At 42.9% G+C, this 60,948-nt stretch overlaps 5 protein-coding genes and 1 pseudogene across 5 annotated transcripts in view; 1 reads left to right on the forward strand and 5 right to left on the reverse strand.

Annotated features, from left to right (window-relative positions):
• Positions 1-2,790, reverse strand: part of LOC4348013 (uncharacterized) — a 13,811-nt gene extending 11,021 nt beyond the window's left edge. The window contains exons 1-2 of the mRNA XM_066304898.1: positions 2,769-2,790; positions 362-1,299 (exon numbers count right to left, since the gene is read on the reverse strand). Coding sequence (XP_066160995.1) covers positions 362-1,299; positions 2,769-2,790 — 960 coding nt within the window. The remainder of the gene's footprint in view (positions 1-361; positions 1,300-2,768) is intronic.
• A 6,606-nt stretch (positions 2,791-9,396) lies between these two features.
• Positions 9,397-14,542, forward strand: LOC4348015 (putative disease resistance protein RGA3). The gene is made up of 2 exons (XM_066304897.1): positions 9,397-13,609; positions 14,032-14,542. Exon 1 carries the CDS (start codon positions 9,397-9,399, stop codon positions 13,600-13,602), a length of 4,206 nt encoding a protein of 1,401 aa, XP_066160994.1. The 3' UTR covers positions 13,603-13,609; positions 14,032-14,542.
• An 8,972-nt stretch (positions 14,543-23,514) lies between these two features.
• LOC4348016 (F-box protein At3g03040) lies at positions 23,515-26,485 on the reverse strand. Its single transcript, XM_015757468.2, has 4 exons — positions 26,395-26,485; positions 25,179-26,109; positions 24,189-24,344; positions 23,515-24,092 (listed from the first exon to the last, which is right to left on the reverse strand). Exons 1-4 carry the CDS (start codon positions 26,403-26,405, stop codon positions 23,919-23,921), a joined length of 1,272 nt encoding a protein of 423 aa, XP_015612954.1. The 5' UTR covers positions 26,406-26,485; the 3' UTR covers positions 23,515-23,918.
• A 4,225-nt stretch (positions 26,486-30,710) lies between these two features.
• LOC107279125 (MEIOTIC F-BOX protein MOF-like) lies at positions 30,711-45,695 on the reverse strand (annotated as a pseudogene).
• On the reverse strand, positions 34,530-35,726 carry LOC136353683 (uncharacterized). The gene has a single exon (XM_066304854.1). The coding sequence runs from the start codon at positions 35,724-35,726 to the stop codon at positions 34,530-34,532; it is 1,197 nt and encodes a 398-aa protein (XP_066160951.1).
• Positions 45,696-47,922: 2,227 nt separating the features above from the next.
• LOC4348018 (uncharacterized) lies at positions 47,923-57,813 on the reverse strand. Its single transcript, XM_066304875.1, is given in 7 exon segments — positions 47,923-48,552; positions 48,649-48,804; positions 49,945-50,781; positions 50,784-50,880; positions 54,495-54,826; positions 55,752-55,907; positions 56,904-57,813. Coding segments are annotated over 7 exon segments (2,817 nt in total). The 5' UTR covers positions 57,795-57,813; the 3' UTR covers positions 47,923-48,204.
• Positions 57,814-60,948: the final 3,135 nt, after the last annotated feature.

Here is a 60,948-nt window from a genome sequence, read left to right on the forward strand (position 1 = left end):
GCAATCACATCAGAACATGTAGTTCTGAATGAATGGAAAATGCTCCAGGTGCATGCTGTCTCAAATCGAACTGCCTATTAAAGATAAGTCAGATCAACAGGTTGATGAATCTGTAAATGAACGAGTACTAGAAATAGATTGCATCAGGTTGGTCCATGACAGAATTCATCATCATTTCAATACATCATGACAAAAGAATCAATTATTCAAAACTTCGTTTTGCAGGAAAGAATAGCTTATCTAGTTTAAGTGTGAAGTGCCAAGGAGATACAACAAACTTCTAAATTTTTCATACTGATACATATCTAAAGATGCATCCACATACCAAGAAAAGGTAAATATATCTGATCAGGATACATACCACTTCCACTGGAAAATCCAAGGCAAGGTGTCTTACACCCGACAGGCCCATGAACCACTGATCAATATTGATAGCAGTATCCAAAGGAATGGCCTCACGGGTAAGATAAACTGAAGCAGACACGAGTGATCCCATGTCTTTTAGTAAAGGTAGACGGCCTCCAAGATCAATCAAGGTCAGAGAAGTGGCGCTCGGAGTAGAAATGGAAGTATTGTAGTCATAAGAGAACTCAGAGTTATCAATGATCAAGACCTTCAGTGTTTTGGAAGATATATCGACGCAAATGATGCTGTCATATATGGAAAGATGTTCCAACTTCGAACAACCAATCTCGAGTTGCTTGAAGAAACCTTGGGTAAAGGAAACTGCAGAGAGGACCAATCTTGTTAAGTACTGTGAGGCAAATACGGCATGACCACCAAGCTCCAACGTGTCCCGTGTTTGGATATCTTGGTCAACCTCCACTACTGGGGCTTTCAACTGTAACGCATGGCTGATCCACAGGTTAGCGTCTGCCGAGGCTTCCTGATCATTGGCACCGTGCGGTATGTAGGATCTGAGGCAGAACTTGTCTAGCACGGGGACGGGGTCACGGCGCAGCAGCAGATTGTTGACGAACTTCCTGAACCGCGCCTGGTCCCCTTCCCATGAGTCGGTCTCTCCGTCGAACTCGCAGAAGTCAACTTTTATGCTGGTCAGTGAGCACCAGAGGTTGCGCCATCGCCTTGACAGCAGGGATGTCTGCACGGCCTGGCGCGAGTCCAGGTTGGAGATGATCCGGCAGATGAGATCATTGGAGAGGTTGCTGAGCCTGTCATTGATGGGTACTTGCTGCGGTTCCATGATCAGCCCGTCGGCCGTCGCTGTGGTGGCCCAGGACGCGCAGCAGCGTTTCGTCGAACAGGTGGTGGGCGTGGACGGTGCAGAAAGCAGGAAAGCTAAAAAAAAATCAGCACAGCAGTGTATTTTAGTCCTCAGCTCGAATGGGAGCAGCAGGGTTTGAGAATGGCCGCGCAGGAATCTAGCTCGTCGATCGAGGGGCGAAGAAGCAACAAGGAGAGGAGGGAGGCGGGAGGAAGAAGAATCATACCTCGGGTGGCGATGGCGAATTGGAAGTAGCGCGCGCGCGCGAGGCAGGGTCAGAGATGCCGCCTCAAGGAGATGTCGCGCCGCGATGACGACTCAATCAATCGTGGGGACGTCTTACTCTGGGCTGCGTGGTGAAGAAAACTTTTGGGCTTGATATGGACGGCCCAGATAAGGCCTGCTAGCTACTGGGCTCAGGCCTAATCTAGGGCGGGAAGAGAAATAATTTTCTTCAAGTTTTTATTTCCTTTTTGCGAGTTAGTAATTTATAAATTTTCGCAACAGAAACAAACTTCAATAAAGTCCTACTGCTATCTAGGGAGGGGTGAAATTTGATAATTCTTGGAGATATTCTGTGTTGTTCACGGAACAAATCAGCTTTGGGGATTAATTTAAGTCAACAATTAATGTGTCCCATGTGTTTGACTTAAATTAATTGTTTTACATATGTATGGAGCATTAAATTAATTGTTTAACTTAAATTAATCCCCAAATGTTTGATGTCCCATGCATGGACATATTTTTTTTATTTAATGTCTCCCATGTGTTACCAAGGGCAAACAGAGCTTCGGTTGAAAAAGGAAAGTAGCAAAATCACAAACCTTCATTAAAAGAAGAGGTAAAATCATAATTACATTCCAATTTCCAGAACAGGGGCAAGAAACCTTTTATGTGATGATAAAAGGAGAGATAGTTTGATTAAGAGGAACAAGAGACACGATAACGTTCACAGGGATTTGCAGAGTTTCGGATCGCTTTTGCAAAGAAACAGCTGTAATTTACATCCATTTTCCGAAAGGAAGTAGGCAAGGGAAGCCTTTTTCTATTTTTCACATGTCAATTGCGCTGTGTTCATGTGTTTCCTTGCTCTCAGGAAAAAGTACGGAAAATAACGTGCTTACATGGAGAAAAAAAAATCAGGAACTAAAATACATGCAGAACTACATGTAAAAGGTGATAAGATACTGAGGCCTTGTTTAGTTATTTTGGCAAAAAAAAAATTTAACGTATACGGACACATATTTGAAGTATTAAACGTGAACTAATAACAAAACAAATTACAGATTCCGCCTGTAAACTGCAAGACGAATCTATTAAGTCTAATTAATCCGTTATTAGTAAATATTTACTGTAGCACAACATTGTCAAATCATAGCGTAATTAGGCTCAAAAAGATTCATCTCGCAATTTACATACAAACTGTGTAATTAGTTTTTTTTCGTCCACATTTAATACTCCATATATATGTCCAAACATTTGATGTGATGGAAAAGTTGAAAGTTTGAAGGGAACTAAACACAGCCAGAAGTTCCTACCTTACCAAAATCAGATTGTAACATCATGTCAGGAAGCATAGAAGGCTACAGAGTACTCAAAACATGTGTCGACAAGTGATACTCGTAGACCGGATGATTAGGGTATTGGAGTACATTGGAACGAGGATCTACGTAATACGACATCAAACAGACAAAAGACAAGGATTATACTGGTTTGGGTCCCTTATCAGATAATTACCTTACTCCAGTTTATATGAGATTGATGATAGAAAACCACATATTACAATGGAAATAGACAGGATTGACGATACCGACGAGATCGTAGTCGATGTATTCGACGAGATCTCCTGGCGACTTGGCTCCACGTACTCCGGCTTCGTAAACTATGGTGGGTGTGTTGGCGATGAGATTCGATGCCTTGCACCCCTCCCTGGGTGTCCCTTTTATACCGTGGATCATCTTGATCTCTAAGTAAGACTCAGAGACATCGGATCTTGTACGATATAACAGAAACTCTACCTCCTCTGAGCAGGACTTTAGAAATCACTTGACTCATAGATATATTTTCCATAATTTGTAACAGATTCCTACGGCGTACACGGGAACAATCCATGTACGTGAAGGTATGCCGTATCCATATATTTCATAAGTCATAGGATATGAGGTATGCCTTATCCGTAACCATGACAGCATGTATAAACAGACAGTACACTTGGTGCTTGGAGACTTGAATCAAGGCCTTTGCAGCAAGATTTTCCAAACAAGTCCATTATGATTCCCTCACATATAGGTCAGATCTAATTTATATCCATCACCCATAAAACTGGGTATAACCACTCTTCCTTAGCTGTTTTGAGGATGTTTTTCGCTGATGTGTCATCTAGGTGACAGCCTTGTCATAACAAAAAAATTTAAAAATAAGTAGGCCCCACATGCATGTTATTCTTCTCTACCCCACACTCTCTCCTCCTTGTGTTCTTGCCACAACAGGGCGACATACGGCAAAGGAGCTCGGGGAGCTTAGCGATGGTGGCGTCCACCAAAAAAGATCTATCCCACATACAACTCTCCACATCCACCAAGTCAGCCAAACCACTACCTTATCGCTCGTAGATCGCCACCGTCACTATTGCCATCATCTTCTAACCATGGAGTTGCACGCCTGCCTCGGCGCTAGTCTGCATCAAACTCAGCTTGCCACTCGCCATGAGAAAAAGGGCTGGTAGGAAAGGAAATGAACCTCACTTACATGCGGGTCCCATTTATTTTTATGTTTTGTTTTTCATCCAAATCCACGTCGGCTCGTTTGACTAAGTCAACATGCCACGTCATAAAAAAACCACAGTCAATACTGTTTGGAAGTTATTTTGTACCAGGTTTAACAACTGAAGGAGACATTATAACCGATTTTACGGTCGAGGGTACAAAACGGATTCGATCAATATTTGAGGGAGTCAAACTGGACTTTTTTCTAGTTCGAGAGGACAGACCAACCCAGCCCACCAGCAACCAGGATGACGGACGAACACTCGGGCGGCGGCGCGGCCGCGGGCTTCCTCTCCACCTCTCCGCCACAGACCGAGGCGGGGCCGCGTGAGACGGCGAAATGTAGCAGTGCAGCGGGAGGGGATAGCGCGCGGCCGCGTGGGCGCACGATGCCGGCGGCACGTACGGCCCAGCGCGCGGGGCCGCAAGGGGAAGCGGTCACTCGCCGGCGCCGCGCGTGTACTTGGTACTTGCGGGTGGATGCATGCGTGCGTGACGCATCGACTTGAAGCACATTCGTGACCTCCGTCCGCGCGCGACCGCGGTGGAAAGGGGGAAGCTGGGATCTCGGATGGGACGGAGTGTCCGCGATAAGGTATACTAGGTAAATGGTAACGAGGCGCGGTGGCGATTGAATGTTACTAAGTAGGTTCGCCGCGTGCTGTTTGGCTTGCACGCTAACTGTTGTTGTCCTGGATGCAGAATACTCCTTCTGATTCTTACACTTATTGCATGGACAATAAATAAAACCCTTATGTCTGTTAGCTTCGGCCACTCTCAAAAAATAATGCACGCCGTCAATAAACTCTTTGGACCGACGGTCAGCATACATCCATTGCCGATCGATCTACATGACATGAAAAAAATCGTACACAAATAATTATTCTTACAATAATGACAGTCATACAATAATTATAAAATAATTACAAACTGTTTCAACAGTCATACAATAATGACATATCATTATTCATACAAAAACCATAAAATATTACACCAAATAATCTTATTTACTATTTCTAAAGTTTTAAACTAATATTAATTTGTTTTACTTCTTTTAATTTTCATTTTAGTTTGTTTTCTATTATTTAAGATTAACTTTCACTATATTTTCCTTCTCAACTATTTTATAAAACCTTCTTTAGCAAATAAACTAAATTTCTATATATTATTTCTTCCCCACACAAATTTTCTCTCTCATCAACTTACAAGTAAATTTTGGAGAAAAAAAGTGTGCAAAACATAGCTCCAAATGTAATATGACCAAAAAAAACATTGGAGGATGAAGTTGCTAACCTTTTAGGCACCTCTGATTTGTATATAATCACCAAAATAAATTTACTAGAAATTTTGGCATGACATCCCCTCTTTTTTGAAGAAATTTTGAAGCTTGCTCGGGCAGCTGGAGGAGGAAGAAGACATATATATATAGGGGTGGGACTTTAGTCCCGGTTGGTAATACCAACCGGGACTAAAGATCCCGGGGGGGCCTGACAGGCCCTGGCAGCATTTGAACCGGGACTAAAGATCAAATATGCCCGTTACCCTTTTTAACCGGGACTAAAGATCATCTTTAGCCCCGGTTTTTATTGTAACCGGGACTATTGTAGAATTCGGCCGACCGACGAAAGATGATTTCTCCACCAGTGGCCCTTGCCTGGGCGCGATGCCGCCCAACTGTGCCAGCACAACCTCCCCAATCCTGCGTGTGAACTGCGGTGACAATGGCAAATCATGGCCAACTTGCTCAATCCTGTTGAGTTGCATGTTGGTTAGGATTCCACGTACGTAGGCATACACATGAGGGCACCACACTATGTATGTGGTCAGTCAAACGTTATATAACTGCTGATTGGATAGAGAAAAACGTATAAAGCAGAGAGAAGATCTATGTAGTGACAAAAACACAAGAATGATATAACACAAACCAAGTACAAGGGTTATTTGTAAATATGGTATGTGTCAATGTGTCATGCCCTCCTCGTATGTTCAAGGGACGTCCTAATTAGCTTTCAACTCAGCATGATTAGATAGCTAGTTTGCCATTTGGCTTTGGTTCACACAGGGGGCACACTAGTTAATTGGTGTAATAGATTATATCGACTCCACACGTTTATTTTTAATAATGGATTGAATCCTAGCATCCCTGTCAAAAAAAAAAAAGAAAAAAAAAAGAATCCTAGCCTCCACAACCCACTTCACACGTTTCTGTACTGTGTATTGGCAATACAATTATTTTCACAAATATGAACCTTAATTTTCCTTTTGTAGAAACACGCTACAAATACATACATATGTTCACGACGCATGCACAATACCTCTATAAACGTACACACACGCTCTATCTCTATGATATCTCTATGAGCACATTCGAAAAACTGGGCCGGTATATCTTGAGATTAATGAAGTTATCACGGGCGCCGCACTTTCGACGGGTACGTTGCATACTACTAAAATAATCTTGAGATTAATAAAAGTCACAAAGGACGTCTTGTTATCAACGGGTACGTCACATACCACTAAAATAATAGTTAGCTATAAATGCTATAATAATAATAATTAATCGTAAATACAAGCACCCGGATTCGAACTTTGATGGGCTGATTCTACTATAAGAAATTTATTACGCTCAATTGTAATACTAGATGATGCCAAAAAATTTGCTAATATACTTAAATTTTTAATAATTTATATTTATGTACATGCACCGGTCGGATTTATAAAAATATACCCATCCCGCGAAATAGAAACACGGACCGCAATGGTCCCGCAGCTCCAAAACACGGGACCCGGTCCCGCGACGGTCCCACAGGTTCAAAATGCGGAAGCGAGGCAGCCAGATTCTTTTAACTTGTGTAGCACTGTCTTCGGCACTGTTTGGAACTGTTTGACACTGTTCAGGCAACGACCCCGCAGGTTCAATGTGCGGAACCGGCCCCTGAACAGGTTGAAACAGTGCCAACAACAGTGGCAAACAGTCAAAAACAGTGTCAAACAGTGCCGACTTGGAAAATAAATCGCTAGATGTCTCGCTCCCGCACTTTGAAACCGCGGGACAGTCGCGGTCCCACGTTTCCGTCCCGTGGGACGGGTATATTTAATCCGTCTCACAATAAGTATATAAATGTTAATTATTGAAAAAATAAGTATATTTGTATTTTTTTTCGATGATGCCCCACGCTTTGATGCGGGTATATGTTAAGATATTGGAGAAATGATGAATTGATTTGGATTGAAATATTATGAAAATGATTTGAGAATGATGATTTAGCATGTATATGTTATAGTTTTAGAATGAAATAAATTGTAGATATAATTACTATATGCTTACATGTTGAGTTTCGTGTGCTTAATGGGTTGATGTGGCATACTTGCATGTAAATTTTAGGAGTGCTAATAAATGTTATGTTTGTACATTAAGCTTTAAGTGTTTAGTGAGCATTAGGCCATTCCCAATCCAATGACTAGGATGGTGTCCATAGCATTAAATAAGCTGCCACTTAGAGCAAGTATAATAGTAGGCTGTAAGTCGGCTAAATATTGAGGTAGAGGAGAGAAGAGAGGAGAAGCGGGCTGTAAACTTGCAGCCAGCTTGGACACAAGAACCAAAAAAATTCTGTGAGAGAGACAAACGAGCCATGTATTAATTGTAAATAGCTAACTATTTTATGTGTGGACTAAAAGAAGGCTGCAAAGAACCTTATAGCCAATAAGTCGGTTGTATTATTAGCATTGCTCTTAGGATGAAAGATCATATAGCAAGTGAATAAATGAGGAAAGAGAAGGAAACTAGGTCTTGCATGAGACATAGTTTCTACACAACATTCAAAACATCATGTGAGATAACTAGCATTAAATTTAAGTATAAAAAGTGGTGTTTGTATTGTAAGAGCAGGTATAATAGCAGACTAAGCCAACTATAAACATATTTTAAGGAGATAAAAGATAAGAGATAAGAGCAGCGGGCTGCAGTACGGACTACCAGACGTATATGTGTATGACAGGTAGGACTAGATATTGATTGTGTACTATATGTTGTAACTATTATATGAATTGGCTATTAAGTTGACTATAGATGATTTGGAGCCAACAGTTGATTATACTATTAAACTTGCTCTAAGATTAGTGTCTAATACTAGTTTTTTGATGTGGAGTTTATGAACTATGTCTAGTGTCTTGGGTTGGTAGTGACCTTACCTTTAGAGCAAGGTCAATAGTGCAGCCCACTACTAGCTCCAAATCGTCTATCGCCAATTCATACAATAGTTGCTTACTATACTATTAATACCTGGTCCCACCTATCATACACACATTACGTCTTGGAGTCCGTGCTGCAGCTGGCTATAAATCTGTAGCCCACTCCTCTTCTCTCTCTTACTTTATCTCTTTAAAATAAGTTTATAGCTGGCTTATAGCCTGCTATTGTATCTGCTCTTATAGAAAGAAGAGATAGACACTATTGAGGCCAAATTAATTACCAGATGCCTCTAGCTAGGCTGGCCACTGGCTGGGCCTTTGAGCTTGGTCAGCTGCCTTGCTGCGGCGAACCGCAGCCCACCGCTACAGTGCTGTGTGTTGCCTACCTGCTGCACGGCTGCAGTCAGTTTGGATCCAATCATCCAACTGGGATCAGTACATGGCACAGCTCTCTCATTCCGGTTCCTACCAAACCGCTTGCGTGTGTGTATATAACAATACCCAAGGTCAACGAACTTCCACTGTCTTCTTCCTTCTTGCTTCCTCTCTTCTCTTAAATATTCTTTGCTTGTACGTACTGCAGCCCCCCTCCCCGAAAAAAAAATTATTTTAGACTTTTTATTTTTAAATTTTATTAATAGATCATTCTAAAAAGTATTTTTAAATCTAAATCTTTTGGCCACGTCAGCCTATCAAAATAACTCTTATCACGTCATACGTAGCTGGCGTGGCAGCGTTGTCGCTATTAATAATTGAAGCTAAAAATATTTGACTTAACAATATTCTAAAAATACTTATATTTTGAGATGGATTGTAAAAAACTAGGTAGAAGATCCTAATGTGGTTTTTCACAAGGAGCTCGCAAATGTAGATGAATTACTTACTTTGATTCAATTCCACATTATTTAAATTATCTTTAACTTTTATTTTATATATTTGTTCCTTAATTATCTCGCCTCCACTTTAACTGTGGGCCCTCCATTGGAAACCCTTTTTAGGTTATAATTTATTTTTTCGGGTCAATGGACACATATGATTGGCTACAATGATAAGAGCCAACCGTTGACAAGTCTCATCGTACGTTTTTATTTAGAGACTAGCTAGGCAAGTCTTTGACAGGGCCATAGACGATCGATACATACACTTATTCCCCCGGCCGCGCGCGCGCGCATAGCATTGTAGTAGATTGAGTGATATTCGACGGCGCCGGCGATGGAGGTGGCGCTGGGCACCGCGGGGTGGGTGGTGGGCAAGCTGGTGGACCTGCTGTCCGCCGAGCTGCTCAAGGCGCTAGACGAGAGCTACAACCTGGGCGGCAACGCGAGCGCCATCAAGGCGCAGGGCCGGAACGTCGCCCACAGCCCGGCGCTGGCGGAGCTCCTGCGGCAGCTCAGCCACCTCGCCGAGGACGCCGACAACGTCCTCGACAAGGTCGACTACTACCGCATCCGCGACCACGTCAAACGCACCCACGAGGCGGTCGACGACGACCAGGTCGTCGACGGGCGCCTCGTCCGTCGTTCCATCCTCCACGCCCGCCACGCCGTCGGTAAATGCCGTCGCTCTCTGGCCTCTTCGCTGTCCTGCCGTGGCCGTGCCGCGGTTGATGTGGAGTTCTTCAATAGATCCATCGTGTCCGAGAGAATCAAGTCGCTCATGGCGCAGATGCAGCCTCTGTGCGCCAAGATCTCCGACTTCCTTAAGCTAGAGCTCATGGACCCCCGCACCACTGCAGCCAACACCACAGCCGCAGCTGCTTTCAGTGAGCGTGTCACCACAACCACCTCAACCAGCCTAGAGGCAAAGCTCTACGGGAGGTACGCCGAGTTCTATGCCGCCATCAATGAGATAACCGGTGACCGCGACGGCCTCGCCGTTCTCCCGGTAGTAGGGCCAGGGGGGATCGGCAAGACAACCTTCACCCAGCACCTGTTCCACGACCAAAGGGTGAAGAAGCACTTCCACGTTAGGATCTGGGTACATGTTTCTCTCCGTTTCGACGTGCTTCGCCTCACCAAGGAGATCTTCAACAACATGGTCGCCAGTGAGGTGAGCTGGAGACGAAGATGGGGCAATGAAAGGGAGCCACACAACCTTGAACAACTCCAGACGCTGGTGGAGCGAAGGCTGCAATCCAGGAGGTTCTTGCTCATCTTGGATGATATGTGGCCATGTGACAGCGAGTACAAGTGGGACAAGTTCTTGGCCCCGTTCAGGAAGACAAGTGCCAAGGGTAGCACGGTCATAGTAACAACTCGATCTGAAGAAACTGCAGACATGGTTAAATCTGAAACCAACTTGCTCATACGTCTAGGTGGCCTTGACAGTCGGCCGATCTGGGCCTTCTTCTTAGCATGCGCACTTGGTGATGAGAGAGCAGAGCACCACAAGGAATTGCTTGATTTAGGAAGGGAGATTGTGAAGAAGCTCAAGTTCTCCCCACTCGCTGCAAAAACAGTGGGTCGGTTACTGAAGAAGAATCTTACTAGGCGACACTGGAGTAGAGTTCTTGACAGCAAAGAATGGGAGCATGCAGATAGCGTCAACGATATTATGCCAGCTCTGAAACTTAGCTATGACTGTCTCCCATTTCATCTACAAAAATGCTTCACATACTGCGCCCTTTTCCCTGACGATTACCAGTACCAAGATTCAGAGTTGACTCACCTGTGGTCGGCACTTGGTGTTATAAACTGCAGTGGTCAGGATGATAGAATCCAAGATATAGGGCTGAAATACATTAACGGATTGGTAAATAATGGGATTTTTCAGAAAGTTGATGGGGTAAAATTCTCACATAAAAAGGGGAGAGAAGTAAAGCACACATACTATGTCATGCATGGTTTGCTTCATGAACTAGCACGGATTGTCTCATCACGTGAATGCCTCAGCATTGACTGCTCCAATCCTAGGTTTGCATATACCCCACCATCCATCCGACACTTATCCATCAGGACTAGCTGTACAAGTGATACTGTAGGCTTAGACCATTACCAGAATTTTAAGGAAGAAATTAGAAACCTGAAGGAGCAAATAAGTGTTGCAAACCTGCACACTGTGATGTTTATTGGGGAATATGATGAAAGGTTCTCTGAAGCTTTTAAAGAAATACTTCAGGATGTCAAACATGTTCGTGTCCTCCGCCTTTTCCAAACAACGCTTGAATTTCTACCATCCAAACTTATCCACCTTCGTTACTTAAGAATCCAAGCATCTAAAAAAACAATGAACACACAGTTAAAATTGAATAGATCTGTCACACGAAAATGGGATAAATTCCGACTTATGATGGGTGAAATTCAAACTCCTGCCACTAATGATCATCTGACATCCTTACCCTCTAGCCTCCCTGAATATTATCACTTGAGATTCTTAGACCTGCAGGATTGGACGGGCATGACTACAGTGCCTAAACACATGCAAATCAGTCATCTCATATATTTGCGCCAGTTTCTTGCTAGCAAAGAACTCCAATCCAGTGTTGCCAAGATAGGAATGCTAAAATTATTACAGGAGTTGAGCAAGTTCCAAGTTAATAGGGAAGAGCGTGCTGGATTTGAGCTTCAACAGTTGGGGGAATTGAGAGATCTTGGAGGAGCACTCACCATCTCCAATCTACATAAAGTCAAAACAAGGACAGAAGCTGAGAAAGCAAAGCTCACGCTGAAAAGGAATCTAGTCAGATTAAAACTAGTCTGGGATGAGACTGGTAGGGAACAAACTGAGGAAGAAGCAAATAGCATAGAGGGTCTCCAACCACCAGCAAATCTCAGGGAGTTGTGCATTAAGAATCATAAGGGTAACAGTTGTCCTTCTTGGTTTGACAGCACCATCTCCTTAAAAAGGATAGAGGTTCTCCACTTACATGGTGTGTCCTGGAACACACTTCCCCCTTTTGGACAAATTCCTTACCTCCAGAAACTTAAGCTGGAGAATATTGCAATAGAAAAGTTCGAAGTAAGGTATGAAAGCTTAGAGACTCTGAAGAGTATTGAATTCAATGGTATGCTGAGCATGGTAGAATGGGTAAGTGGAAACACTTGGCACTTGTTTTCTCAGCTCGAGCAAGTAAAAGTTTCAAATTGCCCAGTTCTTAAAGAACTGCCGTTCTCTCATGACTTGAAGCTGTTGCAAACTCCAGATGCACAAGAGAGGCACATTTTCCGACCTGACTTGCAGATTCTTCGGGTCATTGGTTGGAGGACATCTCAGGCTTCTCCTGTAGAACACAAATGCATGACTTTGAAGACAAATCTGCGTGAGCTTGTTGTCCGGGACTGTCCACAGTTGTCTCTACCTCTTATGCCTTATACGACTAAGTTAGAGTTGGCGAAAGTGGCAAGTCGTCCATATAAACTTCTTTACGATATACACATGTTGGAAATCAGAGGAGTGGACAACATTTTGTTGAACTTGGGTAACCTGGACAATGTGTTGGCATTCCATGACATGGAATGGTTAGTTCGTGTGACCATCAAGGTATGCTCGTCTGTGCCATTAGCTACCCTGCAGAAGCTAACCTCGCTTGAAACATTGGCTATAGAGGATTGCATCAGCCTATCATCTGGAAGAGGAGAGAGTGATGCCATCCAGATACCAATCAAGCATCTTATGCTCAGGAACTGCTACATCACAGGGAAGGAGCTATCGGAGATTCTTGCTTGCTGTCCTTGTCTTTCCCATTTGGAAATGGAAGACTGCAAGGGCATAACAGGACTGTGCATGCAACAGAGCAGCCATGAAATGGACGACGATGACAATGATATTGATGGCATGTTGCAATTCCCATCTCAGTTTACCAGCTCGTTAAGCAGATTAGGTATCTTCTCCAGGGATCACCTGACCATGAATGTGAAGGATGAAGTGCTCAAGAAGCTCATGTCCCTCCATTGGTTGCAACTTGGAGGGTGCGTCCTCTCTTGTGCAGCAATGCAGGCTGTTCATGACGACCTTCCCCTGATGAACAACCTCAAGGCGTTGAGGGCTTACGGTTACGACATTTATGACCTGGAAGAAGATCGGCTGATGACAAGGATGGCACGAACAGTGGTGGCTGGCTCTAAGGAGCTGGAGGAGTTGGACATTGGCAGCATCTCAGGCGTTCTTGCTGCTCCAATCTGCCAACGCCTCTCAGCCTCACTGCACAGATTAACCTTCCGGAATGACACAATGGTGCAGCACTTCACGGAGGAGCAGGAAACTGCGCTCAAGCTGCTCACCTCACTCCAAGAGCTCATCTTTTATGGGTGCAACAGGTTGCAGTCTCTCCCCTCATCATTGCGTTCTCTTCGTTCCCTCAAGAGGCTCGAGGTGTCCTACCGGCAGCTGCAAGGGTACAGCCCAGAGCTAGAGGAGCAATGCAACAATCTGAGGCAACATATCCCAGAAGTTGTATTGACCTGCATTCCATTATTTTAGTTCCAAGGTAATTTACCTGCTTTTCTAGTGAGGGCAAACTAACCAGCTCAAAACATGTTCCTCATGCAAACACAAAACACGCAAATGAATTATTCTTTTTTGCTGTTTGCCAAATTTATTTTCCTTTAACACTCGTAATTTAATGTAATGCATGACCAAAGGATCCTGTCACTCTAAAACTGTATAATCAGGTTTCAATAAAGTAGATTATGACAAACTATTGTGTGCACTGCAATTAATAGGAAAAAAAATCTATTACAAAACAAGACAGTAGACGTAAGGCTCCGAACATGACTCAAGCCCACCCAGTTCAAATATTTGTACTTGCCAAAGATATCACATAGTAGTAGTATTTTCTGCCAAATTCCTATCATTTTCTCAATAATTGTTAGCATATTGCCAATGGTAATGTTCAACTGTAATGTGTAGGAATCTGCCAGAGACAGCGTGACAATTGTATATCGAGTGCACCTTTAATAGAAAGGACTATCTGGAAGCTAGCAATGGATCAACTTACATGGTATAAATCTGGCAAACGTTCACTATCATGAAGCAACAGTGCACGACCGAAATAAGACGAGGGAATGTTAGTTATCCCAATTATATGGCAAAACTATAATTGGAATGAGACAAGAGTGTGTTTCAGAATAAAAGAGACTAGGTGATTTGAGGTAGCCATCACCAGGGAGGAAGCTGAAACTTGGAGGTAGGCATTAGAAATCTTCAGGAGCTCTGGCGGGCTGCTCATGGAGTGCAAACTTGTAATTAGCTAAAATATTTTTATTAGGCTGGTTAACTTTATTTTCTGTTCGCAACTAGTAGTGCACATAAGAAGGCTGTAGCTTTCCTAAGATTCATACATAAAAGTAATTATTCACTATTATCTTCTTCAATAAAATATTGAAATGATAGGAGATCTCATGCTGTACTTAAAGGAAAATATTTGTAATATCTTCATTGAATGCCTATCATTGTTGGTTCAGCAAACTTGGTTAATGAACCATTATTATTACTAGTTTATTACCATTGGAGATTTAAATCACACTAGAAAGACAGCTGTATAGAATGCTAAATGGTCCTCCGTCCCAAATTATAAGGCTTATATTTTATTTACATAGTCTTCAATGACATATTTTGACCTTTAATTTATTCCATGTTATATTTCCAACGAATATGAAATTAGTATCACATAAAAGTACTTTAAAATATGAATCTAATGATATAACATGCATAATACTTAGCATAGATAAGGTTAATATGATTATTAGTAAAAGTTTACCGAGTTTGATTTTCCTTAAAAAGAGGGTGTCCTATAATTTGGGATGGAGGGAGTTATAAATATAGTAACCTAATAGCTCGTGTAACATATAGAGTGGTTCGAAGCTAAAAGAAAGAAAAAACTATATCAATAACCTTCCTATTATTAGCGTCCCAAGCCTGGGAGCATCTAAACGCAATACACCAATCATGTTCACTGATATCATTACAAATGAGATGCAATTGTAACTAGCCTATACTGATGTCTCGCATTATAAGAACGAAAAAAACTCATATTTGACTTAAAATATATATATGCTGCCTGACAACATAAAAGAATAAGGGCAGAGCATTCCTGAAGGTTCAACAAATCACAGGCACCAGACGAGAGATATAAATAGCACAGAAATGCATTTTGTCAGCTTAGTTTTACTCCTGAGGGGCATTGAGAACGAACAGGTGGTATGCTTAAAAAGATGAATAAATTATTAGTAAGGTACTTATCTTCATCATTGAACCAGGGGATTCAGGAAGAACAGACTGTTGCAGATCGATACCGTCAAGAAGGGGGTCTTACAAGTGTAGAACTTCTGGAGGGGCCTGCAAGGCTGCAAAATTTGAGGTAAGCAACATTGGTCAAACAAAAGGAACTACATAACTTTATATGCAAAACAGAACTGTTCGTTTCAGTAAGAAAAATGAAAAGGGTCAACAAGATTTTACACAAGTCTAATCTTTCGTCCCTATGTTCTTATGCTCCCATTAGCTAAGGAGCAAGATCTCCTGAAACAATATATGACTAACACTGAATCTAGGCTATACTCACAGAAAGAAATAGTTCAGAAACAAGTGTAGAACACCAACCAACAGGAGCGAAGCATTGCATCAAACAGTTAGCGTGCAAGCCAAACAGCACGCGGCGAACCCACTTAACAATTCAATCGCCACCGCGCCTCGCTACTTGTATACCTTATCGGCGAACGCTCCTGCGCCCTCCGACATCCAGCTTCCTCCAGTCCTTCGACGCTCATCTCCACCACCGCGGCGGCCGCGAATGCGCTTGAAGCCGATGCGTCAGCGTCACGCATGCCCTCCCTCAACCACCAGTACATACACGCGTGGCGCGCGCGCGCACGCTTCCCCGCCCTTGCGGCGCGCTGCGCCTGGGCCGTGCCGCCTACCTCTCGCCGTCTCACGCGGCCCCGCCTCGCGTCGCGTCGCGTCGCGCCGGCCGTCTCGCCAGCGGTGGCGGAAAGGTGGAGCCCCGCCGCCTGAGTTGTTTGTTCGTCTTCCACTCTTCCTGACTGCTACTGGGCCGGATGTGATCGGCCGAGTCCGGGAAACGGCATTAGTGGGCCGAATTAATGGGCTTGTGGCCTCTGGTGATTCTTAAGTAAGATTATGTTTGCTGCAGCGAATTAGTCATGCTGTAATTATATTCTAGTAGGAAAATAAAATTATGTTTTTGTTTTATGACATTTTTTAAAAAAAAATATTATCGCAGTGAAATGGCAGTCTATGTAATGACACTTGAAAATTTCTTGATAGGATACATATGTTATCGAAAATGCTCATGATCGGTCGACCGATGGAGGGAGAAAATCGGTCGCTCCCTCTCCTCCCACGCGCGCACCCTGCTGGCTCCACACACTTGTCCCTCTCCTTTTTTCACCTAGTATATTTACAATGTTTCACTATATATAGATCTAATGTTGTAAATTAAAATATTCTTTTGTAATAAATCACCCGTATATTTTAGAAAACTCTCTATTAAGAGAATTCGTTTCATATCTTGTCGGTCACCTCGAACTCTTTGCAGTCGATGTTGATGCGAGGACTCTTTGCAGTCGATGTTGATGCGAGGCATGGAGCGCCAGAGGTTGCGCCACCGCTGCAACAGCACACACATCTGCACGGCCTGTCGCGAGTCCAAGAAGGACATGATGTGGTGGAGGACTCCTTCGGGGAGGTCGCTGAGCGTGGACCCAACGCGCCTCGAGGCCGTGTACCTAAGGCGCTTGCCAGGCGTCCCCGCCATGGTGGCCGAACCGCGAAGAGGCCTTTTGTCGAACAGGTGGCGTGCGTGTAAACTGCAGGATGGAGGAAAATCAAGAAAGAATCAATAACCGATGAATCCGCAGCTCAAACGTAAGCAAAGATGATCTGAGATCGCAGGGATTGCAATACTCGAACAAAATATTGATCGAAGAGGACGGATGCAAGAAACCATGAACTCGACGGATGCAAGAGTCGAGGAGAAAATTTGATGTCCATCGATCGAAGAGGGGAGATGCAAGAAGAAGAATTGGAAGAAGAAGAAGCAAACCTCAAATGATTCGGTGATTGCCTCGCAACTGCACCACTATCGGAACTTTGGAAGGGAAGGGTAACAAACTCCAACGCAGGAAGAGGAGATTCGTCTGTTTCAGTGGCCTCTGTGTGGTTTTGTGCCGTTGATAGAAAAAGTTGACGGTTCAGATTAACCCATCCACCTTATTTGATTTCTTAAAGCCGGTTTTGTTTGATTTTAATTATTGAGTGAAGTATTATTGCTATTGATTTACGTACTCAATTGTGAGGATAAACTAAATACTGAAAAAAATAAACTTAACAGATAGCTTAAATCGACTGGTCTAAACAATGCAAGAAACATTGTCGAGAAAACGTATATTTCAAAGCGTGTAGAAAATAATCCGTTTTAATAAGCCAGAGGCCAGTAAATAATCTCAAAAGAATATGGTTAAAACAAGATTTAGTTGGCCTACCTCATCACATTAAAAATAATAATAAAATGAAGCTATTTATCTTAGTAACTGTTGGTTACTCACTACTTAAAAAATCATTTTTCACAGCACCATCCATTTATTTTTACTGGCGGATTTAATAAACACACGCATGTAAAAATAATCGAGAGGGGATTCCTGTCACGTCCCGAACTAGCCCTAAACGGAACTAGCCCGTGACGCTCCAATTTAACCTGTTAATCGATACCAGTCCCAGGAATCAGTGCTGGTATCACAGGAACGCATAATACTACAGCAACAGAGGTCTCTTTATTACAGAGTAGGGGTACAGTCATGTTGGGCTGCGGACAGATCCCGAGCTCACAACTGCATTACAAAAGGGAAAGCGGAAGCCTAAGATTTGGACCAATCATCACAGGCATGACTTGGGAACTAGGCCGAAACCCTAAAACTCATCGTAGCCGACTTTCTCCTGGAAGAACTCCTCATCAGCAGGATCCACTTCATCTTCTTCAGCAACTGGGGGGGATTATTTATATAGAGCAAGGGTGAGTACAGGAATACTCAGCAAGCCATGGGAATTAAGTGTTTAATGCAGGCTTCAAAGGAAAGACTGTTGTTTTTGCAATTGATTTTATTTAAACTCCTTTTTGAAACAACTAAGTGAGTGCTTCTCAAACGAAACGGATGAGATAGTGCGTCTCGTCCGGTCGGAGTATGTGCAAAGTATCAGTCTTTGAATAGATCAAGGTTGGCACCCGGCCAACAGCTTTCAAACGCCCACCCGGGCCTGGCTGATCCCATCAGCCGCAGATTTTCCAAACATCGAACCCATTCCACAACAGTAATTTCACAAGCAGTAGTCAAACAAAACTACGCTAGGAATCACCTCACATCCGCCTATGACCGTGGGCACGGCTGTTCGAACAGTTTAATAACCTCTGCAGAGGGGGTACACTTTACCCACACGGCGTTACTAACCCGGGTCACCCAGCCCGTGCAGAACAGCCACGTCTGGTGACCTTGAGGCTTTCACGACAAGGCATTTCGAAAGCCGATACAGGTTTACCATATGCCAACGAGAGGGGTCCCAGACCAACACCAGGTTAGGTCCCAGACCATACTGTGCCAGGAAGCCAGGGGTTCTCCCCGACACCACCCCGTTGAATCCACATGTCTCTTGGCATCATGGTTCCCCTGATTAGCTAATTACTCAGCCAGGGGCGTCCCATTTCATCCATGTGGTCGCACTTGTCTTATGTTCAGATGAAATTCCAAGGAAAACGGTCCTTAAGTGCCAGAGCGGGAAACCGTACTCCCGGTACGTCCCCCGGTCTGCGATTTTGGAAATTCATTTAGTTCGCAAGCACCGACCCAGGTGTCGGGTTTTCCAAGTCTTCTGTAAAACCCCAAGTTTTACCCATCGTTGGATATTTTAAATTTGAGGGGAGGTGTTCCGATGCCCGTGCCCGATGGCCCGTGCATCGAAGCACAACAGTTGACAAAGGAGGTTTTAAGTGTTCAAAAATTCAAGGAGGGCAATTGCAGCAATTAGGATTGGGGCCGGCAAGCTATCTCACGAGCCGCGGCCGAATTACTTGTGTTAAACCTATTCATGCAATATTTGCGGAAAAGAAATACTTAGATTTAAATTATAGGTGCAAGATGATCAAAGGTGACTTGCCTTGCTCGAGATCTTGAGCTTGATCCTCGAAATCCTGGCACTGCGGGTCTTCGGGCTCCGAAACTACACGCGAAAACGGGACACTCAACAAACGGAAAAAATTAAGCCATATTATTGACCTCTAAGAGTGCCATTAGATAGATCTCGAGATTTGAGGATTTTTGGAAGTTGAACGGAGTCAATCGGATGTACGGTTGATAAGATATTGAATTTCTAAGATTATTGGATTTTTGGTCTAAAGGAAAAAGGATTTAATTAAACCCTTTTGAAAAAGAAAAGAAAGAGGGAGGGGAAACAGACTTCCCTCGGGTGGCTAGGGCGCGGCCCGAGAGAAAGGGGCGGCTCGGCCGAGCTTAATGGGCCGGCCGGCCCGAGAAGACGGCCCGAAGGCACGCGCGGGAGGGGAGGAGAGAGGGAGCCGGTGGGCCGGGTCCATCTCGCGTGGTCCCGAGTGGGACCCGCTTGTCGGCGGCTCGGCTTACCGTGAGCGAGGAGCACGCGGAGCGCGCTAGGGTTTGGAGCAGGGTGCGGTGCACGCGCGCGGCTTGCGGTGGGTGCGGGTGCGGCGGGCCCACGCGCAGCCTCACGTCTTGCGGTGGACCGCGCGCGCGAGCGGGGGAAGCGGCGGATCGGGGTCAGCTTGACCCGGTCGCGGCCGAGGTGGCACCGACGTGGCGCCTATGTGGCTGCCACACGGGCCGGCGGGAGGAGGAAGAAGGCACCGGCCACGAATGGACGGCGGGCGGCGGCGGTTTCTCCGGGACGCCGTGCGACGACGAGGGGCGACGGGGTGTACATCGGGATGACAAGGGGGAACGAGAGGGTGCGAGCCAACGGCTCGGATTTGCCGGAGGGGGCTCGACGGCGGCGGATTGCGGCGGCGGCCACCAGCGGCGAGAGAAGAGGGAAACGGCGACGACGCGACTAGGATTCGATTCAAAGGGGCTAGAGCATCTAGGGAACCTCAGGAATCCATTCCTTGCGCCGGATTGATCGGAAACGCTACGGATGAGGCCGGCGACGAGAGGCGACTACCGATCTCGGGCGGCGACGGCGGCGAGCACACAGCGAGCAGCGGCATCGGTCGGGGCGGCGCCAGATAGCTACGGGGAGGCTACACAAGCTTCTACCGAAAGCTAAGGGGGGGAGGAGGAGCGAGGAGGGAGAACGGGGAGGATGCACTACCGTGTGGGGTGAAGGGGCGTAGTGACGATGGCCGACGGCGCGGGGCGTGATCGCTCCGGCCTCAGGCCGGGGAAGAGGAGGAAGACGTGCGCCCGGAGTCCCCTTCCGTTCCTAGCGCGCACCGGCTCCTCCAGCACACGCAACGGCGGAAGGCGACGGCGAACAGGGCACGGACGAGGCGGCAACGGCGCGGCGGTTTGGAGCGAAACAGGGAGATCGAGCGAGATGGGGGGAGGGGCGGCTTTTAAGGGGTGGCTATGTCGGTTCGGAAACCGACCTCGGAGCAGTACGGGGGGGGGGGGGAGGGAGCTTCGAGGAGAAGGAAATGGCTCAAGGGCGCGGGGTCAAACGGCATGGGCAACGGCTGGCCCGGCGCGGCTGCTCCTCTGCATCCAGGCGCTGGAACCAAGCGGTGGGACGGAGGGAGGGCGAGGCGTCGGTCCGAGAGAGGAAGGCGGGAAACGGAGGGGGAGAAAGGGAGCTCGAGCCATGCCAATTTGGGGAGGGAGAGGGATGGTAGCGGGAGCTCTGTCTCCGGGTTTTGGACGGATGTGGGCAGCGCGGCTCGGGCACGCGCGCTGGCTCGTGGGACCGAGCGGCAGCGCGGCCACTGGCACGGCAGAGCAGCGGGGTTAGGCGGCACAGGCGCGGCACGGGCGGCGACCGCGTGGGCGCGCGCGAGGCCATGGCGCGCGGGGCCAAAATCCGCGGGCGGGGGCTCGCCGGGGAGAGAAGCGGGGAGAGGGAGAGCGAGAGAATGAGGGAGAGAGAGATGGCTCAGCTCGACGTCGGCTCACGCGCACGCACGCGCGCGTGCGGCGCACGAGCAGAGCGAGGGGGGAGAGCTGAAAGAGGGAGAGTTGGGCCGAGAGGGGGAGATGGGCCGAGGAGAGAAAATCGGCCCACCAAACCTAAGGGAGGCAGAATAGACTTTTCTGAGGGATTTGGATTGGGAGGAAATTGAGATTTGGAATTTGAATTTGACGATGGATCGGAGATTCGGGATCCGGAATGGCACGGAGACTTGACAACACTCAAAGAAACAAATTTCGCAATTAGGGTTTTTAGAATTTAATTTTCCCGCTAGGTGCCACGACGGAACGGGCGCTACAATTCCAGTTACCAACCGCCAACGAAAATCACGGTCGGTGTTGGCCGCAGTGGAATGGAGCAAGGGCCGGGGAGGTAAGGGGCAAAGTGAAGGAGGGAGGAGTGCGAAGTGCGATGCGGGGACCTCTCCGGAGCCCAATAACCTCGCCGGAGCGAAGGAAGGGGATGAAAGAGACATGAAGAGAAATAAAGAAGGGCAAGGCGGTCATTTTCTCCTCAAATCGAGTGACGTGGCGCCTTGCGGGCTCAAAAATGGCACACGGGCAAGAAATCTTCTCTCTCTGGTGGCAAAATAGCCGGGAGAGTGGCATTTGAGAACACGCCATCCGGGAGAGTGGCAAATAGTCCAAAACCCCCTTAAGAGAACCGCTAGCAAAAAATACCTCAATAGCACACACGTATAAGCAAGTGGCGCACATGTAATTTGCACAACGGTGAAAACCAAGAATTAGCCATGAATCCACGGCTCAGTCCCCATGCAAGATTTGAGATCATACGTAGTGCAAGAAGGGTTTGAATCTATAGTTTTGTAATTATTTAGCCAAAATATCTATAGTTTTGGGAAATTTACTCTAAAAGATAAAATGAAAATATATATGTTCGTCACAGGTGGTTACTCGCTCCATTCCAAACGATCCTAAAATATACTCACTATTTTTAGCTATGCACTAACGGATTTTTAGCTATGCACTAAAGGAGTGAGTATTACTCTCCTATAGAAATTTTTTACGAAATACACACCATTTAGCAGTGAAAGAATCGAGCAGAAATCGTTGCGTGAAATCTCCAGCGATGGAAGATGAAAGATGCAACAAAAACCAAGAAAAGCCGTGAACTCCCAGCTCAACGGTAAGCAGGATTCGAGGTCGCAGGGCAAGGAAGATCCGAGCAGAAATTGATGGGTGAAAGCTCCAGCGATCGAGGAGGGTAGAGATGCAACAAGGATCGGAAGAAATGATGAAGCAAACCTCGATTTGGAGCACCACGGAATGGGAAGATATGCGTTGCTGAAGAAGAAGATGCTGCGGATTGCGTATTTGAGTGATATCTGGGTGGTTTAGGCCGTTGATGGAATAATCAGATGGTTCTGATTGGTTGATAAATTACTTCACTATTAGTTACGTTGTGATAAATTACTTCACTATTAGTTACGTTGTGGGAAACTTTTTTTAAAAAAATATAACTGAAATGGATTTGTTTTCACCAATAGTTTTTAGGATAAGTATAATATCAGCAGAATTATATTTGACAATGTTTTTTCTCACATTTTTGGTGTTATACGATAATAATACTCCCTCCGTCCCAAAATATAAGCATTTTTAATATAACGCTAAGTCAAACTTTTAAATTTTGACTATTAATAGCAAAAAATTTAAAAGAGTAATCGTGTAAATTCGATGTTACTATCTTTATCGTTAAATGAACAATCATAATATATATCTCTTTTCATTTAAAATATTTTTCTTTTGTAGATATTGTAAGTCAAAATAACATTTTAAAGATCATGTTGAGATCCGAGAATACATATATTTTGGGACGGAGGGAGTATGTTTTGTGATCAAACTGAGTAACTTAGCTCCTTTAAAACGTGGGAATCTATTAGATTTTCACAGTAACTAGGGATTTTCCCACGCAATTTTGCACGGGTTAGATGAATTGGATTTGGAAATTTTCTCATGACAATGACATGTCTAAGTCATAGCAAATGCAGAAATTTGGTACTATATACTACCTCCCTTTTGATTGAACATTGATATTATACCGGTGATCAAGCAAACGGCAATCATTCGAAAAACAAATGAAGAGTCAGAACGGATTGTATGTGAAACTGGGTCTCAGAGAGTCAGAGTGATAGAAGTTGGACAATGGGAAAAGCTGATTGATATATCAACTAAAATTGAAAGCAGGTCACAGGATTGTAACAAAACTATCAGAAAAAAAAAACATGAATCCCATATGGGATACTCAAACATGTAACATGCAGTGTTCTGATCATGTGATCAATGGTTTTCCAGCAAACAATGTAACCAAACAGGCAGAACGAATATCCGCGAATAGAACAACACTGAGTGACATTACAAGGTACAAGCAATGGAGCAACTCAAGAAGTCAAGATCCAAGACAACTGATTGGGTGCACTCAAGTCGTAGCACCAAACAAGAGCGGAAGATAAACTAGTCTTATGTGCCATCGAACTCAGCTGGAATCAACCAATGTATGTATATCCATCCCAAAAAGAATATTATTTTTCAATGGGACAACAAGAGAAGAGATCCTTTGATATTTCATATCTACTCAGGCCAGAAAATTAGAGGCCCTTGATGCTGCATCTGGCTTTAGTGTTTGATATGAATCTGAGCAGTGGTCATACCGCTACTAACAAAGAAGTCAACCAAGTGGTTGATCAGGGGATCATTCTCCGAGCATATGACTTCAACAATCTTAAGATGACCACATGTAAATGATCTTTCAGTAAGCTCACCAATGATTCTTTGTTGCTGATAACGAAACTGTAGCAAAGAAAACAGGTAAGCTATATCCTGAAGACAAGCTCATGTGCAAAATTTTCAAGTTGGATCAGTACACATTTGGAGAAGATCATTTACCGGATGGAGTTTCAGTGTTAGCTTCTCTAGTCTTGGTGTGTTCTGCATGAATAAAATTAAAGCATAGAAATTCGCATCCAGACACCATCGACCGAGAGTCAGGTTGACAAGATTGTTGAATTTCGGACACAATTGCAAATTGCCTTCGATTGTCAGCTGCACAAGATTGAAATGATTAGCTGGCTAAAAAAAACTTCCAACAAAATTGAGCGAGCTAACATTATGTGATAAATATCCTGTTTGCAGCGCAGGTATAACTGTAAGAATGTTAAAGGACCACGAGAAGAAGAAAAAAAACTTATGACAACAAAAATACAGCATTAAAGCATGCTATAGTTTTTATTTTTATTTTTTGCCATCAACAAGAATCCAAAGCCAGGAGAATATTTGAATTAATTGTCAGGATGCTTTCTAAGAAAGTCGAGTACATTAGTACAACAATGAAAATACAACGCAACTATGTCATGATTCAAGAGGTAGCAGTACAAGACAGATTTCTTGCTAAAGCATTTTCCATTTGCATGTTGCCTTTGAATGCCTCTTAATTTTCGAAGTTATGTAAAACTGTCAAATGAAGTTAAATAATCACTCAAATATTAGACAAGATACATTTTCAGTTGGTAACCCCAAAATTGAATCCACATCACAAAATATTAGAGTTGTCGAATAGGAAATGCTCCAGTCCCTTGTGAAGAACAAAAAGCTTCCAACTAAGGTATTTCTAATAAAGTGATCAACTGGTTGATTTATCTACAGATGACCTGGGTACATGAACGAGATTGCATCAAGTGGTTGACAGGTTGAGTTATCATATCAGCGCATCATGATTTCATGACATAAGAATTAGCCATAGAGGCAACTAATATAGTGCTGTTATGAAGTGTCAGGAAGCATACTGCGCTTTAGATTTCACTTTTTCAAATTGATACCAAAATTAAGATGCATGGATATGCTAAGATAGAGGGGAATATGTAAGATAAAAAATCATACCTCGCCCAGATAATAGAACTCCAAATTTTTAACACCAGAAAGTGCCCATAGATATTGGCGCAAACCCCTAGCATCAAATTCATCAATAAACTCACTAGGTTTAACTGATGCAGTCACTACTGATGCCATGTCCTTCAGTACAACTATGCCGTGCGCAGGCCTCCACAATGTCAGAGAAGTAACACTTGGAGTATTAATAGAAGTCTTGTGTTCCATGGAGAACTTAGTGTCCTTGATGGTCAAAACCTTCAGTGTCTGGGAGGAGATCTCATCACCGCTAATGACGCAGTCATCTAAGGAGAGATCTTCCAATGCTGGACAGCCCGACTCGAGTTGCTTGAAGAAACCATCTTCCAGAAGAACACTTGAGAACACAACTTTTGTCAGGTAGCTTGAAGTAAACACAGAGTGATCAATCACCAACGGGTAGAGGTCAGCGAAGACGAGGTCACCGTAAACCTCTACAACCCGGGCCTTCTTCTGCAAAGCTTGACTGATCCACCTGTTGGCGGCAGCATCTTGCGACTCGGTGTCATCCTCGTTGTCATCAGATATGGAGTACCAGAGACAGAACTTGTCAATAGAGGCAACAGGGTCGCGGAGTTCCAGCAGCCGGTTCACAAATCTCTTGAACATCGGCACCGCCACCGCCAACGCCTCGTCGTATCCCGCTTTAGTGTCCGTCATCTCGAAGAACTGCTTGTAGTCCGCGTTGATGAGAGGCATGGAGAGCCAGAGGTTGCGCCACCGCCGCGAGAGCACGCACGTCTGCACTGCCTCGCGCAAGGTGAGGAAGGACATGATGCGGTGAAGAACTCCTTCGGGGAGGCCGCTGATCATGTCAGTGCTGGGGGCGTCCCTCTTGAACATGGTGTCCGAGCCACGCCCGCGGAGGCCATTCGTCGAATAGGTGTCGTGCGCGGACTGGAATCTGCAGGACGGGAGAAAAAAAAATCAATCAAGGATCAATACCCCATGGATCCGCAGCTCAGAACTATAAGCAACAAAGATTTGGGATCGCAGTGCAACACTCGAGCAGAAAAAAATCAATCGGGTGAAATGAAATCTCCATGGACCGAAGAGGAAAGATGCAAGAAAGAAACCATGAATCGAGCAAGATTCGGCATCGCAGCAAAGCGAGATTCGAGCAGAAAATTGATGGATGGGTGAAAATTTTCCAGCAAATCGAAGAAGGAAAAAGGAAGAAGAAGCATACTTGATAATCATTTGGCGATCGCGCCGCAAGCACAGTTCACCTCAGAAAGGGAAGGGGAGTGAGGAAAGGGGGAATGCTCCAGAAGGCAGGCAGATCGAGCAGCTTTGTATATTTTCCTTTTTATTTTTGTGGCCTCTGCTCTGGAAAAATATTCTATTTGTCCTATAAAATATATATATAAAAAGACTGTCTATGTGACGTCCAGCTGATATTTTTTTGTCTTTTTGTCTGAATTTCTAGCCGTCGGATAGACCACGTGCCAGCATCGAGCGCTTCTCTCTGTCAGCGTCTTGTTGGACCGGATATGGGCTTCAAGCACGTTGTGCTATGTCCGTTATAAAAGGCCCAACAAACAAATGGGCTAGAAAAAACACACAGGACGAGCCCACTTTGCACACAACAAACGATTTCGCTATCGATTTCGCTATATACTTGTCATCAAATTTCTCCCCCCTAATATTTGTCAGATGTAGCTCTGTTAATAGCTAACATTCTCAACATTTCATCTATATAAAGCTACTAGCATATGTTTTCTCTCAACATATGTCAGGCTATGAAATAACATGTCATGTATAATGTAACTGTATTCAAATTTTAGTTCTCTCTGAACATCCAAAACCCTTGGGAAAAAATTTTTTGGATGCAAATGCATCAAAAAAACTCTAGTGCCTAACTAGATTGAGCATTATCTCCAATGGAAGATCAGCCAGAACACATCACAAGATTGAATTTATCTGTTAGCTTCCTAGTCATCCATAGCACAATTAGACCCGATCCTCTACCTCATCTCTACCATCCAACTTAATCAAATGGACATTATTCTTTTCCTTTATTTCTGCTCTTTAGCCCATAAATGTGTGAAAACATTGCATTTGTATCTAGCCATGAGCATATATTTTTTATTTTTCTAACATAAAATAAGCGTTGGGATATTCATATTACAAAGGTGAAAATACCATATGATTCATCTACTAATTAAGAAATGAAAACCTTGCTGAATTAGTTAAAAAAATATTTTGTCAAGTAATATCATCCCAAAAAACTACTCCTACATGAGCTTAGTAACAACAACTGAAATTGGAACACGTGATTGTCTGAAACAAAAGTATAGTGCTATGCAATATAAGCTCAATTACTAAAATAAAACAGATCTTCGCTATAAAGATCTTGATCTTTCAATCCAACTTGGAAATGAGCTAAAAAAACAATCAACAATGGGCCAGACCAGTTGATGGGCCAAGTAATCCTGTCCATTGGATTAAGTCGGATGGTAGAGATGAAGTAAAGTCACGGTGTGACTTTAATGGCCAAAGGCAGAGGATCTGCGTCCCTGCAAAATTTATACATTTTAGTTAGTTACCAAGATGCAAATATTTCAGTTTCAATTTGTGTGACAAAAAAGAAAATTATGTGCATCTTCAGATTGAATTTTGTTGTCACAAAATTCAGAATGAGTACTAGCTTACAACTAGAGATGGCAACGGGTGTACACCCATCAGGTTTTCTTAGCCTAGACCCACACCTGTGATGGTGAAAAGTTCCCACTTCAACACCCACATTTGCTCGCGGGTACAAGATTTTCCCTTCCCTGTACCCACACCTATGAGAGTAATGGGTATCCATTGGGTACCCATACCCACTACGCTAACTTAGAGAGCTTTTAATTTTGCACAATAATTAGACGATTACAACAACAACCACGAACATCATATAAGGTAACCTTAATTTTAATATTAACATTCAAATGCAAGTAAACAAACCATGTAAGAATTTGATCATATATGACAACTAAACAAACCATACTTGTATTAAATCATATATTAATGTTCAAATTAAGTAAACATCATGCTAAGCACACGGGTACTTTTTACCCATGGGTAAGTGGGTACGGGTGGCTAAAGAACAAACTCATACCCATTTACCCAACAGGTAAGGATTTTTTAGAACATGGGTAAGGATTTTTGTCTGTTAGTAAACCCATGGGTACAAGAATTAGACCGTATGTGACTTCTAATAGAGTAAACAACCTATCGGGTCTCGGGTTATGGGCCTCATTGCCATCTCTACTTATAACATTAGGGATACTCTCTCCGTCCCAAAATATAAGAACCTAGGACGAGTCGTCCTAGTACTATGAATCTAGACATGTTGCTTGTCCAGATTCGTAATACTAGAAAATGTCTAATCCGGTTCTAGATTATTATATTTTTGAGATAAAGGGCGTAGAATTTTACCCCAAAATCAGAAATGAGTACTCATTTTACCTCCAAAATGAGTACTAGATTGAATTATTTCTGCACTTTAAGGAATTCATTAGTTACTATTCCTAGAAAATCAGCAATTGTGGCATATACTAGTAATAGTTTAAAAATATTTACAAACACAAAAAACATTTCTTAGTAAAAATTACGAAAAATGACAAAAAAAAATCACAGATGTGACAAAAACAAAAACAATCCCTATAATTACGTAGGTAAGTTTAGTCTGTTGGAATAATCCTAGTTCACTTTCTCAACTCACGTTCCCTGTTTTCCACGTGTATGCTTTCCAAATGGTGTATTTTTTTAAAAAAATTATATACAAAAGTTGCTTTAAAAAATCATATTAGTTATTTTTTAAAAAAACTCATACTTAATTAATCATATGCTAATGAGTTACTCCGTTTTACATGCTGGAGATGTTAGTTCCTAACCTCAACCAAAAAAAACTCAGTCTTAGTGATGGGCACACCTCATCCGTAATAATAAAGCCATGTAACTGCTGGTTACTCCCTCCCTCTAAATATAAGAGGATTTAAAATTTATACACGATATAAATATATATGGCTCACTAATTTTAATTTTCAGTGCACAAAAGATCCAAATATTTCAGCCATTCAAATGCTTTGGAGGAAAAATTTAAGTAATCCAAAATTGTATTTTAACCACGGAAGTAACTGAAAGGATTTTTTTGTCCAAAACCGTAGTATACTCTCTTGTTTCTAATGGATAATTTGTTGACTTTTGGAAAAAAACCATCCGTGATTCACAAATATAAAAAAATATGTCATGCTTAAATTACCTTAATAAACTAAGTCACAGCCCAATAAACGATAATTACATAATTTTTTTAATAATATTAACAGAAAACATATATTGTGATACTAAACAACATAACAGTGCTTATATTTTGAATGAGATGTGTAATTACTTCCCGACAAAGCTTCGCATCTTTATCAGCGATGCTGCAAAGCAGAGCATATGGGAACCTGAAGCAGAGGGAATCAGGGAAGTGAAGAAAATCTGGCAAAACCTTGGTTGTTGAGGGCTTTCACAGTACACCTAGCTGTCAATCAGCCCCAGCCTTCTACGTTAGAGATTCCACGCCACATCCGCCTCTCTAGTTACCAAGTGAAGACCGTGGAGCCTAACTGGGTCCCGCGTTTCTCATTAGGATTTGTCAGGGCGAGGTGAGGCATGGCTCTGAGCGGCGCGTTGAAAGAGTGCATGGCCTAGTGCAACGCCACCACACTCATGTTAGACAACAACGGTCGTCCTGAGCTACTTACCACCCTAAGCTTGACGAGTTGGTGTCTGCGGTCCGGGGAGAGACGCAAATCAGAAGAAGGAAAGATGGCAGCGGCCAGCGGGGAGAGCCCTAGGCCAGATTTGGTGAGCTCGGCGACACCGTCATCTAGCTTTCTCCCCCTCCACCATAACTTTGGCAAGCGACCAAACCTTTTTTGCCATAGCTTTTCATTTTTTTATTTGGAATATCAACTAGAACAACCGAATATACAGTTCCTTAACATGTACTACATGGCCTGCGTTGCCAAATTCTACAAATGTGTTGTGCTCGTAATTAATTCCCAACAAATTATATGTGACTTTTCACATATTTTTATACTAATAATATTGTATATTAAGAAGAATTAATAGAACCTGACTGAAGTATGCAGTGATAAAACACGATTAAGAGAAACCAAGAAGTGAAAGCGCCTCATGGGATTTTAACATCACGTCTTAGCTTGATAGAGTACCCAAACATGTAACACACTGTACGTCTTGGTTCTTGGAATATCAACACAAGCAAACAAGTACAAGACGACACACAACTTATATGCAACAAAAGACATTATTGTTTGTATTCAAGATAAGTAAACATCTCTATGTGCTTTCAAACTCAACTGGGATCAATGAATGAAGTGAAGGGGAGCACTTTTTAAATGGCATAAGCTAATGCATGTTCCTTTGGCGTTTCATATATCTCCTCCGATCCGAAAATGTGCATGTTACTCATCGTCGTCCTTGGTCTAGCTACTCATCGTCATCCTCGGTCTAGCTCCAGTTTTTGATATGAATCTGAGCGGAGGACATTCCACTATTAACAAAGAAGTTGACCACACCGCTTACCATGGGATCATCCTCCGAGCATCTGACTTTAACACTCATAAGATGCTCACATGTAAATGATCTTTCATCAAGCTTGTCACCAATGCTTGCTTCAAACGTTTTCCAATGGTCCTATAGAAAGAAAAACAGGTTACCTATATCCTCTGATGGCATGTACACTTGTGCAAAAGCTTTCAAGTAGGATCAGTATACATTTGGAGGAAAAGATTTACATTTCCGAGTATCAGAGTTAGCTTCTCCAGTCTTGGTGAGTTCTGAAGGAAGACAATTAGTGTATAGAAGTTTCCATGCAGACACCAGTGACCGAGAGTCAGGCTGACAAGATTGAAGAATTTTGGACACCACTGCAGACTGTTTTGGATTGTCAGCTGCACAAGAACGAGGTGATTATGTGGCTACAAAACCAAACTAGCTAACAAAATTGAGTGTGTTAATATCATTTGATAAGTATGCTTGCAGTGCAGGTATTACAACATCTTCAAGATAATGAATGCTAAAAGACCACAGAGAATAAATAAGAACTTAAGGCAATAAAAATCCAGCGCTACCATCAATGGGATTCCATAACCTGAAGCATATGTGAATTAATTGTCACGATGATTTCCATGAAAGTCAGGTAGCTACCTTAATGAAAACACAATGCGAATAAGTCATGATTCACAAGGTAGTGGTGTCAGACTTCCAACAATTGATGAAGCATTTTCCATTTTTATGTTGCCTTTGGTTAAATAATCACTCAAATATTAGACAAGATGCATTTCAGTTGCTAACAGCAATACTAGTACATGCTAGATTCGTCAAATAGGAAATGTTCCAGTTTTATTGTGAAACAAGCTGCCAACTAAGATACTTCTGGCCAAGTAATCAACAGGTTGTTTTATCTATAGATTGTTGGCTCAGCCCATGCCCAGGAACACTCTCACACTCACGAACACAAACACCGGTGAGGGAGACGATGAACAATGGATTTTATAGCGACGAACGCCGCGGAGCCGATCGCTCCTGTATCTTGGCTTTATTACTCACTAAACCTTGCAAAGAAACAACGAAGGAGTACAGGGGCCTCTTATAGACCGGGGACACACCGGGAGCTAGCCTCCATGCCGGCCATTGTGTCACGTTCCGCAGAACCTGCTTGACGTCGCCGTGAGCCGCACGCTCGCCCGGACGACGCGGTTTCCTCCGCAAGAACCGACGCCACGCACACCACACATTCCCACGACTCGATCAACACTGCAACGGCCATGCAAACAACCATGCAGCAGCCATGCACTCGCGATCACGACTCAATCAAACTAACAGAACGCACACGACGCACACATGCAGCAGCGCGACACACACACACTGACTCAACCACGCCAGGAACACACCATGACGTGTTTATTTCCAACATAGATGACCTGGCTACACAAATAGGTTGCATCGACTGGTGGATCACATCAGTCATCCCATCAGCACATCAAGATTTCAAGATATAATAATTAGCCATGCAATGCTTAGTTTTTTCCATAGAACCGTAGAGGTAACTAATTTGGTGCAATTGTGAAGTGTCAAGACAAATAGCACGCTTAAGTTTCACCTTTTCAAGTTGATACCTAAATTAATATGCATGGATATACTGGGACAGAGGGGATTAGGGGAACATGCAAGATCAGTAAGCATACCTTTCTCCTGCCACAATAGAACTTCAAATTTTCAATGCCAGATAGGGTCCAGAGATAATTCCGTAAATCCCTAGCATCAAAATCATCGTGCGGCCATTGTCTATTAAGTCTAACTGATGCTCTCACTAGTGATTTCATGTCCTTTAGCACAACTATGCCATCCATAGGATTATCCAGGGTCAGAGAAGTAACACTCGGAGTAGAAATAGAAATCTTCCATCCCAAACAGAACTTAGTTTCCTTGATATATGGTCAAAACCTTCAGTGTCTGGGAGGAGACCTCACCATCAAAAATAAAGCAATCATGAAAGGAGAGATCTTCCAATGCTGGACAGCCCGTCTCAAGTTGCTTGAAGAAACCATCTCTCAGAATAACATTAGAGAACAAAATTTTTAGGGCGATGCTCCGGTGCAATATACTTGAAGTATTCTACTCCGAGTAGAATTAATCTGGATCGTTTATTTTAAAGGGTATGTAAGTAATCTCATAATATCCTTTAGGCCTTGTTTGGCTGCCCGTGTATATTATACATGTGTGAATAGTTCCACCTGTGTATCGAGTGAATCCACACCACCCACCCAATACACAGCATTGACCATGATTCAATACACACGGTGGGCTGGTGGTTCGACCGGTGATGCCCAGGTTTGACTCCACAGCAAGTACGTAGTGCTAGCTAAGCTAGCGGTATGCATGGAGAGTTGGGCAGAGTTATGTTTACCTTTTAGGTCTCGTTTGTTAAGTAAAAAAATAATATAAAAAATACAGAAAAACCTAAGAAATAAAATACCAGAATAGAAAATCCAACATGCATATCCATCTGTAATTCTAAAAATCCTGCTTTAAAAATTAAAAAAAACACAAGAGTAGAATTTCACATAGAAAATAGAGAAATTAACATGCATGCGCATGGATGAACATATTACTGATCCGTGAAATATTTATAGGTGAACTAGAATAATTGATTCAACACAAATCTTCCAGGTAGAAACAACAAACACCAGACATACACATCCAAGCATATATAACAGTAATAAATAACTTTGATAGCTAAGTCTACCACAAAGGTTTAATTTGAAGTCTACTAGGTGTTCCATCTACGAATAATTTCTTTGACATGAAACATCCAAGCAAAAGACAGACAACTCCAACAGCAGCATATCTCCCTACTTTCCATTGTAACTTTTTTTCCCTGCATCACCTAAAACAAAGTACAAGGCAAAAGATTAATTGGCTCCATATCTGCTGTGGCAAACTGACCGCTAGCAACACAGAGAAACTAGAGAACAGAGCTAATAAGGAAGCTTGCAAATTCCTAGGACACGAGCACTGATGGACTAAGAAAAGTTGGAGCAAGATGAAATCAATTGTGCATTTTACAAGCTATATTTTGATAAACAAGTAGAAATGCTTATATTTTGGAACGGATGTAGTATATTTAAACAAATTCACTCTGTGCATCTTCAAATTTGAATAGATAAGCTCACTCCAAATTCAGCAAATTCAGATCATGCTTTTAGAGCCCGAAGAGAGCAACAATAATATATTAGAATATATGTATATAAAAGTTTATACTCCCCAAAAAACAAAAAGAGCATGAATAATATGTAAGGCATAATGAGCATCATTTTTATCATAAATAGTACACCTACATCTCAGGTGATGCTACAATGTGAAAACTACAAATGTATCATCTGCCAATCTGCTCAACATTTACCCCCAAAAAATACTTTTGCTGAGCATCACTGAATTGAAGTTTTAGGTGATACAACAAACAAAATCCAACTGTTTAATATGACTAAAGTGTAGTACTAATTCATATATTCATCAGTTTCATAGAGACAGTAACAAGACGGAAGGAGCAGTACCAGATTTACACAGTTGTGTAGAGTCGTGTAGAGTCTTTTGCACTTAACCACTTGAGTCGTGTAGAGTCTTTTGCAGTCATGAAAATGGCCCTCTTCCAAACATTGTTGCTGTGAATACAAAAAAACTGGTATCAAATTTAAGCATGCAAAAACATCATGATGCAAATACAGAAGTAAAATATTTCATGAGACCAGTTAAGACTCACATTTATTATGACGAGTTATGACTGTAGTCATTCCACATATTTAGGGCTATCATATCTCTAACCGCGTTTCCATCATCTACTTGACTGTTAAGGGACATCACATCATTACTATATTCGTCGTCACCTTCAGGGACATCAATAAACTGTTCTGGAGATATGTTGCTTCCTTGGTGATTCAACCAACCCTCATCCCCATTAAGCATCCGTATAAGATTGTGGAACACCACTGTTGCAACTGGGATCTTCACTTGGTTCTTAATACGATGATGTGTTCCAACTTTTAAAATAGGGAAGCGTTTCTTAAGAACACCAATTGCTCTCTCTATGTGATTCCGCAATATGGCATGCCTATGATTGAACAACTCTTTATAATTTCTTGGTCGTTGCTGTCCACGCCCAAATTCCTTCAGATGGTATCGAACTCCACGGTACGGTGCAAGGAAGGATGGCGTGTTAGCATATCCACCATCAACGAGATAATATTTGCCTTGAGGCACATTGAATCCTTTAAGCATGGCTGACCTAAGAACCCTAGCATCAGTTGCAGATCCCTCCCATCCAGATGGTATAAACAAAAAATTCAGATCAAAATCACAAACCAACATCACATTTTGACTTAGGGTACCCTTTCTATTCCTATATGGGGCCTGCAGGTCTTGAGAAATGGTGATAGGAACATGTGTTCCGTCGATAGCCCCCAAGCAATTTTGGAAGTAAGGAAAGAACAGTTGATCTGTGCTAATCTTCCAGTGAGTTTCAACTCTAGTAGTTTGCTTGATAAATCTATAGGTCAAAGATGGGATTACCTTGAAAACCGCCTTAATATGCCGGTGAATCGTTTCTCCACTATGATGGAATTCATGTTGTAGATCTTCATAGCTCGCATTGTGAGATATCATGTAAAGAAAATGTCCAAGTTTCTCCTCTACCGTAATACCTCTCGTGTCACGTAGGAGATGTTCTGTTCGAAGATATGTCACTATTGCTCTAAATATGTTAGGCTCCATGCGGAATGCAACAAGGCAATTCTTTTCATGTCCCTCTAAAATATTTCTGAGTTTTTCTTCACTGTACTGACTTGAAGTATGCCTTACTCTTTTCTCTATCCCTCCATTACTAGTTAAAAGATATAGGGCAGGCAACCAGAACATAATAATCTCCTCATCCTCCTCATCCTTGCTCTTCCTAATCAGCGAATTCATACCTTCAAACTAGAAGGAATACTGAATATTTAAGATGACTGCAGTTAGTAAAAGAAAAAAAGGTTTCAGCACTCTAGTTTTTAGTTTCAACACTATATATGTTCATAAATAATTAAAGATAATTATGCATGTGTATGAACTGAACACTCACTTTGTTTAATAGAAGCGGTATGCTACTATGCTAGTATGCTCTTTTGTGCATTCAATGGTGTTAGTGTAAAATACTGTAATGTGTGCTGCTTGCTATTCATTGTTATATCATGCAGTGGTGGTGGTACAATCTCAGCAGTGTGTAGAGGAATACTACTAGTTGTAGTTTATTTCTGCTAAAAATCTCCTTGCATTGACACAAGATCGAAGCTAGTGATTCCCTACTGTGTTTTGTTCCCTTCAGGATGGCTGTACTTTACATATCTCCAAGCATTGACATACCTCGTCTCCAATATTTCTCTTGCAGATCATCAAACCCAAGCAGGATGGCTGTACTTTCTAGATCTTGAAGGTCCTAGCAGAGGGGGATATTGAAGCCGCCGCTGTCTAACCCTAGCAACAAAACAAGTGGATGAAGGAAGACAGACAAAGAAAATGAGATGAGATGAAGGAGGAGATGGAGGAGAGGACTTTGAACCTTGATCAAGCAAGTAGGCCGCTGGGGTGACGCCGGGATGAGGCGACAGACGACGGCAGCCGGCGAGGAGGCGGTGGACGACTCGGAGAAGGTAGCGGCGCCCGGTGGCACAGGAGGACAGTGAGGATGCGGTGGACGGTTCGGCGGCGGCGGCGGCGGCGCAGGAGGACGACGAGGAGGCGGTGGACGGCTTGGAGAAGAAGGCAGCAGCGGCGGCGGTGCAGGAGGAGTCGCGAGCTGCGGCGTGCACGCGAGAGAGTTTGTAACGCCCCGATTTTCGTTCGGGATTAAAAATCAATTAATAATGCATTTCTAGAAATTATATTAAAAGTTAAATCAATTTAATCAAATGAAATTATAGAGGAAATTAAAATTTCCTTTAAAAATCATTGGCCGAGAATATTTTGTAATATTCTTTGTGCCCCAAAATACTCTCCGGATTTTTCCGCAAATTTTCGGAGCTCAAGAAATAATTTTAAAGTCACAAAGATCATTTAACCAATTAAATAAAAAGAAAACAAATAAAATTCTCCTTCCTTCCCTTTTGGGCTTGGCCCAAGCCTTCCCCTCCTCTCCCGCGGGCCGCGCGCCTCCTCTCTCTCTCGGCCGGCCCGCGCCTTGCGAAAGTCTACTTTACGTCCCCTGGTTTCCCTCCTCTCTCTCCATCCGGCCGACAGGTGGGACCGAGCTCCTCCTCCTACCTCTCGCCGGCCAACCCCAACCGCCATGGCCGCCTGAGCCACCCCACGACGCCGCTTCCCCCGCGCGCCTCCACGCTCCCGCGCACGTGCAGACGTGGTCCACCCCACATCCTCCCCTTCCTCCACTTTCTCCCCCATTTCCCCCCCAAAAATCGGCGCCGTTCGAGCCCCACTCGCCCACGTCGCCGGAGCTCCCTCCGCCGGCCGTTGCCGCCCGCCACGGCCACGATCTCCCCCTCCGGGGCCTAAAAAAATGCACCCCGACCTCCCCTCATCCGTTTCCCCAACTCACTGCCCCCTCCCGCACGCTCTCTCGAGCTCCCCACGCCGATCCCCATCGCCGCCGCTCGCCGGCGATCTCCAGCCGCGCGCCGTCGCTGCCCCCGCCGTCGCCGCGCCTCACCGCGTGTGCCCTCAGCTTCACCATCCCGCGCCACACGCCGGCCTCCACTCGGTTTCCTTCAACCGCCATCGGAACCACCTCCCCACCGTGTAACCTTTCTCCGCCGCTTGCCGCCGAACTCCGGCCGCCTCTCCTCGCCACGCTAGCCACCGCCAAGCCGCGCCACCGCCACTGTCGGCTTCGCCGCTCCAAGCCGAGCACCGACCATTGCCTCGTTCCACCAATCCGTGGCCGAGTCATCACCTCCACCACCCACCCGAGCCGTTACCATCCTCTGCCACTCCGGTCGTCGCCTCCGGCCGCACCTCACTGCTCTCAGCCACCCCGCGGCCGCCATTAGCTTCACTACCGCAAGGGCAAGCTCGGCCGCCCATCCCTTTTTCCCCTCCACCACCAGAACCACCTCCCCGCCATACCACCCTACCGGCCGCCTTTTTCCGCCTCCGGTCGCCGTTCGCCTTCACCCCGGCTGCCGCTGCGACGCATCGGCTGCATCGCCGGCTTCGCCGCGTCCCGCTCTTCCCCATCTGCCGCCCGGTCGCCGCCTTCCGCCGCCGGGAGCCCCTCCTCATTGTCGACCTGTGGAGCGCCGCCGCCTCCCTCCGCCAGCTGCTCTCGCCGTCGCCGTGCCCCTCGGTGAGCTCCGCCACCTCCCTCTCCCTCACTGCCTCCGTTTCCTCTCGCCGCTTCCCGCGCTGCGCGCCGCCGCTCCCTGTGCCGCCCGCCATCGCCGATGACTGCGCGCCGCCGCCCTCTATGGTCGGTCGGGCCAGCCTCGGTTGTGCCCGTGCCCGGCCACCGCTCTCCTCAGCCACCCAATCGGCTTGGGCCGATCTGGGCCGTTCATCCCGTGGACGGGCGGTGGACCGCCCTTGTGGTCCCGGTCCACGGTGGACCGCCACCTCGTCTCGCTGACGTGTGGGGCCCGCCTGTCGGCGCCGGCGCCCCTTGCTGACGTTAGCGAATGCCTTTTCCTTTGAGAAAATAATTGATAATTGCTCAATAAATCATTAATAATTATAGAAATCCATTTAAATGGCTCAAAACTTCTAAAATTCATATCTAATTCATTCGAACTCCGAATTGGGCCATTCAAATTGCAAAATTCATCTAAAATTGAGCTCTACATGTTTGTTTACTTTTTATGTACTGTTTCCTTGGTTTTTATTAGAGTTTTTCCTCGTTTTGCGTGCCAGCGTGTAGAATCCGTCGTTTCGGAAGTCCGCGGTCGCGAGGAAAAGAGTTCAGAAAATCCAAGTGAAGAAGCAAGGCAAGTCACACATTCCCCTTGAGCATGTTGATCCCAATTTATAAATGTTTTACCGTTTACAAATAAATATGCATGTTTTGCTAATTACATGGGATCCGGGTATTACCTATCTGCTCGCTTGTGCCATGTTTACTTGATATCTGTTCTTTGTCAACCTTGGGTAATGAATCGACTAGCTCATGTTACTTATGTGACCTAGCTAGAACTATATGCTTAGCCATGCTTAATTACCACTAGCTCAGTTGATGGGATAATTACAGTATTAGACCTTTCTAGTATCTTGTTGAGCTGCGTGCTCGAGACATCTGGCCATGTTTCATGGTCGTAATTATCCAACTAAAATGCGACTGAATGGTGGGCTGTGGGTGCATGGTTTTGTGAGTCGCACCCATGGCAATTAAGGACCGGTTCACGGGAAACCCTGGAAGACTTACAGCGCTTGCCACAAGCGGGAGTGGGTAACTGCTTGATCTGAAGTATAGCTTGACCCTTTCCTAGGCACCGGTGGCGAGGGTGGGCGTGATGGAGTTGGGTCGAACGGGGTGTCCGGTTGTCCAGCTGCCGGATTCACCGCGGCGCAAGAGGGGACCGCCCACTGCCTTTTGAGGGGTGGGGGTGAAACCTTAGCGTGGTGTGGATGGTTAGGGGAGGGTTATGCGAAGGGTCTCGTCACAATCACTCGACATGGTGACGTGTGCATCATGGGCACATGATGACGCGGTGACATGTCGGTGGGTTGTGTCTTGTGGGTACAGTTGTGCACCTCTGGCCAGAGTAAAACTATTTGAATAGCCGTGCCCGCGGTTATGGGCGATCGACCAGATTCACCGTGATTAGTCCCATCTTAATAAATCGACTCAATACACTGTAGTTCAGGTGGGTTGGTTGGGCCTGTTCAACGTGGTGTAGCGTTGATCAGTGGAGATTCAATATTACTTTAATTACTCAACCGTTTTACTGTTTTGCTCAATAAAATGTTTTACAACCGCCTTTATGCAAATAGCCACAAACCATCCTTGTATCCCCTTGCACATCTGCATCGTTGGTGTGGCTTGCTGAGTACGGTGGTTGTACTCAGTCTTGCTATTATTCCCCCTTTTCAGAAGTGTAGTGCTTCTGAGCTGAAGATGAAGTTGGAAGACCAAGGCTCAGACCCCAGTTGAGTTTTGCCTGTGGAGTGGAGCTGAAGCCCCGCTAGGATCGCCTTTTTCCGCTGCTGCTGCTTTTGTTTCGGTGTGAGGACTAAGTGCCTCTTCCGTAAGTATTTTACGCTTTATTTACGTTTGGAACTGTATATTACTTGTCGTTTTGTGTACCCTGGCTGGTCCTGGACAGGGATTTAATACGCAAAATAGTCTGGAAATTTGGGTTAAATTTCTGGGCGTGACAGAGTTCCAGGCCTCGGGTGAGGATTATTCTCTCACCCGTGGGTCGGCATGGATCGAGCCGCAATACACAGCAATACACGAACATCCAAATTCACATTTGGGCCAGATGTGGGAATTGATCCAGGCGTGGGCTGCATTCCACGGAAGGGTGGGTTTGGGGCCTGTTCCACACCAAAACACAAGCAGCCAAACGAGGCCTTAGGGGTAATTTTGGAATGGGATGTTTTCTTGGGTTCGCATCGGTTGGTATCTTCGGTTCGCATCGCAGGTGTGGACTCCGTCGCGCTATTCCTCCCCCGGACTCGCCGCCTTGCCTCCGTCGCCGTCCGTATCGCTCGTCGTCGCCACCTTGTCCACCTCCTCAGTCGCCGTCCGTCTCCTCCGCCCGCGTCGCCTTTTCCGCTCCCCTCCGTCGCCGTCCACCTCCCCCGCCCTCCCCGCCCTTGCCGCCGTCTCCGCTCCCTCCGGCGCGTCTCATCAGGTGCCACGGAGGTGCCCGGCGGCCAGGCGCATCGCATCCGGTGCCCGGCGGTGCAGCGCGTCGCATCAGGCGAAAATCTCCGGCGGCGCTGCCAGCGGCTCGGTGCGGCAAAATCCTCAGGTGGCCACTCCTCCCACCCCACACCTGTATCTGTTCCCCTTCCTCTCCTCTATTCCATGCCGGCATCCTGGTCTCCTGCGCCCACTCTGTCCGCTGCGAGTGGCCTATGCTAGTCTGCCTATTTGCTCGTTGCCTCAGTGGTGAACTTGTCTGAAATTTGCCTCTATAAATGCATATACAAATGGCTGTGTATACTAGCTTATAGCTATACTAGAGAATCTACAGTTGCGGATGTTAAACTGGAGATCTAATAAATCGATTTTGTATGTTGAATTGTAAGCATGAAAGATGAAACTGAACAATGATTTTTTTTTGAAAGAAAACTGAACAATAATATTGGTCTTGAGCTGCAAATTAAATACACCTGTCACTTGAAATTCCACTCAAAACAGTTTCCAGAAATTGATGTGTTACTGATATAAGTCCATCATTAAACCTCAGCAAAGGTAGCAAATTAAATCATTTCTTGTGCAATTGATCTTTGATATTTTCTAGCAAATGCTTGCCTTGGCAACTGGTTAAAGCATCCAACATTTCCAGCTAGTTCATCACTACTACTACTACATTGAATTAATTGCTTAGGGCATGACTTAATCCTTCGTACATACAAAATTTGCAGCCATTGTGGGGAAACTGTAGTAATTGTTCAATAGTTTAGAGTGGCAATTAATTTATGCAGTTGATGAAACGAACATAATCTTATTTTGGGTGGTTGTACTGATTTTTTTTTTTTGAATCTATGCGGTTGTTCTCTGGAGTTCATCTGTAAATGGCAGAAGTGTGATCTAAATACTGTGTCTTACTATATTAGAAGTCTGCAGAGCCCTTAACAGGATATATTATTACTAGTCTTTATTTTACCAGTTTTTGGCTAAACCACTTGCTGCGGACAGTTCAGATTTTGGCAAATAGCAAACTGGCCTAGCATCATCATTTGCTAGGCATTCTGAAAATCAGATTGTTTGTTTCTTCGTATATGTAATATATGATCAATTTCAGATAGCCCTGTATTCAACTTAGCCATTAATTCTTCCCCGAGCCCTTGCTGTAACTCTGTAATTTTAGATGGTTGACTCCAACAAAACTGGAGGATCCCCTGCAGGGACTTCGAAGCAAACATTATCTGCTGAAGAGATGGATGATCAGCTTGAACAATTTACCAGCTTGATGCAACAGAAGTTCCTGTCCGGTGAAGACTTTGGGCATATGGACTACTCTCGGATCGATAATGACGAGATGCTGGACGACCATTGGTCAAAAGAAGCCAACTACGATGCTGGGGAGAAGTATTTCGAAGAGGATTAGTTCAAACTAGGCTGTTGTTTTAGCATCAGTTAATTAACTGTTTTTGTTCATGTTCAGCACTTAGTCTATCATGTTCATGTACATATATTATCTGTGCAGTTGTTACATCTCTAATCCAAATAACTTCAGTAACTTTGTTTATGAGAACTACGGCTTGCGTTGGAACATCAGTCAGAAAGTAGGGTCCTGTCCTGTCTTGTGGAGATGTTTACAAATTGCACAATATTTTTAGGCACTACCTCCAGGATGATTGTGTATGCAGGGAAAGTAACAGGTGTGTTCTCTAGGGGATTACTTCTTCAGTCCGGACCGGTCAATTTTAAAAAAAATATGGTTTTCAAGTCGATGGTGCATAGAATATAGCAGAACGGTTTATTTTGGACAAATAAAATATTAAGTCCTGGACCATTCGGACCGGGTCGATTTACTAATTTGTCCATGCATGTCCACAAGCATTCTCATAAATCATCATGATATATATTCTTTAACTGCTAGAGTATTTTCATTATGAGATGAGATTTTAAAGCAGCCGCGACTGTCAGATTCACTTGTATCATAGAATTGTTCACTTTCCTGAACATGTTTGCAACTTGCGAAGTAATCCTCAAGCCGGAGCTATGAGAGGGAGCGTGTGTAAGAAGCATCAACACAATTGAAGGTTGGGGATGGACCACTGACGTTTCTTCAGCTTTTTATTTTGTTGTATGAGAGACTTTGTTCAGATGATTATATACTTCTTAAGTGATATGCATGTAAATGTGGAGGTCAGGGGGTGTAATTAGCAAAAAATAAAGCTCTATCAAGCCAAGTTTCAGGATATATTAACCGTGGTGATTGCAGATTAATTTCTGTTTGGTGAAGATAAAAAAGATAGTTGCAGTTATGTTAGATGATTGAAAAAAAGAAGTGGTGTGGTACTGGGGATTGACCCCTCGCGACATGGACAAAATTAAAGCATCTTGCAGTAACCATCCACGGCAACTCCCAAGTGCAAATATATATCATCTTTGTCTATTCATTTGTCTTAAAACACGAACACTATCTACCAAAGAAAACCACGTGGGATATATCGCAAGGGAGTATATTACTGCTTCTGTGATAGACATTAAATTATGGCGATTACAAAATATATATATTTCAATTCAGACATTGGTCGTTGTCCTTTATAAAATATCAGCCCCATACCATGCTGCTAGATCATACTCGCAGAACAGGATACAACTCTTGAATGCAAGAAGCATGACTTTTGCCAGTAATTCCAACGTGCAATCTCCGACAAGACAATGAAAGGCAAACTCACCATTGGAGCTCCACTGCATGGCTGAAAAAATGAAAAGAAAATTATACATATTGGAAAGCCTCCAAAATAAAATGATCTGCAGAGCCTTACAAAATTATGGACCTAACTGTTCTATGTTGGCCGTAACCACTATAAACTAGTAGTATCTTCTGAAATTTAACTTATGTGATGTAGCACAGGGAGTGGAACTATTTCTGCAAGCAACGAATCAAATAAAAATCGATCTGTGTGTAATTTACGAAGTAAAGAGAACTCCAGAATTAGTACTAGAATTTTACTGAAGCAAAATCAAAACCATTTAAACCGCTGTCGGCTGCTCATCAACTAAAATAGAATGAAACACAAGCGCAAATCATCTCTCGCTAATGGTCACAGAAGAATTATCTATGTGGTGATTTGATAACATTTGTCAGACACATTGCAAATTTGTATAGTTGGGACAACAACCTCAGTAGAAATCTTATGAAGTACTTGGTGTAAAAACTGAATTTTGCTCGCGTCAGGCTGCTAGTTTTGGAGGATCTAATAGTGATCCTACAGCATTATCATTTATCAGGAAGTGATGGGAGAAAATGGGACAGGACGTTACCTGTTCTCGAACCAGTAGCAGCCGAAGAGATGGGATGAACAATCAACGGCAACATCAAGATGAGGGCGACGTTGCATCATCAGCCTCTCCTCCGCCGGACTGCCATACAAGCAGCACATCGTGGGGATCCGCCGTCCTTGCCGAGGCGCCGAGCACGTACGCCGCAGCCGCCACAGGTCGCTGGAGGTAGAGGAGGCGGATGGGGCAAAGGGCCGCGAGGGCGCTGGAGGCGATGACGCGGAGAGGGAGATGGACGGGCGATGGAGGCGACGATGGAGGTGAACGAGAGGCCGAGAATGGCATCGAAGGAGGCGGCGAGGGCAGGGTAGGAAGATGGCGGGGGAGGCAAGGGCGCCGAAGGGGGAGGAGACGCAGACGGCGCCGGAGGTGGAGAGGGCGGGGCCGACGGACGGCGACGGAGGGGGCGGGAAAGGCGGCAAGGGTGGGGGAGACAGACGGCGACGGAGGCGGCGAGGGCGGGGAGGCGGACAGCGACGGAGGGGGCCGGAGAAGGCGACGCGGGCGGAGGAGACGGACGGCGACGGAGGAGGCGGACAAGGCAGCGACGGTGGGGGATACGGACGGCGATGGAGGGGGCGGAGAAGACGGCGAGGCCTGGGGGAGGCGACAGAGGCGGAGAGGGAGAAGAATGGCGTCGATTAGGATAGGATAGAGAGGGTGAAGAGTTAGATAAAGACAAATTACGATAATACCCCTACGCGAATTATTACCTCTGGACAAATATATCCCTCCATATTTCTACTCCCATAAAATCTGGTGGGAGTAGAACTCGATCTCAACCATATGATTAAATACGATCAACGGTTCAGATTAATTTCAGCTTGAAGTAAACACAGAGTGATTAATCGCCAACGGAAAGAGGTCAGCGTAGACGAGGTCAACATAAACCTCTACAACCCGGGCCTTCTTCTGAAAAGCATGGCTGATCCACCTATTCGCGACTGCATCTTGCGGGTCAGTGTCATCGTCGTTGTCATAAGATATGGAATACCGGAGACAGAACTTGTCCAGAGAGGCGACTGGGTCGCGGAGTTCCAGCAGCCGGTTGACAAATCTCTTGAACAGCGCCGGCGCCTCACCGTCTCCCGCTTCAGAATGCGTCACCTCGAACTGCTTGTAATCGGCGTTGATGCAGGGCACGGAGCGCCAGAGGTAGCACCACCGCTTGGACAGCACGCACGTCTACACTGCCTGGCGCGAGGTGAGGAAGGACATGATGTGGTGGAGGACTCCTTCAGGGAGGTCGCTGAGCCTGTCAGTACAGGGGGCGCTCCCCGGGGACGTGGGCTGCACGCGCTTGCCAGGCGATCCTTCCATGGCGGCCGAGCACGCAGAGGCCTTTCGTCGAACAGGTGGCGTGCGTCGAAACTGCAGAAATGAGGGACACCAAGAATCAACAAGCCGTGGATCCAGAGCTCAACCGTAAGCAAGATTTGATGTCCTAGTGCAAGATTGGATCAAAAAATGTTTATTTCAAAGTAAAATCCAGCGATCGAACAAGAAAGGATGCAAGAAACGAACAAGCCATGAATCCGCAGCAGCTCAACTATGAGCAAAAAAAAGATTGGGCAACGTAGCGCAAGATTCGAGCAGAAATCGATGGGTGAAAGCTCCAGCGATCAAGGGGGAGGAGAACCAAGAATGGATTGGAAGAAAGGGAGAAGCAAAACCTCGATTGGTTTGGTGGTCGCCTCGGAACCGGAAACGCACCCACGGGAAGAATGAATGGGAGGAGGATGTCTGCTCTGCTTCAACTTCAAGGCAAAAGAAGAGAAGTTGATGGGTTAAGGATATAAATGGCTTCAAGGTGGTTTTAGGCCGTCGATGCACGATCGGACGGTTCAGATTGATTTTGTACAGTATGTGTGCTGCTACAAAATGAGTTTAGTTATGCTGTAGGAAAAAAAAAATCAGTGAAATGGCTGCACTTTTATCTACTAACGAGGTTTCATATTATAATCTATAAGTCGTTTTGATATTTTTTAAAAATCAAACTTCTTTATATCTGACCAAGTTTTCTAAAAAAAATATAATAATATTTTCAACACAAAACAAACAAACTATCAAAATATGTTTAATGCTAGATTTAATAAAATTAATTTGATACTATTCTTAATAGAAGTTTGACTTGAAAAAGTCGAAGCGGCTTATAATATGGAACGGTGGGAATATATGGGAGACTTATTTGAGAGTATAATACATTTGATATGGATTTATGTAACGGATGTAAAGTACGGAGTATATACTTACTTACTCGAAGGGAGATCACATTAATAAAAACTACTGAAAATATTAGCTTCCCCATTTAGAAACAAATTAATGTTTATCTACGATGTGTGTGTAGCTCAGCTGTCCCTTTGTGGTGGAATATGCACACTCGGGTTCAAATTATAAACTTCACGCGTGTGCTCACATTTACTGTTAATTTTTTTTCTTTCAATGATAAGCGTTGTACACATTGATATTTTTCAATGGTAGATGACATACCCATTGACAGCGAGAAAAATATGGTAATTTTGTCTATATTTGGAGGTGTGTGTTTTGAAATAAAAATAATAGAGTAAATTTCATAAAACCTTGGGTATTGTAGTTCAAATCGCACAAAATCACACGAGTTTTAGCATATGTCACATAACCATGAGTATTTTAGTCCTAAGATTTCACGAAACCACAATGTTAACCAATCTATCTTAGTAGCAAAATAAAAAATAATTCACTTACATTACTACAACATTTAATAACCCTACATCCTATTGGCCGAAGCTGGTATTGCTCTTATTCACCATAATCACACCAGTATAATATTTGGGGTAGCCTATCTAACTGTTGTCGACTTGGCGGTCTGTTGTACTGACTCGTAGTCGACAGCAGGGTAGTCTTCCTCGTCGAATCCGCATCCGGCGAGATCAGAGACAACGCTATATCTTTTCTGACGGTAGCCATAGGCACCGTAGGGGACTAGCCATGCCTATGTCTGAAGTCGATATCCGGAGTCTTGTCTTGGCGTATGTTGGTTTGTATGTTGATCTTGTGTCTTGATATATTGTTCCATGTCCCCTCTCCTCCTAGGGGGACTTGTATTTATACCCATAGGTGTCCCTTTGTCTAAGTAGAACTAGAGAAACCAATATGGATACAATCCGAGTAGTCCTTGTCGTTTCCATGTAGAACTCTAGTTATCTTTCCTTATGCGGAACTCCATCCATATCCGAATATTGTTTCCGTATAAGACATGGTATATGGTGGATCCTGCCGAGATTTAGTCAACTATTATTAGGTATGTGGTATCCATAACCCTGACACTCATATGCGTGATATATCAAAGAAAAAAAACAGCTAATAAAATTACCTGTGGTTATTTGCAACGCACAAAACCCCCTATGATTTTGTACAGTTCAGATTATAATACCTGAGGTTTTATGAATTTACTCAAAATAATATTAACCGTGTATACTTTCCACAATCAGAATGATCTCACCCCATCCTGATAGAAATACAAGTTGGACGTTAATACCTAGGGTTTTGTTTTTTTATTAATTTGTTTTGTACAAGAATATTTGTATAACCTTAACATTTGGTTATGTACATCCAATTGTAGATGTTGAGGCTAGATTTCTATCCATTATTTTAAAAAGATATCGTTTTATTTTCTCATCTTTAGTTGATTTACTTATTTACTTGAATACAACTCATGCCATCCATCGACAACCCACGAGGCTCAATACTATTATCCACTATAGCACTTTCGGCCTATTCACAAGTTTATATTGGTGTGATGAGTGGACAAGTTCAACACATATAATATATAACAACTTATGAGGCGAAAGGAGATGCTAACATGAATTGCCGGTGTTACTTAATTGCCTTCCTTTCTAGATCAAGCAAGAAATGATCAATTCAAAAACAAATGATGCATCTCTTCCAGTCAAAATGGTCACATCCTGACAGTAGGCAGTGATAGAAAAAAAAACGATTAATGGAACCAAGAAGTGAAAGCACGATATGGGATTTTAATATCACGTCTTTGCAAAACATATATAAAGGCCTAATAAAGTATTCAAACATGTAGCACATAGTCTTGGTTCTTGGAATATCACAGAAGCAAGCAAGCAAAAGACGACTGAACTTATATGCAACGAAAGACATGATTCTTCACGTCCTAGCTCCAAAGAAGATCAGTAAACATGTCTCTGTGCTTTCGAAGTCAACTGGAATCAAAGGAGGAAGACGGAAGAGAGCGATCTTTTGGACGGAATGTGCCCCTTTGACGTTTCATACGTCCTTAGATTGAAAAAGTGAACGTTGCTCATCCTCATCCCCGTCCTCGTCCTCATCATCCTCGTCCTCGTCCTCGTCCTCGTCCTCGTCCTCGTCCTCGTCCTCGTCCTCAAGCTCAAACCCAACCATGTTATCGGATTCAATATGAAATTGATCCTCATCATTGTCTTCGTATTCGATATGAATCTGAGCAGAAGACATTCCACTACCAACAAAGAAGTCAACCACGTTCACCAGGGGATCATCCTCCCAGCATTTGACTTCAACACTCGTAAGGTGCTCACATGTAAACGATCTTTCTTCAAGATCACCGATGAATACTTCTGTTGTTTTCCAATTATCCTACAGAAAGGAAAACAGGTAAGCTATATCCTCTAATGGCATGTGCACTCGTGCAAAAGCTTTCACATATGCATGATACATTTCAAATTGTTTTACCTCTGCGAGTATCAGGGTCAGTTTCTCCAATCTTGGTGAGTTCTGAAGGAAGACAATTAGTGCATAGAAGTTTGCATTCAGACACCATTTGCCCAGAGTCAAGCCGACAAGATTGAAGAACTTTGGACACCATTGCAAATTGTTTTCAATTGTCAACTGCACAAGACTGGAGTGATTATGTGGCTACATAAATGCAATGACATATTATAGATAAAATTTCACAAAACTTGCCAAAGAAAAACTTGAGAGCATGAACATTATGTGACAAGTATTCTGGTTGCACTACAGGTACAATATAGCTTCAACATAATGGATAGTAAAAGACCACAAGGAAAGAAGAAAGATATTATGACTGCCAAAAACCAAATTAAACATTGCCATACTTGTTTGGTCCCAAGTAAAGTCTATAGAGCATGTGTGAATTATTTATCAGGCTTTTTTCCATGCAAGTTGGGTACTCCTTCTGTCCCATTATAAGTGCAGCCATAAGTTTCCGTACCCAAATTTGACCATTCGTCTTATTTGATAAAATTATGAAAAAATTTTAAAAATTAAGTCATGCATAAAGTACTATTCATATTTTATCATCTAATAACAATAAAAATACTAATCATAAAAATATTTCAAATAAGACAAATGGTCAAAATTGGGCACTGAAACCCACAACTGCGCTTATAATGGGACGGAGGGAGTAGCTAACTAGCTAAGCCAGTCGACACACAATAGGCAAATGTATCAGGAGGTAGCAGCAGGAGTAAGACACTGAAAAATTGCTGAAGCATTTTTTCCATTCATTTGTTGACTTTGAATGTCTCATAATTTTGAAATATATGTGTAGTATTCCTCTCAGGAAAGAAATATATATGCAGTAATGTCAATTGAAGTTAAACCATTACTCAGATTTTGGACATGATGCATTTTCAGTTTCCAACCCAAATATTGCAGCCACACAAAACACATGTCAATCATCAAACAGCAAATACTCCAGTTCCATTCTGAAATCGAACTGCCAACTAAGATGCTTTAGGTCAAGTGATCAACATGTTGTTTTATATAGAAACGAAACAGAGTACATGAACTATATTAGATGAGTGGTTGATATAACATCAGTTATCCTATTGATATGTCATGATTTCACGACATAAGATTTAGTTAGCAACAGTTAGTTTTGCAGGGGACAGGTAAACAATGTCATGTAATTGTGAAGTATCAAGAAGAGACACTTCACCTTTTCGCATTGACACCTAAGTCAAGATGCATAAGACAAGGTGGAATATGTAAGATCAGTAAGCATACCTTTTTCCCCTGATAACTGAAAATCAAATCTTTAACGTGAGAAAAGCTCCAGAGATAGTGGCGGAGATCATTAGCATCGAAATCGCTGGTTTCCACACAATAAAGTACCACTGATGCGCTCACTAGTGATGCCACGTCCTTCAGTACAGGCTTGCCGCCAATAGTATTGCGCAGGCCCAAAGTAGTAACTGTCGGAGTAGAAATAGATATCCTGTACTCATAGCAGAATTTAGTAGTATCGAAGGTCAAAACCTTCAGTGTGTTGGAGGAGATCTCGTCATCCGCAACGATGCAACCATCTAAGTCGAAACGTTCCAATGCTGGACAGCCCATCTGGAGTTGCTTGAAGAAACCTTGGTCCATGAAAACATTGTCGAAGGCAATTCTTCTCAGGTAGATTGAACTGAACACCGAGGGATCGAGCTCCAATGGTTTGAGCAGCATGACAACCTCCAGAAACCAGGCGTTCTTCTGCAAACCGTAGGAAATCCACCTGTTCGCGTCTGCCGATCCATGGCCGTCTTCGTCTGGTATGCAGCATCTGCAGAAGAACGTCTCTATTGAGGCGGTGGGATCGCGTCGCTCCAGCAGCCGGTTGACGAAGCTGTTGAACACCACCATCTTGGCCTTCTCTCCCTCGACGTCGATGATCCTGTCCGGGATGAGATCGCAGATGTCGGCGTGGACGCGGGGCACGGAGCGCCAGAGGTCGCGCCAGCGCCGCGAGAGCACGCACGTCCGCACGGCCTGGCGAGAGTCCAGGAACGACATGATGCGGTGGAGGACCCCCTCGGGGAGGCCGCTGAGCCAGTCCCTGCCCGAGTCTTGCGCGGGGTCCATGGCCGGACCTTTCTTGCCAGGCGGCTCTTCCATGGCCACCGACGCGCTGAGCACCCGCTCAGACGCCTTTCGTCGAACAGGTGGCGCGCGTGGAAGCTGCAAAGAGGGGAAAACCAAGAAACCAAGCAAGCAGCAGATCAACCGTCAGCAAGATTCGACAACGCCGCAGCTCTGGCGATCGAGGAGAGAATAGAGATCAGATGCAAGAAACGATGATTGGAAGAAAGGAAGAAGCAAACCTCGATTGGTTTGGGCTGTGAAGAGGAAGAAGACGAACAATCTCTGTGTATTTGCGGCGCTGAAATAAAAAGCGGGGATGCCTCCTCGTTTCCCACCCCCCCCCCCCCCCAACTAATTATTTCCCATCAGAGCACAATAGACATACTCCCTCCGTCCCATAATACATAATATAAAGGATTTTGAGTTTTTCTTACAACGTTTAACCACTCATCTTATTTAGATTTTTTTTGCACTTACTTTATTATCTACTGTACTTTAAGCACAACTTTTTGTTTTTTACATTTGCAAAAAAAAATTGAATAAGACGAGTGGTCAAACGTTACAAGCAAAAACCTAAAATTCCTTATATTGTGGAACGGAGGGAGTAGAACGCAGCTTGATCCACTTCGTCCGAAAGTAACTAAGTTTCATATTACTCCCACCATCCTTAAGAGCTAGAACTTTTTCATATTTTAGTTTTTTCAAATGAATTGTTCCTATTCGTAGTTTATATACATCTAAAACTTAAATAGAGAGGTAACTTGAATGTTTGATCAGAACCCGACGAGCCAACTTAATACTTATCGGTTGTATATGTGCATACACTTCATTTTTGTTACATGTAAGATGAGTTAATTTCTCTTTATTCTTGGTGACAAAAGTAATAAATGTAACTTACGTGGAAAGAGGGAGTATATAAGTTCATATTATAAATCATTTTGACTTTTTTCCCATTAAACTTCTTTAAATTTAATCAAATTTATATAAAATATATAGCAACATTTATAACACAATTATTTTCGTTCAATATATTTTGATGTTATGTTTGTTTTACGTTGAAAATATTGCTATGTTTTATTTAAGGTTAGTCAAACTTGAAAAAGTTTAACTTAGAAAAAAAAAACTTATAATATAAATTGAACGAAGTATATAGATAAAGTAGTTATATGCCGTAGGGATTCCTAAGGTAGCCAATCCACGAGTTTTCTTGTGCCGGCAAGGGCCCAAGTTTTTTGCTTTCTCTGTGATCTTGGATAGTAGGCTAGGCGTCGAGAGCTCTCTGTGTTGGAAGGTCCTTTGATTCCATTCTTTCCAATTCTCCCAGGAGACCAGTAGCATTAAGGTGTGAATTGCTTGCTTTGGCACTCCTCTTATGTTTCCGGTTGCCTCTCACCATTCATGTACTATCGTGGCCAGTTCCCATTAGGTAGGGCTCAACATGTTATATGACATTCAAACAGCCAATTCCCTCCAGATTCTTCTTGTATATCCGCAACCCACGAGGAGATGCAGGGCTGTCTCTTGAGCCAGACGGCTACCCTTGGCTTGCTAGCCTATATGAAGTCTAGACTCTGTTTTTGATCATCAGCTAGGCAAAGGTCTTACACTTCCTAGGCGCCTAGGGCTTCTAGATCAGCACATTAAAGTTTGAAGTTGTTGTGCCTAGGAGTTGAGCCTTGTAGCCTGTAGGCCAATGAAGCTGTGTACTCTACATGATTTTGTCCTAGCTCCTCGTTATCTATGAGGTTTATACTTTGGATGACACTCAAGACATTAACGAGCTAGTCTATTAGTTTCGTTGTCCAGGCTATTTCAGCCGGCAGGTTAAGGTTGAGTAGCCATTGATCTGATTGAATAGCCTGCTGCAATGTTCTATTTTTTTCTAGAGGTCGAGAAGACCAACGGTGCTAGGTCTTTAAGCCTCACCCCCTGGAGCCAGGCAGACTCCCAGAATTTAGCTTTGGCGCCACTCCCTATTGTTAATGTTGTGGCCGTAGTGAACAAGAGTTTGTCTGTATTGCCGCATGGCGTTTCCGACCCTACCTCTTGTTATTCTTTGGATGACAATCAAATGGTTGCTATCGTCACTCGCCTATTACTTATTATAAACAAAGTCCCTTCTCTTTTAAATAGAAACTAAAAAATTAATCTAAATATTAAATTCATAAAATTTATAAAATTACATGAAAAAAAAAACTTTGATAAAGTAAATAAACTAAAACGGTATATAACAAAGAAGTTGAAGATAAAATGAACTAACAATCTATTATATTATTAAAGGAATAGAAAAAGGAGCCTCCACGTTCGCTCTCATGGCCTAGAAATTCTCACATTAATCGGATAAAAAGAAAAAGTAGAGTCCATATAGAAATACAATTTAGAAAATAGCTGAAATTCGGAATTAAAAAATAAGGAATATTAGAAGAGGAGACTAGAGTCCAAGTGTATAGAGTCCATGGAGAAATACAATTGGGAAATAACTGAAATTCGGAATTAAAAATAAGGAATATTAGAAGTAGAGTATAGAGTCCATATGGAAATACAATTAGGAAATAATAGAAATTTGGAATTAAAAATAAGGAATATTAGAAGTAGAGTATAGAGTCCATATAGAAATACAATTAAGAAAAAATAGAAATTCGGAATTAAAAAATAAGGAATATTAGAAGTAGAGTATAGAGTCCATATAGGAATTTAAAACTAACTAATATTTGGAATAAACATAATAAAATTAAAAGTAGAGTTTAGAGTCCGTATAAAAATATAATTTACAAATAAATAAAATTCGAAATTAAGAAAAACATGGGAAGAAGAGTTTAAAGTAAATATAGGAATATAATTTAGAAATTACTGAAATTCAAAATAAAAAATTAAAGAATATTGAAAGATGAGTTTAGAGTCCACATATAAATACAATTAGAAATAATAAAAATTCAGAAATAAAAATAAATAATATTGGAAGAAGAGTATAGAGTCTATATAGAAATACAATTTATAGAAAATTCGGAATTAAAAAAAATATTAAAAGACGAGTCTAGAGTCCATATATGAATATATATAATTTACAAATAACTAAAATTTGATATTAAAAATAATTAATAACTAACACGTATATAAAATACAATATGAATATTACACATTAGTAGTTTTGTAAAGTTATTGCAAAAAATTATGTTGTCATTTTAATATATTTGAATAATATAATGAGAAAATATATATGCTTTTATATGAGAAAATATAATGATGCTAGCCGCGCAATCTGCTCGGGCCACCATGCTAGTTTTTAATATTTAAGATGACTGAAAATTTACAAATTTCTAGGCATTCGAAAAATCTAGCAAATACCTATATAAAAATCTCAAAGTGGTAGCATCAACTGAAAGGATTTGGTAAACGTGGATGAATTTCCAAAAGAGTTTGTAAATGATAAGGGCATTCCACCTCGCTCTCACCGACCACTTCATCAAAGTCAATCACAGAGGCGAAAATAGTTTCCTTTTATATTAAAAAAAAACTAAATTGACGAACTCATCAACTATACGACAACGCAAACAAGAATGCATCCACTGCACCTGCACGATGCCATTCCCATCGACGCCGGCGCGGTGGCGGCCGGCAGAGGGACCGCCGTGCTGAGGCTATGCGGGCACGGAAGAAACCTTGCCGTGCATGTTCTACGGATACCTCACCGGCGACGGCAAGTCGGCAACCGGCCAACGACGAGGTCCTCTCCGGCGACCTCGACTCGACGGCGCACGCTCTGGCCAACGACCAGGGCGGCGTCATCCTCTGGACGCAGCTCGCCGGCGGGCTGGCCCGGCCGGCGCCTCTTGGCGGACATGAGCTGGAAGAACAGCACGCTGTGTTGCCGCCGCGGTTCATGCCGCTCCCGGCCGACCTGGCTGCAGGCGGCGGAGATCCTGAGCAGGCTCGCCGGCGAGGACCTCGCGAAGGTGGAGTGCACCTGCACGGAGCTGCGTGACGTCGTCGCCGGCCGAAGGCGGCGGTGGTGTAGGAATTCCCGACATAGATGGATGCATCGCTAATTTAGGATCATACTAATGTTCGCTTATAAATTTCTGCCCTGTTTTTTTTTTCATCTTATGATGCTATGAAATACTCCCTCCGTTTCATCTCATGATTTTTTTTTCAATAGTTTTACTAAAAATGTGGCAACCTCAACACAAATTGTTGGATTTCGTCGCCATCAAGATTAATTCGTTGATCGTGATTGTTGCACATTATTCTTGGCAAAGCCAATTAAGTGAGCAGTTTGTGTGGTGGGGTGCTGTGATCTGTACTTGCTCACGTCGTGATGGGAAAAAAATTAATGGACATAAGAATGTTTTTGTAAAATGAAAACGAAATTGAAGAGACTGAACAAAAAATAGTTGATGAATGGAAAGAAATTCTGTTGTACAAGGGATAAATAGGTCCTTGGTTGAACAACTGCTAATGTAATCAGAGATTAGGAGTGGAATGAAAACTAGCAAAGTTATTGGATGCCATTACTACAGACCAGCAAAAATGCAAAATAAGACCTCGGAACTCTACTGTAGCCAGTGAATGTAGCAGAAAGCGAGTTGATTCTTCAATGGGATGACAAACAAATGCAAAAGATCCTTTGGCATTTCATCTCTCCTCATACCGAACAAATGCAGGTAACTCATCCTCTTCCTCGTATTGGCCCCAGTGTTTGATATGAAACTGAACAGAGGCCATGCCATTACTAGCAAAGAAATCTTGCACACTGATGACCTGGGGATCATCCTCCAAGCATTTGACTTCAACAATCTTAAGGTGCTCGCATGTAAATGATCTTTCCATAAGCTCGCTAACGATCCTTGGAGATTTTTTCCAAATGCACCGTAGCACGAAAAACAGTAAGTTATTTCCCAATGCACAACCTCTTGAGCAAATAGAAACAATCGAGTAGGATCTGTATTACATTTGAGGAAAGCAATTACCTTTGCAAGATTCAGAGTTAACTTCTCTAGTCTCGCTGAGTTCTGAAGGAAGACAATTAGTGCATAGAAGTTTGCATCCAGGCACCACTGACCAAGAGTCAGGTTGACAACATTGATGAATTCTGGGCACCATTGCAAATTGTTTTCGAACGTCAGCTGCAAAAACACCACTTCCTCAATCACAAAACTTATCAACTAAATTGAGAGCTTCAAGATAATGGATGGCAAAAGATCACAGTAGAAAATGAACTGATGTCAACAAAAGACCAAAATAAACAATGTTCTACTTGTTTGTTTTCACCAAGAGTCTCTCGAGCACATGCAACTCACTGTCAGGATGGTTTCCATGGAAGTCCAAAACCAGTAAAAAAAACAACACAAATATATCATCAGGAAGCAGTAGGACATTCAACAATTCCCCAGAAGAATTTTCTGTTTGTATGTTGTCTTTTAATGACTCCTAACATTAAAATTATGCTAGCATAATGTCTGTGTGTTGTAACACCCAACACATTACACATCCCAACCAAGTATACTGTCTAAAATGTAAAATGCAATATACAATTAATCCTGAAATATAAAGATTACATGAAAGATTGGACAATCGAAAATGACAGCCTATACAAATCAATATTTTTCTTTCACTATCTTACAAATAGCATGCACATGTATTTGCAGCCATAAAAAATCTGGCCTTGGGGCAGGTGTAGGACATACAATCACCAATAACCCTCTCTTTCAAAAAGTACAACTAAAGTAAAATAGTCTGTCAGATATTGGACAAAATGCATTCAGTTGGCAACCCTGATATTGCATCTAGACTAGAACATGTAAAGTCCTACATGAGAAATGATCATGTTTCATTTTTAGATCAAACTTCGAACTAAGAAACTTCAGGGCTAGTTGAATAATGCACAAATGACCGGAGTACATGAACTAGATTGCATCAAGTGTTGATAACATCCATCATATTATCAATACATCATGGTTTCACAACATATGAATTAGCTATGCGATGTTAGTTTTACAGGTTCAGGCTACTAAACCATTGCAATTATGAAATGACGAGAAGAAAAGCTTAAGTTTCAATTTTTTCATATTGATACCTAAATCAAGGTGGATGGATACACTAAGTAATACAAATAACCATACCTCTGTACCCTCATAATTCAACTCCAAGTTTGTAACACCAGAAAGGCTCCAGAGACACTGGCGGAGATCATTAGCATCAAAACCATAACTGAATGTATAAAATTTAACTGATACTGATGTGGTCGTTAGTAATGCCATGTCCTTTAGCATAGGTGTGGAATTCTCAGGACTAGACAAGGTGAGAGAAGTAACACTTGGAATAGAAATATATGCCTTGTTCGCCTTGGAGAATTCAGTGTCGTCGATTGTCAAAACCTTCAGTGACTGGGAGAAGATCTCCTCATCCGCAATAGTGCAATCATGTAAGAAGAGTTCTTCCAATTCTGGACAGCCGGCGTCAAGTTGCTTGAAGAAACCTTGGTGTAAAGAAACACAGGAGAACCCAATTTTTCTCAGGTAGCATGAAGTGAACACCGAGTGATCGAGCTCCAATGGAAAGGAGAACACGACAACCTCCATAACCCTGGCCTGCTTTTGCAAAGCATGGCTAATCCACCTGTTGGCATCTACATTGGAATCCTTGTATTCATTGTACCCGTCTGATATTTTGTACTTGAGCCAGAATTTGTCCATCATGGTGGCAGGATCGCGGAGCTCCAACATCCGGTTAACGAACCTCTTGAACGCCACCTCGTCGTTGTAGTCCTCATCGTCCCCTTGGTAATCAATGAAATCAAACTCATTGAAGTCGGCGTTGATGCAGGGCACGGTGCGCCAGAGATCGCTCCACCGCCGGGACAGCACGCACGTCTGCACGGCCTGGCGCGCGTTCAGGAAGGACATGATGTGGTGGAGGATTTCGTCGGGGAGGCCGCTGATCCAGTCCATGCCGGCAGCGCGCGTCGGGGCCTTGACCCTCCTGCGCCTGCGCCTCCCAGGACGACCCTCCATGGCGGCCGATCACGCAGTGGCGTTTCGTCGAACAGGTGGTGCGCGTGGAAACTGCACAAGAGCAGAAGACCAAAAGAAGCCATATGAATCAACAGCGCAAGTAAGCAAGAATTGAGATCGCAGTGCAAGGAAGGAGTCGCGAGCAGAATCTGCCGGTGAAGAACTCGCCGCCGACCTCCAATGGCGCTCACGTCGCCGGCGTCGCGCCTCGACTTTCCAGAGCACCACGGAATGGGAGGCGGCGTCCTTCGCAGTCTGCCCCACGGAATGGGCTGGGCCATGTTGCGCGGCCCAAGATGTAGAACTACATAGTTTTTTTTTTGGCCAAGACAATATTATATCACCCACTATTATCGTTCGACAAAATCCAAGAAAAGTAATTTTGCTTATACTAATATCATGTTTGACAACAATTATGACATCATGCGTGGAGGCAACGATCAATAAGGTAACGAAATCACAATGTAGTTTTTATCTTTGTTCGATATAATACCGATTTTTTTTATATCTAAACACACGCAGCCCAATAATTACATATGTGAGCACGCATTGTTTGGAATTCTAATTCTAACCAACCTTCGCACAAGTACTTGACCACTGTCAATATCGGGTTGACCAAGAGGACCTAACGAAGTATATGGGGGGTTTTGCAGCCGGTCTTGTTTCTAGCATTAACGTGCGAGCAGCCCAATAGTATTAATCCTCTTCTTTTTCTTCAGCTAAGAGCAGGTACAATAGCAGGCTATTAGCTAGCTATAAACATATTTTAATGAGATAAACGATGAGAGAGAAAAGCAGTGAGCTACAGATTTATAGTCAGCTGTAGCATGGACTTCAAGACACAATGTGTGTATTACAGGTGTGACCATATATTAATAGTATAATAAGCAATTACTCCCTCCGTATTTTAATATATGACACCGTTGATTTTTTAACCAACGTTTGACCATTCGTTTTATTCAAAATTTTTGTGCAAATATGAAAATATTTATGTTATGCTTAAAGAACATTTGACGATGAATCAAGCCATAATAAAAGAAATGATAATTACATAAATTTTTTGAATAAGGCGAATGGTCAAACGTTAAACAAAAAGTCAACAGCGTCATACATTAAAATATGGAGGTAGTATTATATGAATTGGCTATTAGATTGGCTATACATGAATTGGAGCTAGTAGTGGGCTATACTATTGAACTTGCTCTAATAGCAATAGTTTTGGTATCATAGCTCACATTGTAGCATATGTATTTCTTACATTATTTTTTTAAAAAAGAAAACATATATATGTTTTCTTTTTTTAAAAAATAATGTATATGTTTTCTTTTTAAAAAAAATAATGTAAGAAATACATATGCTACAATGAGTTGTAAAATAAAAACAACACAATTAAACCATGCATGCTCCCGTAATGATGCATTTAACCAATTGGTGATGTGGGTTCTTGCGCTAACGTTCTTAATTCAGCGGCCCATTAGTCTGTTGGTCAAGTGGTTCAATGGAAGCACCGTGCTTCATGTGAGCATCTTGCCTATACATCTAAATGTGGTTGTTGCGTGCTTATTTTTGTAATTACTGGATTGCATGTGCTTACATCTAAAAAATTCGGTATAATACATCATACATGATGAGATGGAACAAAACGTGACCGAAATTAATGGTTTTAAAATGTTTTCCATACCATTAAATTTGTAAAATGAATTTCTGACTGGCATATTTAGTTACTTATTGAACTCGAAATTAAGAATTAGTGGGTTGTTGTAAGTTGTAACTAAGCATCAGCACCTAAGAGTTTATAGTTCGAAAATAACAAAAGTGTATTTAGAATATGAATTTTCTCAATTTCATATTATAAGTCATTTTAATTTTTTTCCTAATCAAACTTAAATACTTATTTAAGGTTGACTAAGTTTATAGAAAAATATAATAACATTTTCAACATATTATCAAAATATATTTGATGCTAGATTTAATGAAACTAATTTTGTGTTTTAGATGTTAAATTTTTCTATAAATTTTATTAAACTAAAATAAATTTGATTAGAAAAAAAACAAAACTACTTATAATATGAAATAGAGGAAGTATGATCTTATGAAAACACTTTGCCAAAAGATGAATTTTTTTTCAACGGTTTTTGCTAGAAATTCGGCAACACAATTTGTGTTGGATTTCCTCACCATTTCCAACACAATTTGCCGTCAAGATTCATTCAGGGGAGTAGTTTATAAACGGCAAGAAAATCTGTTCTACAAGGAAGAGATCTGGAGTTGTTTTGTTGTAGAACTTCTCTAGCACATGGTGAGATTATTCCACTACAATGTTAACCAATCTATTTTAGTACTGTAGCAAAATAAAAAATAATTCACTTAGGGCCTGTTCACTTTGATGAAAAAAAAACCTTACCAAATTTTGGCAACTTGCCAAAATTTTGGCAGGATTTCTTATATAGTTAACAAAATTTGACAGCAAACTAAATGTAGCCACTTTTTTGGCAACTTTACCAAAATTTGGTAAGGTTGAAAATAACATCAAAGTGAACAGGCCCTTAGATTACTACAACATTTATACAGTGAATTAAAAAAACTCATATATTTCAGATATAAGTTTAGAACTCATATGCATGATATATCAAAGACAAAAAGTTAATGGTGTGGTATTATGAAATTACATGTGGTTATGTGCAACGTGCAAAAATCCCACAATTTGGACCATAATAATAGCTGAGGTTTTTATGAATTTACTCAAAATAATATTAATTGTATATACTTTCCACAATTAGAATGATCTCAGTTTATCCTGATAGAAATACTACAAGTTGGACGTTAATACCTGGGGTTTTGTTTTTTTATTAATGTGTTTTGTACATGAAATCTAAGTATTCATATAACCTTAACCTTGGGTTATGTGTATCCAATTGTGGATATAGAGACCAGATTTCTATCCATTATCTTAGAAAGATATTGTTTTATTTCCTCATCTCTAGTTGATTACTTATTTACTTGAACACAAGTCGTGCCATCCATCGACAACCCACGAGGCTCAATACTATTATCCACTATAGCTTTGTCGTCCATTTCTGTTCTATTTTCACCTCCATTTTTAGCCTATTCACAAGTTTATATTGGCGTGATGAGTGATAAAGTTTAACACACA

This window comes from Oryza sativa, chromosome 10, assembly GCF_034140825.1.
Source record: "Oryza sativa Japonica Group chromosome 10, ASM3414082v1".
NCBI classification, from domain to species: Eukaryota; Viridiplantae; Streptophyta; class Magnoliopsida; order Poales; family Poaceae; genus Oryza; species Oryza sativa.

What these genes read in the sequence shown, in the direction of transcription:
- LOC4348015 (XM_066304897.1), top strand. Translation starts at nt 9,397, where the DNA reads ATGGAGGTGGCGCTGGGCACCGCGGGGTGGGTGGTGGGCAAGCTGGTG.
- LOC4348016 (XM_015757468.2), bottom strand. An exon ending in AGTTCTATTATCTGGGCGAG is followed by an intron (nt 24,345 to 25,178) that starts GTATGATTTTTT and finishes AATCTTGTGCAG; the next exon opens with CTGACAATCGAAGGCAATTT. An exon ending in TAACACTGAAACTCCATCCG is followed by an intron (nt 24,093 to 24,188) that starts GTAAATGATCTT and finishes TCTTTGCTACAG; the next exon opens with TTTCGTTATCAGCAACAAAG.
- LOC136353683 (XM_066304854.1), bottom strand. Translation starts at nt 35,726, where the DNA reads ATGAATTCGCTGATTAGGAAGAGCAAGGATGAGGAGGATGAGGAGATT.